The sequence below is a fragment of the Lycium barbarum genome, chromosome 3, assembly GCF_019175385.1.
Source record: "Lycium barbarum isolate Lr01 chromosome 3, ASM1917538v2, whole genome shotgun sequence".
Lineage (NCBI taxonomy): Eukaryota > Viridiplantae > Streptophyta > Magnoliopsida > Solanales > Solanaceae > Lycium > Lycium barbarum.
This window is the reverse complement of record NC_083339.1, coordinates 9,353,778-9,425,866: the sequence shown is the minus strand read 5'-3', so window position 1 is coordinate 9,425,866 and position 72,089 is coordinate 9,353,778. Positions and strand designations below refer to the sequence as shown.

General features: G+C 37.1%; 1 protein-coding gene, 1 long non-coding RNA gene and 1 pseudogene across 5 annotated transcripts; all 3 read right to left on the bottom strand.

The window, feature by feature from the left end:
• Nucleotides 1–18,966: 18,966 nt before the first annotated feature.
• LOC132630202 (uncharacterized) lies at nt 18,967–25,557 on the bottom strand. 4 transcript variants are annotated; one of them, XR_009578519.1, is made up of 4 exons: nt 24,971–25,557; nt 24,252–24,871; nt 19,357–19,613; nt 18,967–19,105 (listed from the first exon to the last, which is right to left on the bottom strand). It is a non-coding gene; the product is annotated as an uncharacterized LOC132630202 (long non-coding RNA). The 4 variants fall into 4 exon arrangements; XR_009578520.1 differs by having other exon boundaries at nt 24,252–24,651; nt 24,737–25,553; XR_009578521.1 differs by having other exon boundaries at nt 19,357–19,593; nt 24,252–25,557.
• A 4,221-nt stretch (nt 25,558–29,778) lies between these two features.
• Nucleotides 29,779–35,939, bottom strand: LOC132630257 (F-box/FBD/LRR-repeat protein At1g13570-like). Its single transcript, XM_060345846.1, has 2 exons — nt 35,400–35,939; nt 29,779–30,492 (listed from the first exon to the last, which is right to left on the bottom strand). Exons 1-2 carry the CDS (start codon nt 35,937–35,939, stop codon nt 29,779–29,781), a joined length of 1,254 nt encoding a protein of 417 aa, XP_060201829.1.
• Nucleotides 35,940–43,790: 7,851 nt separating this feature from the next.
• Nucleotides 43,791–49,851, bottom strand: LOC132630256 (U3 small nucleolar RNA-associated protein 14-like; annotated as a pseudogene).
• Nucleotides 49,852–72,089: the final 22,238 nt, after the last annotated feature.

Here is a 72,089-nt window from a genome sequence, read left to right as displayed (position 1 = left end):
TAATTTTACCATTGAAGACCCATAAAAGGGATGATAATTATGAAGATGATACGGAATGATTGAAAGGGATGGATAAGACTTACCTCTCAAGAGTATTCTTGCCCTATCTTGGATTTTTGCCCTAGGTGCTTGTTGGGAACTGTGTTAGAGTTTTATGAATAAAGAATTCGGAACTAAGTGTATAAAATACGGTATTCTGCCCTCGCCGACCACTGCTACCGTCAAACCACCGCTGCAGTGGTCTCGCTATAGCGGCCAAGTGCCCGCTATAGCGGACCAAAAAAACCCCTATGTCGCCATAGCGGGCCATTGCCCGCCACAGCGGACACCCGAACTAAGATTGACCGCTGGAGGCGAGGGACTTATCGCTATAGCGGTGCTGCTGTAGTGGTACGCACCCCACCATAGCGGTACCATTTGGGCAGTAAGCTTGACTTTCTGCCCGGTTTTCCACTCTATCACCCAACATTTCATCCTAGGCCCCACCAATACAAACAAGACATGCACGTATACATAAAAGCATCATACGAATCTACCCGTGGCTTCAGAATTCCCAACAGCGTTCTAATTTCCTGTGTCACCCCCCGATAGACTCAACAAAACCAAACAACGTCACAAACAAGTCAAGTTTTCAGTTCTTAGACTTATACAATTGAGTTTCTATTCGCTCGTTCTACCCTTAGGAAAATTCTATTTGGTGGGGTGATCCTACATTTACCATAACGACCAGGGGGATCATTACAGAAACACTCAAAATTAGCGAATTACTTGATTACCTAATGAATCTCAGAGTAGATGGTTGAAGTTTGTGGGGACAAATAAATATCAGAATAATTACATAAGTACTTGGTTTTATAATATTCTGTAAAGTAATAAACTATTGAGTTGATGAGACTTGAGCGGCCAATATTCTATTCTTTCTCCTTCTATCAAGTGTTGAAGTGTGGATGAACTTGGTGTTTGAGTCACCTTCAGCTAACCAAGTTATTCTAGATTTAAGCTTCCAAAAATCAGCCTCCTGTCTAAGAATGTCATCATATTCAGTCTGGAGTGTGTTCTTTAGGTTTCATAGGCAAGAACTATAAGGGTAGTTTCTTGATTTTTGGATACCCTCTAATCTAGCTAGGAGTTGTTTTTCTTAAAGAAGATATTTGCCAAAGGTATCCTTATTCCAGTCCATGATCCTATGTTTGAAAGACTTAGTGGACCTGGTTAAGTGTTGGGAGTTTTCAAAGAATTGTCTCACAATATATTTGTCACGACCCAATTGGCTAAGTCGTGCAGGCACTTACCTTTTCTACCTCGATAAGTGAACCCTCAACCCAACGATAATAAAAGCATAAATAATAAAATCAATTAAGCAGAAGAGAATAATTCACGTAAGTCTTACGATAATAATATAAAAGAAAGTGCGAAAATAAGAAATATACCCAGGGTCTAATCTAATCCATACAAGGGAATCTAAATGAAAATATACTAGTCTGGAATATAATAATACATCAATCTGTATATGTCTCAGAATGGAAAGGTAAGACATAAATAAGAGGAGTCTTTAAGGCAGCGAACATCTCATGCTCACCCTGAAAACTTAAAGTTGTACTGATAGCGACTATCAGCCACGGGAGACTGAAGCAGATCCTACCTAGAACTCTACATTCATAAAAGAATGCAGTAAGTGTAGGTCAGTACAAAACACAGTACTGGTAGGTATCATCGTCCGACTAAGTATAGCTAACATAATTCAAACAATAAATCAGGATAGACAGATAAATCAATAAGTATAAGTCAAACACAAATCAGAACCAAGTATCTGTCATCACCTAGGTTGAAGCATCTAAACCCAAGTGTGTCAAGTCTCAATATATCCAATCCGAATCCAATATCACAGTAAATCACCAAATCATCACAATGTAGGCCATAATGCAATGCAATTTAATAATATATGTATGCGATGAAATGCAATGCAATGCTATGTAATGTTGTGTACACATGTACTCCGGACAGAATTATCGACGTCTCAGTAGCACAACCCAAGATGACTCGCGAAGTCTAAGTGCTACTCATCCCGAATCTTTTCCCAACAGACAGATAAGACTCCAGATCTTTGTCCACAAAGGACTTTCATCAGGACCACCTTGGGGACCCGTGGAGTCCATGCACTCACTCAATCTAGGATTCCGAGACAAACATCGGATATCGGACTCTTACGTCACTCTCATCAAGAACCGAGCCCAGCTCATCACAGTGTTTCATCAAGTACCAACAATGTCTCAACAGTATATCCTGAAGGATGAGAATGCCTGAAATGTATGTGTCAATATCTTAATCAGATCAATATCACAATACCAACATGGGTACGCCAATAATATCATGAAAGACTACACAAGTCATATGGAACTCTATCCTCGTATCAACATCAACAAGTGAGGTACTACAATATCACAATCAAGATGGAACAACAGTTCCCAATATCTACTGTCAATCACATGGCATCAAGTTGATCATAATAGAACAATCAAATCACAACACAACGGGTTGGCTAGCCCCAATCACACAACAGGGCCCAACCTAAGGCAATATCTAACCTAGCTTCATACCTGAGGGTTTACATGCTTTCTCCGACAATATCATCTAAATATATGATTCACTACACGAAGTCTCACCAAGGGTAAGCCATAACCAACCTGGATGGCTGAACCGCAAAACACCAACAATCACTCATTCGCTTTCCCCTTCTACTGAGCCTCAAGATCAAAAGCGTCTAGGCATATTCAAAATCTAGATTAGAAACCATGAAGATCGATACCTATATTGCTATCATTCAGATTAGGTCAAAACCAACCTTAGAATTTAGGGAAACGAGTCCCCCAAGGTCAAAACGGAAAATTCGGGAGTAAATTATCAAATTAAGCACTAGTTTCTAAATTAACTCAAGGATCCACCCAATTTCGAATTTCAAGTAAACCTCCCAATTTTGGGTATAAACCTTACCTCTTAGATTCAAGAATCCAATGCTAATAATGGAAGATATATGATTAACAGCTTTAGATACATCATAATCTAGCATAAACCCAATCAGTTTCATCATTAATAAGCCTAGATAGAAAATCCATCAAACCCCACTTTTAATCTTCCATTACTAAGGAGCTAATAAGGAAAGAGGAATTCTAAGATGATTAAAAACAATGAAATAGCAAGAATTTTAGGAGAACTTAGCACCAAGAGTCTTCACCAATAATCCCCAAGAATAGATTTCAAGAGCTCAAATTTCGGAATGGTATTAAATGATAGACTAAGGGCTTTTAACACTTCATTTAATGAATTAACTGCCCGTCACCCGCTTCCGCGACAGTAATACCACTCCAGCGGTGCCATGACCGTTAGCGGTCATGCTCAAATGGCAAGGACTACTCCAGCGGCGGGGTGACCACTTCAGCAGTACTGCTGTCGCGGTGCTGGTGCTGCTAAAGCGGGCACCAGACACCAGAAACTTCTCAAGTTTTCACACTTCAACTCGAATTTCTGACTCATTCCCGAGGCCATATGCTCACAAACTACATACGCAGACACACATAAAAATATGCTACGAATGCGCTTGTGGCCTCAGAATTTTGAACGGGGGTCTTGTTGACCGAGTCAACCCCCGATAGCTCAATTCTAACTTCCCAACCCAAGTCTCAAAATGTATCCGAGAGCATTGGGAACCGAACTAGACATATACATAAGTTCTAATCAACCATTCGAATCTCTCGGAATCAACAGATTTTTAAAAAAGGTCCATTTACCCAAAAGTCAACTTTGAGTCAACTCTTTTTCGCTTAAAGCTCAAATTTCACAAAAAGTTACCCAAATCAAATCTGGACACCTCGGGAAGCATGTCAACGGTCCCCTCGGGTCAAAAGTGAGTTAACCAACCTCGGAAAGAGGCAAAAGTGTCGGAAAGACTATAACGACCAAACGGGTCGTTACAATGTTTGAACTCAGGATAACTACACCACATGGTTTCCAGCCTAAAGGGCTTATCGGTAGGGTTCAGCTGGGAGTTGGTGAGTTTGATAAGTAAGGGCAATGGTCAGAGTGGGTTCTAAGAAGAGGAGTAACAGTAGAATCTGGGAAGAGATGTAGCCATTCATCATTGGTCAGACATCTATCTAATCTTTCAAGGATAAGGTTTTATCTATTTCTATATTTCTTATTAGTCTAAGTATATCTACTGCCTTTAAAACCTAGGTCAACTAGTTTGCATTAATTAAAGCATTTCTAAAGATAAGTAGCTCTGTTATTATTAATATTATTGCACCTAAATTTGTCAGAGGCTCTAAGTACTTCATTAAAATCTCCCCCAGCAACCAACTACCATTTATGGAGTCTGAGAAAGTACAGAGTTGTTCCCAAAGAAGTTTTCTTTTAGAAAAAATATTACTAACATAGATGACACTAAAATATCATTGGTGAGTAGAGCTATATACCTTAACAATTGCATGGATCCTCTGGTTGGTGATGGACAGGTCCTCCACCTTCAGGAGGTCATCCTTCCACATTATAACCAGCCCTCCAATAGCTGGGCTTTGACTCACGGTGCTAAAAGCCTTGTTGTTGAGCAATATGTTTATGTTCATTCATTTTTGTCTTAAGAAAAACAAGCATTCCATGCTTGTGTAGACCTACTATGGCAGTGCAGTGCCTGTTAAATTCAATGTTATTAGCCCCTCTAGCATTCCATATTATGAAGTTCATTGGGTTTCTTTCCTTACTCCTTTTCCCTTCCCCTTAGGTGGTGAGCTGGCCCATAAGGCTTAGTTTGTTAGCTTGACTAAGGTTGGGTTCAAAATAGCCGCAAAGTTCCCTGTCTGGGGGTCTGTTGACACCTAATTTTTGACCTCCCATAATTTATTATAATTGCCCAGAGTCCTCGGATATCAAAAAGAGTAAAGTATGTGTTCTCTACTAATCAAAATGATTTTATAAAAATTATTAGATAATGTTTGCCATTTTATTTGGTAAAATAACCTCTATTATATTATTAAATCATTTTTAAAAAATTTATAATTAAAAATGGAAAAATTTGCTAATTTTAATAAGGGAAGCAATGTAAAACAATTATTTATTTAATTGTTAGAATTATCAATTAGCCAGTATTTTACTCTGCTAAATGCAAGGAATCTGATTAATTAAATGAATTAATCATTTTTACCATCAGTTCTTTGCATGTGACTTTGTACAATTTATTAGAATTAATCATAATTAATTAAGTGTTTAATTGTTGTTAAATTCTATAAATTGTTTACCGCATGGCTAATAATGGCTATAATTGTTAGCTAAATCTGGCCTTAATTAAAATAGTCAAAACCATTGGTTCAATCAATTAAGGTCATTATTGCAAAATTAGCCTTTAAAGTGTTTGATTAGCTTAATTTTGGCCTTAATTGAAATGATCAAACCCATGGTTCAAGACAATAGAGGCCATTATCGTAATTTAGCATATAATTTGTTCGATTGCACCAAATGTGGCCATATTTGAAACGACTTATTCCATAGGTTAGAGTAATTAAGACTATATTTGCAATTTGAGTCTATTTACATGAATTAACCATGTTTAGTTATGTTTTGACCACAATTAGAGGATTTAAATTAACTGATCTTTTCTTAATTGTGGTCAGTTATTAAAAATAAGTGTCGGGTTCTCGTGCATATACACATATATAAACGAATATACATGTATATCACGTGTATATGAAGGGCCCATTTTCCTAACTCTTGAAAGCTGGCAAAGCCCGGTCCAATAAGGACTATGACCCAGCCCAAGCCAAGATATTGAATTTAGGGTTTCTCAATTACAGTTCTAAGGACGGAATAATTAGATATTCACACAAAAACTTGGATTACCTAGGGTTTTGGCATTTTTGCTGAGACCTTTAACTATTCGAGTTAAGTTTTAAATCTTTTGTTTGTGGGTGAGTTCTGAGCTTGGGTGGAGGAACAAAGGTCTCCAAGTCTATTCTCGATCTAAGGTTGCGCACACAAGAGGTAACCTCCTTCCCTTTTTAATTTTTTGTAGCTTTTCCCTGCTTAAATGTTAATTATGTGCTTAGTTTAGTTTAATTATGTGATTAGCATGTTCATTATTTAAGCTTTATTAAATATGTGTCAGTTTTAGCATCAGGTATTTTAACTAGTATTGTTAGTTTTAAAATTCTTGTTGTGTAGTTCATATATGATCAGTATATAGTGTGTATTATTGCCTTAAGTAATTGATTTGTAGTCCTGTTGCTTAAATTTTCTAGATTTAACCACACGACTGATTAGTTTAATGATGGTATTTGATCAGATTCAGTATGTATTAAATATTAGCCTTGTTTAAAGTTTGTGTGTTTATGTGAGCTTAGAAATATGTAAAGAACATGTCAATCCTGTTTTCCCCGTATGGTATCATCAGTCTAAAACTTGATTCAGTATGTGAGTAGGTAGTTTGGTGGATAGTGTGCCAGTTTTGGCTCCTGTTTGGTATATTCTTAATCAAAAACTCTGTGTAATTCTATTTTTTTGTTATTTGTTTGTTGAATTGAGTCCTAGTATGATAGAACACAGTATCAAATGCTTTTAAACCATGTAGGCTAGTGTTTTCCCTCTTAGAGACTATCAAATACCTTAGTATAAATCATGTTGTATGCTTGGTGATCAATAATGGTACCTACAATGGTGATAACTTGTGTAAAATGCAGTAATACTAATAAAATAAGAAGAAGTGAGTCATCCTGTAATCAAGATAGCACCTATTTCTTGCTAAAATGGTTTGATATGTTCTGTTGGTCTGCAGTGGTATATAAAATGTTAAAGATTGAGAATGTGATCCCATATACTCCCATGTTAGTAAGTCTTAGATCACCTAGATTCAAGCTAAGAGTCACACTATACACTGTCTTAATCACATGTTGTAAATGTGTAAGGTATTCGTATGATCATGATGTGGCCTATATTATATGTTGTTGTTAATTGGTGTTCTGTGGGATGTGCTCAAATGATTGATGCTTGTTTGACTCATATATGCTTAATCTTTCCAACCGTTAATCCAAACTAGGCTTGTTGATCTTAATGTGACACTCAATTGACCATATTGATTAATCACATGCTCATGTAACTTGTCTATTAAAATTGTCCCTGTGGTCAGAGGTTTTAAGTCAACCGTTGAAATGTTTTATGATTTAAACAATGTTGTTGGTTGTAAAGTATGATCTAGTGTCCATAAATATCCAAACTATGCCTAGCCGAGGATCATAAGATGTTTAGTTTTGCTGAATACTCTCTTATACTATTTTGCTCCTATTTTAAAACCCACCACTGCATATAGTTCTTGCCTTACCCTTTCCCAGTGTCAAAATGTGCATGTTTTGCCCTATTCTTGTCCATCCCTACATAGTTATCGTGCTGCATATCTCTAATTTTTCCTTAAGCTGAATTTCTTTTGCTTCTAAACCTGTAAAACATGCAATGTGATCTGGTAAGAATCCCTTTATGCACATTTTTTATTACTTGTCTTTCCTGAGTGTTGTGTTTTCTTTGTGGAAGCTATCTTGCATATATTAAAACTAAGAGTATAGCATGATAAATGTAGTGACACTTGTCTGTTGTATGGAGTTAAGTGATCTGTGTTTGAATATTAAATGGTATACCTAGACATGTCTGAGGTATAGTCTTGTTGTGCCCTTGGGTATACTAGGGTCTGTATACTGAAGGTATACTGAGGTATATCATTTATGTTATGTCTTGTGACCTGCCTTTATGTTCCTCTTTAATATGTATCATGTCATGATAAGGCCTTTGTGAACTTGTATTTGAGTGTAAACTTTGTATATAGAAGATATAAACAAGGAATATTAAGTATAATAAAAAAACTCTATATGAGTTTGTATACTTAGTGTAATATACCCTCTGTCATAACTAACTTATGGCTCGTGCATCGTTTAAAGCCTAAGTATAAGTATATCCCTTTATTGGGCTTTGATGTATTTGGGCCTGTTATTTATGTTCCTTGCCTATTTTCTTTTTCTGATAGCATGTGGGTGTACATGGACCGGATTGGTTCGGATTTTTTAAACACCAAACCAAACTAATTGTGTCGGGTTTTTAAATTTATACACCAAACCAAACCAATAAAATTTGAGTTTTTCAACCTCGGGTTATTCGGTTTTTTCGGGTTTTTTGGGTTTTTTTCGGAATAGTCTTGATAACATATAACATTTAGTTGAAATATTTCTTTAGTCCTAGTAAGATACAACTATACAATTAAGGTGTTTCATAAGAAAATAACACAAAATGTGAGAAGAGTGATGACATTGTATTAAAATATTCAACAAAAGATAATAAAATCGATTAAAACAAATATTGCTAATTAATAAACCATAAAGAAAATGACCATAATTTAAAAATACTAGGTCATGCTAAAATAAGTACGACTAATAAGTATTAATTATATGACAAGAAAAAAAAATTAAGTTATGTATTTTCACTCTCTAAACCAATTATGCAAAACTAAAGAATAGATATCCAACATTATTGTCATTCCTAGTGGTAAATTGAATTTCTTTTGTTAGTATTAGTGTTGAGTTGGTTTTGGTTTGAACTTTATATGAGTTACTAATATCCATAGGATATAAAACTTATTGACATTCAAAATTCTAAGTTCAAGCTTGAATAAAATGATAATAGACAAAAAAACTATGAAAAAATTTAAGAAATATTTATAAATTACATTAAAATAAATTTTTTTATGTATAAAATATTTTAAAAATTGAATACATGTAATGTCGGGTTGGTTTGGTTCGGTTTGACTTTTTTAGCTAAAACCAAACCAAACCAATTATGGTCGGGTTTTTTTTTTTCAACACCAAACCAAGTCAAACCAAACCACTAGTCGGGTTTTTTTTTGACTCGGTTTGTCGGTTTGGTGCGGTTTGTCGGTTTACTTTGTACACCCCTACATGTGGCTTTTTGGCTTCTCTTTAAATTCTTTTGGTTACGTATGTGTGATCAATTATGATTAATTTTTATTTATAGTTTAGTGCACAAACTTTAAACATGTCCTAATCCTTATCTTCCTATGTGTCTCATGTGAATAATTACCGGGCCATTTGGGCCATTAAAATCTCTTGGGCCAGAGGCACGCCATTCTCTTGTATTGAAATCTATTGGGCCAGAGGCACGCCATTCTTGATCAAGTCCGATAAAGAGAAAGAAAGGGAAGCTAATATTTCCGTGAAGGCCCAACCATGGGTGAAAATGGTTGAAGGCCCAACTATGAATGAAAATAGTAACTGGTGGGCTTAAATAGACCCACCAACCTAACTTTCTCTTTATATTTTTTTCATGTATATATATCTAACTTGCAAAAATACTTGGAAATATTGGAACCCATACGGATGCTAAAATTTAGGAAATGCATAGTATTTTTAGGAAGTTGCTTAAAACATTTTTTAAACTTGACTGGTTTAAACTTGCATGAACTTGACACTTAATTTGATTTGACTAAAATTAAAAATTGGTTTTTATATTGTAAATAAGGCTAAATGATCTTCAAATAATTAAGTGGCAAATTTTTGGGCCCTCTGCCCTTAACGAAAATCTGATGGTAATAACTTAATAGTTTTTGGGCCTTAAGCCTGTTATAAAGAACCTTTAACTGTTTATTGAATATTTAATCGGACTTGAGCGAAATGGAACAAAAAATGATCTTAAATGCAATTTTTTGTGTTTACAATTTGGATGAAAACTTTGAGAACAAGAGGCACCAGAACTGAGATATTTTCCAGAAAAACATAACTTTGGTTGGGATTTCAAAATTCTCAGGTGAAAAATTGAAACTGTTGGGCTAATGGCCCAAAACTTTATGCACTAAAAAATAAAAGGAAATTTACTTGGACCGCACTTAAAGATAAGACGGCTTTGGTGTGGAAAATGAGTAGACTTATATGAGCTTCAATTGTATTAAAATGGATTTAATGAAAACTTTCAATTTCTTATTATATATTTATACTAAAAATAGGAGATATATTCCATATTTTCTTATATATAATAAAATCTATAAGTACTAAATTCATTTTATTAGGACTAAAATAGTAGCGATCCTATTCGGAAAAATCTCTAGTGTGTCTTAGTTCGGTAATAAAGTGAAGTGAACACTCATACGGATATTTTTTTTTTGGAACCCAAAACCCTTTTTTTCTTAAATAAATTAGGTGGCGGCTCTAAAATACATAAAATTCAATTAGAGCATCAACAACATCCTGGTGGTTTTTATGTGCCCGCGTAAAAGTGAACCGTAATAGGATCCACTGGGTATTTAATTCCTGGGCCATATTTTATCAGCAGCCTGGGACAGACTACTATTGACAGTTCACTCCAAGGACCATTGAACTCTGCCAGATGCAACTCTTTAAGGTTATTGCATATGATTTTGCCACATGCATAAATGTTAGCATGGCCTCCAACTCTTTGTTGCTGGCTCTCAAGGTTTCTATGGTCGGAGTCAAGGCAAGTTACCTCAGGTGTCTGGGGGGTGGTGTTACAGTTCACTTTTACGTGAGTGCAGTGTGTATCTCAGTGTAGGTGTGTCTAAAATGGTAGAAATGGGGTTCTTCATATAGAACCGCAAAACCCTTAAGATTTGGTTTTCAACAGATGTGGGATCTGTAGTTTTTTTTTTGAAGGATTCATCTTGCATCCTTGTAATTCAACCAGAACCAATAAGAACTGAGAGTTTGAAATAAAAACACAAACAAAAACCATTAAGGATTTCAATTCCTTTGACCGTAAAATGGCAGAAAAAGTAAGAGAGAGTAAGGGTTTTACCGTGTTTGGTTGCTGTATGGAGGAGAAAGGAGGCAAACCTTTAATGTTTGCCTCAATTAACCATGCCAGGTCTAGGCAAAACACCGTCCGTCTGACTCGTTGCCATTTTTGGCAATGACAACAATGATGAGATAGGAGAGAACATGGGGCGGCGTTAGGGTTTCAAACGTAACACTTGCTCCTGAACATAATGAGACCTTAAGGTCTGTTTGTTCCCTTTTCTCGAAGGTTAAAAGGATTTTAGGCTGGGTCTGGTCATGTTTTGGGCTAGACTCGACCAAAATCAAAAGGAAAAGAGACGGGCCTTCCATATACATCTATATACATGTGTATACATGTATACATATGTATTAACCTATATACACATGTGTGTATATATGTCACGACCCAGCTAGGGGCCGCGACGGGTACCCGGAGCAATTACCGAGCACCGCTTACTCTACTGCTTGTCTTGCTCATTTATTACTCTTTTATCAATTTTACATACCAATTGTAGGAAAATCATATTTAATTAAAAAAATAAATACTTTATATACATTTTCCTCTTGGCCATCAAAATAATATACATACATATGAAAACATCTTGTGAGACCATCTAACCCACACTGCGTGTCTACGAGCCTCTACTAACACAATGAATACATAGATGGAACAAGACTCCGTCATGCCCAAAATATGCATATATGAATGTACATCAAAAGAATAGCCATAAGCACCTCCGAACAATGGAGTGCTATCTATCAGCTGACAGCTACTGAGGACCTGGGCCAAGCTCTCCTCCCTGTCTACCTGTGGGCATGAACACAGCGTCCGAAGAAAGGACGTCAGTACGAATATTGTACCGAGTATGAGAGGCATACATAATGAAAGGAGACATCAACAATATGGGGATAACATCAACATGAGACATCTGGATCTGACTCATAATCATAAATGAAGTAATGCATGCTATCTTACTCATAATCATCAACATAACATGTATGCATCATATGCAAGCTGCCCGTCCATGTCGGAACGGTGTGATAATCAATAATATTAGCCCGCGTCCAGGCCTCCCGCGTCCGGGGTACCATCTCATGCCGCCCACTAGTGGTGTCTGCCCACGCCCGTAGGTCGTGGTGTATCCGTATCGCCGCCCGCCGAAGCGGTGTCTGCCCGGCCAACTAGGCCCGGTGTGAAATGCTCATGACATGCTCAATGTAAATGCTCATAGTAATATGCTTATCATAAAATACTTATCTTATCATAATGCGTATATAAGACTCATGATCAACTTTACTCTATCGGGGTGACGTAAGGTCGTGATCCCCCGATTACATTATGGAACCATCATGGACATTCTGCCTCACCTTGAAAGGACTAGTACATAAGGTGAGTGTAGGCAAGGAATAACATCATTATCATTCTAGTGTCATCATATCGCATAACTTATCTCATATAGACATTCATAGGCATAAGCTTTTAACTTCTTAGAATGTAAGAACTCATGAAAGGAATAGGGATTCAAGCTAAAAGATTCATGCCATTAGAAAGAAGGACTAGCCTCACATACCTTGGTCGTTTAGCTAAGATATCGCTCACTTGTTCTACGTCGATCTCACGTCGTTACCTTCATAAGAGAATCTGTATCAACATTAGTAAACTAACTACAAGAACGCATCGCTAATTCTAGGAAAAATCGGACAACGCTTCCTTTGCTCATACCATTTTTCTCATGTTTTATATCAACTCCCAACATTCATAATATTACTCGCAATATCGTCATCGACAATCGTCATTTACGTACATTTGGCAAAATCCACCATTTTCCTCCAATTTTCCCTTATGTCTACTTCTAGCTCATCCTTGCGTTTTCATGCATTTAATGCTTGTTTCATGATATAAACATCATTTATAACGTATTAGTACTCACAACACTTCAATATTCATAGTTCAATTCCACTATCATTCATTTATGTCACTATTCACTCAATAATGGCCCATTTCTATGTTCTTCTACATTTCAAGTGTCTAAGCTTTTCAATACTTCAAACAACATGGAATAATCATGAAACTTACCTTGGATGATGGTTGAAAGATCCTTAAGTTGAAATACTTCAATTAACCAAAACCCTAGTTCCACCCTGTGTGGGATTTCTTGACTTAGATGGTCCTTTGATGTGTTCTTACACTTACTTTTTATGAATTTGGTGTTGATAATCTTGATATCTCCTTTGATTCTCTTGAATTCTTGTGGAGGAAATATTTAGAGAGTTCTAGAATGTTCTTGAGTTGTGTGGAAGGGACGTGAATTGAGGCTTAAGTTCTCTTTTAATAATTCAAAATCTGGTCTTTAATGAAAAATTGTCAGGATGAACAATGGTCGTAAATTGCAGTTTACGGACCGTATTGTGGTTTACGGTCCGTCCTCCATGGTCGTTTTTAATCATCCCAGAAACAGAAAGTTTGGCTGAGGAACATGACAGTTTACGACCTGGTTTACGGTCCGTAAACCAGTTTACGGGCCGTAAACTGGGTCGTATTTAACCATATTCAACATTTACAGAAAGTTGGGATTTTTGACAAGCTGGAGGACGATTGCACTATACGGTCCATAAATCACTTTACGGGCCGTATAGTGTCATATACGACCACTGGACAGAAAATTTTCCGCGACTTTCTCATTTTCCAAAAATTCTTAATTAGCCATTCCCGACTTAATAAAACATCATTCACTCAAACTCTTCATCATTCCACTCATCATACAAGTAGGGAGAAATTTTCGAGGTGTAACATTCTCCCCCCCCCCCCCCCCCCCCCCCCCCCCTTTTGGAATATTCGTCCTCGAATGTTTGACACTTGGGAATTCTAGAAACATTTTGCCAGAGTTTCCTTTGTAATTTGGACACTACCTTTCCATTACAACAACCCACAATATCTTCGCCTCACAGGGCTATATCACAATATCAACACATTTATGGCCACACACGACCAAAAACATAAAATTAAAACATACATACCTTACACCATCGACGTCTCATCTTGAATCTCTTCTGGGGATTGGAACAAATGGGGGTACATAGATTTCATCTTCTCCTCCGCTTCCCAAGTCATTTCTTCCCGATTATTGTTCCGCCATAGAACTTTGACTGAAGCAACCTCTTTATTCCGAAGCCTTCGTACTTGTCTATCCAAAATGGCAATGGGCATTTCCTCGTATGTTAGCTTCTCTGTTACTTGCACATCATCAACCGGAACTATTCTCGTTGGGTCTCCAATACACTTGCGGAGCATCGAAACATGGAATACTGGATGCACGGATTCGAGCTCTGAAGGCAAGTCCAATTCGTAGGCTACTCGACCCACCTTGCGGGTAATTTTATAAGGTCCGACGTATCTTGGACTTAATTTCCCCTTTTTACCAAATCTCATCACTCCCCTCATCGACGATACCTTCAGGAACACCCAATCGCCCACTTGAAATTCCAAGTCTCGTCGGCAATTATCTGCATAAGACTTTTGGCGACTTTGAGCTGTTAACAGTCGGTCTCGAATCACCTTAACCTTTTCAACTGCTTGTTGGATCAAGTCGGGGCCTATCAATTGTACTTCTCCGGTTTCAAACCATCCAATTGGAGATCTGCATTTCCTTCGATATAAGGCTTCATACGGGGCCATTTGAATACTGGAATGATAGCTGTTATTATAGGCAAATTCAATAAGAGGCAAATGCTCATCCCAGCTACCACCAAAGTCCAGTACACACGCTCGTAGCATATCTTTCAAGGTCTGAATAGTACGCTCGGCTTGTCCGTCGGTCTGCGGATGGAACGCCGTGCTGAGCTTAACTTGAGTACCTAGACCTTCTTGAAAGGACTTCCAGAACTTGGCTGTGAATTGTGCCCCTCTGTCTGTGATAATGGCCAAAGGAATACCGTGAAGTCGTACAATCTCCTTGAGATACAATTTAGCATAATCTTCCGCTGAATATGTGGTTCTAACGGGGAGAAAATGAGCTGCTTTCGTGAGTCTATCCACGATCACCCATATAGAGTCACACTTCCCTCGCGTACGGGGTAATCCTACCACAAAATCCATGTTAATTTCTTCCCATTTCCACGTAGGAATTTCCATTGCTTGCAATAAGCCTCCTGGCTTTTGATGCTCGGCCTTCACTTGCTGGCAATTTGGGCATTGTGCTACAAATTCTGCTATGTCTCGCTTCATGCCATCCCACCAATATATCGATTTAAGGCTAATGATGATAACACCGAGCCTTAATGGCCGGGCATGATATTATATATATGACATCGCGCCTTAATGGCCGGGCATGTTACTATGTGTATGTATGAAAATGTTTTTTTTTAAAAGGCTAAGCATGCATGACATCCGCCCTACGAGGCATTCAGATGTACAAGTTATCTCTCTTATTCCTTGTTACTTTTCATATCTATGTTATATTATTACTCATGCCTTACATACTCAGTACATTATTCGTACTGACGCCCCTTCTTGTGGGCGCTGCGTTTCATGCCACGCAGGTGCATACAGATGAGTAGAAGACATTGCTAGAAGATGTTCCAGCGGGATTGGCGAGCTCCATTTCTTTCCGGAGTGTTGCCGAGTCAGAGTATCCATGTCATGGTATAATGATTTATGTTAGAGACTTTGCAGACAGAGTCACGTATTTAGCCTGCCAGTCTTGTATGCGGCTATCTAAGCCGATGTATTCATTATGCATCACTTTACAGATTTATATGATTACAAATTTTATTTGATTCGAGAAAGATTAAAAAAAAAAGGTTTTTGTTAAAAGATTTCCATATGCATTTTAGTTCACGACTTAAGGACTATGAGTATAACGAGATCCAGCGGGTTCGCTCGGCTCTAAGTAAGGGTCGGGTGTCCGTCACGCCCTATCGAGATTGGGGTGTGACAATATAGGTATATAAAAGGGTAAAATGTGCTATATTTAACAAATAGCCACAATTAAAGAAGTGATAATCAAGTAAACAATTCAATTATGACCAAATTAAGATTAATTAATCAAACCAAAGACACGGTTAATTGCATGAAAGGACTTAAATTGCAAATATGGCCCTAATTAACTTAAACCATGAAATTGGTTATTTCAATTATGACCATAACTAACTTAGCAGTTTAATTATTTCAAGTGTAGCCGCAATTGAACAATTTTCAAACATAACCACAGTCAAACATTAAATTAATTATGCTTAATTTAAAAATTGCAAATGCAAATTGATTATGCAAAAAATTAAAATTTGAGAGGTAAAAAGATCACTTATTTAATTAATCAAATTTTTTGAATTAAATGGAATAAAATATTTGGTCAATTTGACACTTGATAATTTGAACAATTAATTGAATAATTGTTTTAAATTATTTTCTCATTAAACTTGACAAATACTTTAATATTAATAGTAAAATATGTGATTTAATTAATCAAATTTCTTGAATTAAATGGAATAAAATATTTGGTCAATTTGACACTTGATAATTTGAACAATTAATTGAATAATTGTTTTAAATTATTTTCTAATTAAACTTGACAAATACTTTAATATTAATAGTAAAATATGTGACATATTTTAAAATGAATTACCATATCTATTTGAAGTTATTTTGCCAGATGAAATGGAAAAATATTATCAAAATCATTTTGTGAAATCATTTTGATTTATTAAAAAAATACCCGTTTGAGATCTAAAAGAACTCTAGGCAAGTAAATAAAATTATTGGAGGTAAAAAATTAGGTGTCAACAACTGCCCCTTCGGTGTTCGGGGATGACGGGCCCATCCCTGATCGTCCTGATTTTTGGCTGACCAATTTCAAAATACCTCTCTTTTTATGTGATTTTCAAAGATATGACCGGACCCTGATCTCTGGGTTTCCTACATATCTCAGGTTACATGAGCATCCAGGCCATCTATAGTTCAACTCAATTATACTTCTAATGCAAACTTACACAAATTTCGAATTTCCCGGGAGCACAAAAGAGCCCAACTATATAAATACAAAAGACATTTACCTTTGGAGCATAGATATACTAGTTGAGAGACCATCAAAACATCTACTATTTTTCACTCCTTACGATCCTTCTTCATCAAGCTAATAAGTGATACGAGAGGTTGAGAAATCGAGAAAGAGAAGGACATCAGCACAAGGCAATTGTCTGTTGAAATATTCTCTAGCAATCAACAAAAAGTTTCTGATACCCACGTATTCACAAAGTAGCACAAGATAAGGAAACATGTACCATAAACAATAACAAAAATCGAGGGGCAATATGCACGAGTCCGGAGCCTAAATGGCATAAATTTGCCATAAAAAAAAAAACCAAAGGGGTTGCCCTTTTCACGATAAATCAAAAGGGGTTTATGTGGAGGGAGCAACGTTTTACAACAAAAAAAAAAAAATTGTCAGACCGAAATAAAAAAATTGTCAAGTGAAACTTTGGCTGGCCAACGTTTTACAAAATAAGATTTTGCAAAACGTTGGTCACCCAACATTTTACAAACTAAAGTTTTTTTTTTTTTTTTTTATGAAGATGAGGTACCTTTTGATTTTTCCCTTTTAAAATTTCAGTGAAGCTTTTTTTTTTAATCCAAACATACACCACAAGTCATATAATAATTAACTCAAACAAATATTCTAACTCTAACCTTTCATACAATAATTAAAAATGCTTTTTCTAATATGTGACCATAAAAAAAAATACTAAAAATATAAGTTAAATAAACGTCACACATTATCGGAATAGTAAATGTTAAATGAAATACGTAATTAAACACCACAAGACATATTATATATTTATTATAATAAAGACAACAACATATTCTTGGAAGATTATATAAGGAAACAACGATCGTACAACTTAGGAATCAGTAGTTGTTATTGCTTGTTGGTTTTTATGTTTTTTCCACATTTTACAATATAAATTATTTTTTTTGTTTATGAAGATGAGGTACCTTTTGATTTTTTCCTTTTAAAATTTCAGTGAAGCTTTTTTTTAATTCAAACATACACCACAAGTCATGTAATAATTAACTCAAACAAATATTCTAATTCTAACCTTTCATACAATAATTAAAAATGCAATTTCTAATATGTGAACATAAAAAAAAATACTAAAAATATAAGTTAAATAAACATCACACATTATCGGAATAGTAAATGTTAAATTAAATAAATAATTAAACACCACAAGACATATTATATATTTATTATAATAAAGACAATATCATATTCTTGGAAGATTACACAAAGAAACAACGATCGTAAAACTTAGGAATCAGTAATTGTTGTTTCTTGTTGGTTTTTATGTTTTTTCCTAAGTTGCACGATCGTTGTTTCCTTATATAATCTTCCAAGAATATGATGTCGTCTTTATTATAATAAATATATAATATGTCTTGTGGTGTTTAATTAATTATTTAATTTAACATTTACTATTCCGATAATGTGTGACATTTATTTAACTTATATTTTTAGTATTTTTTTTTTATGTTCACATATTAGAAATTGCACTTTTAATTATCGTATGAAAGGTTAGAATTAGATTATTTGTTTGAGTTAATTATTATAAGACTTGTGGTGTATATGTGAATTAAAAAAAAAAAGTTTCACTGCAATTTTAAAAGGGAAAAATCAAAAGGCACCTCATCTTCATAAACAATACAAAACAAAAAACAAAAAAAAAAAAACTTTAGTTTGTAAAATGTTGGGTGACCAACGTTTTGCAAAATCTGATTTTGTAAAACGTTGGCCAGCCAACGTTTTACTTGACAATTTTTTTTTTTTTTTTTTTTTGGTAAAACGTTGCTCCCTCCACAATAAACCCCTTTTGGTTTATCATGGAAAGGACAACCCCTTTTAGTTTTTTTGTGAAAAATTTATGCCATTTAAGCTCCGGACTCCAATATGAATATCAGCACGAACCTCATTCATAACATAAGCAGTCACCCATATTAACAAACGGGATGCACGTTTTCTATTATCCAACTAGGTGGAGCGTGCCCGTGCTGAGCACGGGCGTTTGCCCGACATTGCTGGTCATGGAAATTAAGCGTACTATAAAGCAACCTGTTATAATCTGATTTTTCTAGTAGAACGCAGATTCATACAAAGAAAAAAAGCTCACTTAAATAAGGGAGTAACCACAAGTCGCATCGAATATTTACAAAGTTTGTCTACAATCTATTGATTAGCTAATGAGAACTGAATATTGTATCATGCTTCTGGAAATCATAGCATCAAAACCTGCCAAAATAACATGTGAAATACCAAATTAAAAAAACTCTAGCAACCTGGAGAGGAACATAAATGAGTTATGACATATATCAGACTCAAATCTTCAGGTCACAATAAACATAGCGAGGAATTATATTTCACCCAATCAGTTTCAAATTCCACATGAAATTAAGAAACATCGGAGTAATCCTGGATCTAAATCTTAGGTATGGAAGCAGAAAAATCGTGATATAAATGGAAAAGCTTGATCTTTTATTTACCTTCATTTTGGTTGCAGGGTCGTCAGGAGAGGCTCGTTTGTACCTCACCATCAGGACGCCGCCTAGTTTTTCAAAAGATCACTCCAATTCATCCCATTTATGGAGGTAGAACTCCTTGGAGAACATGATGTATGACAATAAGCGTCCAACTCGTTATGAAAGCATCTATTTATTGCTAAGCAAACATCACCTCACCCCTAATTGTGATTTGATAATGTTCCCAATCCTGCCTTCAAACTTTTGCATAAACCATATAACTGAGAAATATTAGCAACAGATAGTATTTAATACCTTGAATGAGTATACTTGAAAATACAACATAGATATGTCAGGGAAAATGGCCAATCATTGTATCCGAATGCAAATTTGGTCTATAAGTAATTTGTAGGATTTCCTGATTACTCAAATAATAAAATAAAATAAAAATAATAGTTGTCCTCAAGGATAGTCGTAATTGATACTAAAGAATTGCAAACTCAATGTTTGAGTTTGCAATTGCGGTCAATCCAAGCTTCAGCAGCTTGTTGCAATGTTGCACGCCAACTGCCTCATTGAGACTTCTGCAGAGGTGGCTAACGCTATATATGAAGCTTTTCTTGTGATGTCATAACCCAACTTGCCTCCCGAAAGGGCTCTATCAGCGCACACATTACATAGTGATTAAAGAAGTCTATCTAAGCAAAATCATCAGAATATTTAGAATTGAGTAGATTAGATCATATCAGGTACTTTTAAATTTTATAGGACCAAAAAGAAAGGCCAACTTCAATCGGGAACGCCGTGCAGGCAAAAACTATCTTGCTTCCATACATCTGCAGCTAAAGGGTCTAAGTTTCCCATCTTTAAAATGAGCTATTACACGTTCTGCCCACCCAAAATAATTCATTCACCTTAGACATTATAATACGATAGTGCCATGCATGAAACTCCTCCAACTAAGAAACACAACTAATTTTTATCTAAATATCATGTCCCGAAATTTAATTTTTACTTTTAACAAACTATGACTAAAAATTAACCCCCTCAACGGGATACCATTTTGAAAGACAATAAATCCAGAAACACATTATAAGAAATAGTGTAGCAAGTTGGGGTTTACACATGCAATCATCAGGATGATTAGCAATTGAGCAAGTGCAGCAATCTCAAACGCCAATTAATTAAGCGGATTGGTGGTAACACCCTCGACAATTACCACCACATGAGATATTCTCATGTTATACGTATGCACTTCAATTTTAATTCTCCGACACCTATTTATTCCCTCCGTGCATTTTTACTTGTTCACTTTTGACTTTTCACGTTCTTTAAGAATTAACAAATGAAATGCTCCCTCCGTCCCATATTACTTGGCCACATTACTAAAAATATATGTCCAAAATTACTTGTTCATTTACAAAACCAAGATAAAATTAATTAAATCTTTCCCATCTTATCCTCTTCGTCTACAGTGATCAGGAGTTGAGCCAATAACTCCACTTCTTCGGCCTAGCAGTGCTATTTTCAAAAGGGACCGTGTCTTCATGCCCATCTCTCTGCATGACATACATATTTTCCTTTTACTAGGGAATTTTGTTGAAATTGTTAGAGAAAGGCACGTGATGTGGATCAAGTAAAGTGCATCAAGGACGAGAATGACAAAGTATTGGTAGAGGAGACTCACATTAGACGGATATGGCAGTCATACTTCTATAAACTCTTGAATGAAGAAGGGGACAGAGACATTGTGTTGGGAGATTTAGAACATACAAGAAGGCGTCACGATTTTGGGTATTGCAGGAGTTTTAAGGTTGACGAGGTTAAGGGTGCTCTTCGTAGGATACGCAGGGGAAGAGCGACCGGACCTGACGAGATTCCTGGGGAATTTTGAAAAAGCGCGGGCCCGGCAGGTTTGGAGTGGCTGACTAGGTTGTTTAATGTCATCTTTAAGACGACATTGATGCCCGAAGAATGGAGGGCAATGATCCCTCTATACAAGAATAAGGGAGATATCTAGAGTTGCAACAACTATAGAGGTATCAAGCTGCTAAGCCATACTATGAAAGTGTGGGAAAAGGTGGTGGAGATGAGGGTGAGGAGAGGTGTGTCTATTTTAGAGAACCAGTTCGGATTCATGATGGGACGCTCAACTACAGAAGCCATCCATCTTGTGAGAAGATTGGTGGAGCAGTATAGGGAGAGGAAGAGGGACTTACACATGGTATTCATCGACCTAGAAAAGGCTTATGACAAAGTCCCAAGACAGATCCTATGGAAATGCTTGGAGGCTAAAAGTGTACCTGTGGCGTACATTAGGGTGATCAAGGACATGTATGAGGAAGCCAAAACCAAGGTAAGGACAGTAGGAGGAGACTCAGAGCACTTCCCAGTTGTGATGGGTTTGCATCAAGGATCAGCTCTTAGTCCGTTTCTATTTGCCTTGGTGATGGTCTGATGGATGGATTGACACGGCAAATTCAAGGTGAGGTGCCATGGTGTATGCTTTTTGTGGACGACATAGTCCTGATCGACGAGACTCGTAGCGGAGTTAACGCTAAGCTGGAGGGTTGGAGACATACTCTGGAGTCTAAAGGGTTTAAGCTGAGTAGGACCAAGACAGAGTACTTGGAGTGTAAGTTCAGTGAAGCACCTCAAGAGGCTGGCTTGGAAGTGAGGCTTGGTACCCAGGCCATCCAGAAGAAAAGTAGTTTCAAGTACCTTGGGTCTATTGTGCAAGACAGCGGGGAAATTGACGATGATGTCACACATCGGATTGAGGCAGGGTGGATGATATGGAGGCTTGCTTCCGGAGTGCTATGCGACAAGAAGGTGCCACCAAAACTTAAGGGAAAGTTCTACAAAGTGGTGGTTAGACCGACTATGTTGTATGGGGCGGAGTGTTGGCCAGTTAAGATCTCTCACGTTCAAAAGATGAAAGTTGCTGAGATGAGAATGTTGAGATGGATGTGTGGCCACACCAGGAGTGACAGGATTAGGAATGAGCATATTCGGGATAAGGTGGGGGTGGCCTAAGACAAGATGCGAGAAGCGAGATTGAGATGGTTTGGGCATGTGAAGAGGAGGGACACAGATGCCCTAGTGCGGAGATGTGAGAGGTTGGCCATGGATGGTTTCAGACGAGGTAGGGGTAGGCCGAAGAAGTATTGGGGAGAAGTAATTAGACACGACATGGAGCAATTACAGCTTACCGAGGACATGACCTTAGATAGGAGGGTTTGGAGGACCCAAATTAGGGTAGAAGGCTAGTAGATAGTCTCGTTTTCCGTTCTTATTAGTAGTCGCATTAGCGCAATATAATTTCTTGTGCTCAGATTTCTGCTATTATCTGTTATTTCCTGTGCTTTGATTATCCTGTGTTATCTGTGTCGCTTGCATTATTTCATTTCGTATCGCTTTGAATCTCTTAACCTTATCTGACTTATTTTTATGCTTTTATTGAACCGGTGGTCTTTCGGAAACAGCCGTCCTACCTTGATAGGAGTAAGGTCTGCGTACACTCTACCCTCCCCAGACCTCACGATGTGGGATTTCACTGGGTTGTTGTTGTTGTTGTTGTTGGGGAATTTTGTTGAACAAGTCTCAAAGGGATGGAAGCATCAACAAACTAAGATAACAATAGAAAAGGCCAAACCACAAACTTTTGTGATCTGCGGTGTCTCAATCATATCAGGATCCATGCAAAATTGGCCATAAATCAGAAGATGCATGTCCAAAAAGTCTGAGCAAAATAGTGTTTTGTTTTGTACAAAAGTAAGGTTGGGATTATGGTGTAAGGAAATGAGATTTATAACTCAATATTAGAACTTGAAAATATAGAAGGAAATATTTTCAACAATCTCTCATTTGAAACCTACATTATAAGTCTTTAATGTCTCCCGCTATTCAAGCAGTGGAAGAAGCTATTTTTCTATATGGATTGCGCAAGCATATCACATAAAACTTAGTATGTATTCTACAGCTGTTTCTCCCAACATTAATGTATCATCAATGAGCCAAACTGTACGATTCTAAATCAGCCAATGTTTGAAACAAAAAGCAAGGAGTATCCCCTTAGGTTGCACTGCAGGTCCCTTCAGATATTGAAGAAAAGGATGTTGATTCTGCATCAACATCTACCATGGCTATGTCGATTAAAGCAAGGAAGAAAGAGAAGAAAGAGGCAATAAAAATAAAGAAACAGATGACCAAGAAAGAGGCAACGTAAAAGTGTTTAGTTCAGACAAATCTACTTTGACTGAAAATGACAACAATCAACACAAACACGTGGAAGCATCTTGACCCTCCAACTCAATATTGATGGATGAAATATCAAACGTTGGATTAATGCTACAGCTGTTTATTTTGGACAGTTCTGGACAGCTTTACACAAATGATGAGCATAATGGAATATTAGTTGGTTACACATTTTGATAGGTTGGATATAGAAATAGGACAAGTGTACATAGTACATACATTTTTCCATTTGTTTCTTTATTTTATTTGGATGTACAGCTTTGTATAAAATAGGGGTAATGCCAAATGAATAGGACACAGAAAATTTCATCAATTTTTTCAAGTTCTTTCATCAGAAGGGCTCAACGGTGGTACCTTTAATGAAGGATCCACCGGACCTTTGTTGCTGGGAAGGTAAGAGCATAAGTTTGAAAGCTATGAATATAAATGTCAATATAACAGCATTTCTATTGCACAAGAAGAGATGTTTCCATAAGAATGAGACGATGATAACTTCTCAAACCACCACAAGAAATTCGCACATTTCCAAGCATGCAAATGAAGCAAACAAAAAAGAGAATTAAATTCTAGAAAGCAAAAGTAAACTGAACAGAACGTTGGCTCATCGTCAAATACAACAAAAGAGCATTGACATTTTAGAGCTGCATACAAGAAAAGTATACCTAGTATCTTCCAAGGCAAATTGAATGAACTAAAGATCCATTAAATTGACCCAAAAGGAGAGGGGTTTGTTCTCTGAAAGTTCCCGAATTTGAAAGGAGGAAGTATCGAGCTTTTTTCTTTCAATAGAACTTCTTTTTGATGATGTAGTTGCAACAAAATTCAAAGTGAAGGATTGTTAAACCTTTTCTCTCTGTCCAGTAAAAATAGATCTTTAATTCATACACTGGACCTGCAAATGACTTCCACAACAGAAACAGAAACCAACCCACTCAAGTAGTAATTGCAAATCGAGCAAATGGTTTTTCTTCTAAGCCTCACACAAAACTTCCTCCTTCAACAATCAGTCTTGTTAATTAATCACACGTTAGTTTATTTTCAGCGTTATCACCATTAAAGCTCCTACAAATTAGGAGGAGAAAATAACATCATTTTAGCTAAAAATGGGAAAAAATGTTTAAGTTGTTTTAGGCATATTGTCAAGCACCTTGGATGCATCAAAGTTCTTCCCTTTTTCATGCACTTTTTTCCAGATTGCATTTCATATGCTGAGTGCAGTGAGTGCACCTAAGCTGAAAATTCTCGCGCACCAATTGAACGTCAAACAAAAGGAATATAAGTTCTGCAAAGGTTAATTTGTTGCGACCAAAAGATAGCAAAAAGTAAATCAAATCTATAACCCAAAAATCCCAAATTTCATCAAAAGTTAAAGGAATGAAACCTGGGGAGTAAAGGAGGTGTGAATAGAGTGGGGATCAGGGATGACATCAATGGACCCTGACCGAGTTGTCCCGTTATCAATATAATCGCAGTTGGTAATCTCCATGTTTAAAACTCTACAAGGAAGAGAGGAAGTGAGAAGGTTCCACAAAAACACCAATTTGCCCTTTAAAATATCTAAAACCACAAATATGCCCTTGTTCGTCCATGTTCGTACCCCAACTGCCCTTTCTAATATAGTAGAGACTAGAGAGGAGCGCTAGAAGAGTACTTCATATTGGTGTCTCCAACATGACATTCAAACCCATAGATGATATCAAGTCAGTCACTTTACGTAAAACTTATTCTCCTGTTATTTTTCCTTCACAGCAATTATAAATATTTCGCTAGCATTTTGCTGGTACTTCCAATACGTGTAAGGATTATCTTTTAGATTCCTGGACCATATAGGGGAAGCGGTTAATCGAGACTACTTTACTTTTTTTGACTTGATACTTCAATCAGTTGTTTCACCTAGCTGAGCACATAGATGCAGTAACTTAAAGGAAACATGCCACAGAAGAGGCAAAACAAAGAAAATGGATAGAATGGAAGCTGCATAGACAAGAATTCGTCCCAAGGGTCTTTGAGTTCATGAAATCTGAACTCAACATGATGCATTGCTCCAGTAAAAGGGGAATCTTAGTAGCTTAGTTGGCTAGGTACCTGAACTTTCACCTTGTTGGTGAGAGTTCGATTCCCCACCTTCACCTTGTAATCTCCTCTCCATTTCCCCTTCCCATAACCCCAATTTAAAAATATATAAAATAAAAAAAGCTACGGTAAAAGAAATCAAAGCTACAGCATATAATGCATGAAGGCCCACGCTCTTCTGATCACTCCATACTTCTTGTATTGTTGTTTTCTATTTGTTTACTTTCTTTCAGGAAATGGGTGTTGGGGTGAGGAGGCTGCTCTTAATAATATATTGATGAGGGTAATTGTTACATGATCATCTCATTGCTCATCAATCAGAAAGAATAAAAATTGCTGATGATTTCTTAAAGATATAAACTTACTTCACAAATATATAATAGAGCCGGAATACTTGTGTAATACGGCAAATCCAAATGGATCTTCAATCCATACTGGAAGCAAGGAAAATCAAACATATTGCAGAATAAACAACCAAGTAAACACCAAATTAAGCAAAAGCAAGAAGTTTGAAGACCAATTAATATTCCGCCATGCATTGAAGAGTAAATAACCTGCAGCCTGTCCATAGATAGCAAGACTTCCACCAATGCCTCTTTCTGAACTTTAGAAAATTGAGGGAGATCTGCAGAAGCTAATACGAATATTACATGGAAATATAGTCCCCCTAGGGGTCTTTGTGCTTAGAAACAAATTATGCATAGATTGTAATACATGGATCAAATAATGCAGAGATTATTTTTTGTGTGTTGGGTCCATTGTATTAAAGTTGGATATATAGTGTATAACTTGTGTTTGGTTTAAAACTGTATAAAGGTTTAGAAAAGGGGTTTGAGGAGATCCACAAGAGTAGTTTTGGCATTTTGAATGTTTTATCCATGTATAACCTAATCATGGAATTGTTATACATGAATTGGTGTATAAATTATACATGAATCAGATATGTAGAGATTGGAATTAGTAACCAAACAATGGATAAAACAATGCAAGTTTTATACCATGACTATTTGAGCTAATACATCAAACCAAGCCTATTAGTGTTTTGGGCTATTAAACCGGAGTCTGAAGTATAACACCTATAATGGAAGGAAATAGTAGCCACCGTATTGGACAAACAACAGACTGAAGCTTGCAATAACTTGAATTGCCACAAGCCAAAAGCTACTGCCTTTGGTCCTAGGAATCTTGTGAATCGGGTAAGGTAAAGTCGTTTCCAGGAAAACTCAGCAGAGGAAACTCAAGTGGTTAATGCCAACATCTTAAGTAACCTAAAAGGAAGTAAAAACTAAAGGATTGAATGGATATACATGCTACTCGAACTTTAAATAATATTAGAGAAAATTAATCATATAAAGCTTCAGTACAAAAAATAGAAGTGGCTTTTCCTGATGAATGAATAAACGACAAGTATTCAATCAGCACCTCATTATTGTAATGGCACACATGTTGTGTACTAAATGTAGCCTTAAATGTTAATAGCAGAACACAATAACACACCTTACATGCAAAAAAGCACTAAACACAATAAAAAATAATCAATGGAATAGGTAAGACCCAATGTACCCAGCCTCCTCTTCTATCACCCTTTACAGTGTTCAAAAGATGAGACACGTTTCTATTATTTTGCTCTCTCCTTCACTTACATCCTACCCTCTACTGCCACCATGCCTCTAAATATGCTCACTCTTTGAACCCATACCACCCATAATGAAGTAAAGAAAGGGAAACAGACAACAAAATTTAGGCAGCAACATCCTTAAAAATGTCAGCAAGTTTTATTTTAATTTAAAAAAAAAATGTGAGCAAGCTTTAAGAAAAAGTTAGGAATGTCGATGGGGAGGGATAGGCGATGATTTCACTAGTTTTTGTTGTTTAATTTATTTTTTTTATTACTATTTCTTTACTAGGTAAATTCCTTTTGGTATATCGCCATCCACTAATATCATTTTCCATTACACATTCCATGGGCCCACCCTGTAAGGCCCTGAAGGCATCCTGGTGGACCAGAAGTTGTTGCCACCATACTTTGTCTTCATTACTCCCCCCCCAGTGCCTTCTCTTCCTTGTTATATCTCCATAGCCATTTCATCAATAAGCTATTGCTGTACCATGTTAAATTATCCATTCCTTTTAGGCCTCAATTAGAAACAAGCTAACACTGTCTATAAAAAACTGCAACAACAACGTAGTCAATGGTGGAGATTAATAACCAACCTTTTGTGACAGTCAGGGAGCTTCCTGCTGGCTTGTTCCTTACGCAGCTCATCTTTGGCTCAATTATTGTTGTTGACAATAAAATAGATGTGATGCATGAACTGGGATCAGTTGTTCTTTGCAAGACACAAGGATTTCACTTGGTGAGCTCTTCGGATGGCACCAGCCACATTTAACCTTGACAGGACTTTTGGAGTTCACAGGACAGCTTCACGAATTTCTCACATTGCCATCATTGGAGGGACTGGCAAGTATGAGAATGCTGAAAGATATGCCGCTGTTGAGACTCTTCCTTGTGGATCAACATACAACAGATGGAGTAGAAAAAATAGTCACTTCACTGTCTATATCACACCTCAATGAGAGCCTCTTCCCGCTAAAGAGCTAATTCACCTTGTTTATTTCTGAATATATATATATTATGTGCCTTGAAGCATGTAATTGAATGCTGAATAGTGTCAGTGATATTATGATCTATATCATAACTATTAAACTCAGTCCAGAAATGGTCTAATCCAGTTTGGAGTTTCATTTTGCCATCACAATGTCGATGGTTATGAAACACAGATATAAACAGCGAAGGGCTAAGACCTTACCAAAGATCTATGCCTGGAGACCATGTAACACCAATACACTGCAGAAAGGAAAGTAGTTACAAGGCAAAGTAGTTTGTAACATTCGTTTTGGTTGCTACATATAGAAGAAAAAGATTCACTATACTTGTTAATAAAAAGCAGAATTAAAAGCATAATCCCCAAATGATTAATAATTTATTTTTTGATACTGGCCTTTGTCTTCAAAAATACAAAACTAGTGTAAATATTTCGTTATTTACACCAGTTCTCTCTGCGTGCATAAGCTCGGGATATACTACACGAAAAATGCAATCCTTCAACAATTTTGCATTGAGTGCCTCAATCACAATATAAATAATGGAAATCCTTCAAATTCTCTATGTTTATGAAAGTTGAAGGATTACATAACAAGAACCCATACTTCCACAAAATAACTACCATTTTTTTAACAACCATGGTGTTCGAACCAGCTTGCACACACCTCGAACAAGGGTGTACCAGCTGCCTCCCACAAGCATAGGTACCGGATAAATTATCCACCAAAATTTGGACAAATGGGAAGAAAGTACCTAGTGTTTTTGCCACCATTGAGATCTGAACCTCAGATCTCAGGGTACCCAACCCACTTCAATCACCACTAGGCCACAATCCCACATCCTTGTGTGCTTCAAAGAAACTGCCATCAGAAAACACAACATCTATCAGCTCCACTATTGTGTAAACTGATTGGAAGAGATTCCAAGAGGAAGTTGTCGCAGCTAGAGAGGAAGAAAGGATCAATGATACAGTCAGATGCATCCACTTCCGCTCCTGCATCTTATCTCATCATGAAAACTTGTATCATAATCTTTAAATTAGAAGAATGATTTAAATTGTTGTTATAGCAATCGTCATCGGTTAATGAAGTGTACTTTAACACAAAAATTACCGTTACATTTGCCAAATTTTACCTTTATTTTATGATTTTACAATACATGCATTAAGAATTGTGCTTCATTGAATCAGTCATCTCTTGAAATTAGTAAAATGATTATCTTGCTCAAATTAAAAGCAAATCGACCAATTCTTGACTTAAAATAGGGAGTAAGAGTATACACAACTGCCTCTCCTGGGCATAGAAAAGATGAGCAAAGGAGCTTATTATCAAATAATGTTAGTTGAATACTAGAACCACATACTAAATTTCCTGGATAAGGAACCAGAAGTATAAATATCAAAGGCTAACATGCAGTTCAAGATTAAATAATACAGGATCCTCTACACTAGTCATTTATAGAGACAAGATTCTAGATGATAAGAACGAGTTAGAGAGGGGGATCCAGCCATCTCAATAAAGCACATCCGTGTCCATTTCTGATTGTTCACATATTATTTCCAATTTAGGAGATGCCCGAGGAAACCCCATCAACTCCTTTGAGATCTTCAAGCGTTGGCTTTCATGAACACTGTCTGCGTCTTCATTAATGATGGTCTTCAGGAGTAAAGGTGCAGAGGAAAGTATAGACCTTACAAAGAGCATTTCGGTTCTTGAACCATGGAAGTTATCTATTTTCAATTGTTGTAGCTTGTTGAGTCCTAGTGTCCTGCAAGCTGGTCCTTCAAAATGATTTACATTGACTTCCACGCCACCATTCTTCTTCGAGCTCAACAGAAATAGAAGGTCCTCCAAATTGGGAGAACTTTTAAGCATTCCTAGAAGAGAAAATATTTGATCATCATCATCAAAATCGAACTCAAATAAAGTGAGAGCCCTCAAGCTATTGAGGCATGTGGGGAGCCTCTCTAATTCAGTAGCAAAAGACTTGAGGTAGTAACTGTCCAGATTAAAATGAAGAACTTCAGGCCAGCAGTTGAGAAGATAGGTCAAGTTTATCACTTTATCTTTATTGTTTCTTGATGATGCAAGTATAACTGTTTTCAGCTTCTGACAGTCCATAAAATGACCCAACTCAATGGGTTTGGTGCGCCAGATAAGGAAAAATATTTGCAAAAGTTTTGGAGCATATATTTTCGAATTAGGAAAACCACTACACCCCTTAACCTGCAGATACACAAGGTTTGGCATCCACAAGAAAGAGGTTGCAGCTGTTAGGATTTAAATTTCAAATCCGACCTTTGTAAGCAGGTTCCCAGGAAAGATTGGAGGGTCACAGCTGGATCACTTAAATACCAACCTACTTACGCCGTGATGTAAGCGAAGAATAAATAGCACACACAGATTTATAGTGGTTCACCCTCAATGTGAGAGCTACGTCCACGTTGCTGCTGCAGATCTTATTAAAGAAGAAATATTACAAGTGTTTACAACACTCAACCTCACAACCCCAATCCCAATTACACTCAAGAATTTTACCACAGAAAATTCTCTCAAAGACCTTCTCTTACTTAGGCCTTTCACTAAGAGTATTTCTCTTAGATTGTTTCTCTCTTGGGATGTGTATAGCAAATGATCTTAATGATATCTTACAAATGAACCATAAGCTACCTATTTATAGGAATGAATTTCCTATGATGAGGTAAGCGCTTACATCACGACTATTATGAGGTAAGCGCTTACATCACGACTATGTGAACAAAAGAATTGACTTGTTTGGCCAATTCCACACCTAACAAATCTCCCACTTGAAGACTAATTTTAATTTGTCATCACACTTTGATCGATGCAGCAGCTCTTTCCTACTTTCATACTTCGTGCAGGCCAACTGAAGTTGAGCATAGCTTCAGTTTGTCTATCGTCACTGCCTTTGTCAGCATGTCTGCTGGATTCTGACTCCCTGCGATCTTCTCAAGCACCAGCGCTCCATATTTCAAAGCTGATCTAATGAAATGGTACCGGAGTTGTATGTGCTTCGTTCGAGCATGGTAAACCGGGTTCTTTGCCAAATGAATGGCGCTTTGGCTATCACAATATAGCACACTTCCCTCGTGGTCCTGATCCAATTCCCGCAGAAAAGATTGTAGCCACATCATTTCCTTTGTGGCCTCCGTCACAGCAACGTACTCAGCCTCACAACTAGAGAGAGCTACTATCTTTTGCAACTTGGAAACCCAAGAGATTGCAGTACCTCCGAAGGTGTAAACATACCCGGATGTGCTCTTTCTGCTATCAATATCACCACCGTTGTCAGCATCAACATACCCTTGCAATCCTGTTTTTGATTTTCGGAAATACAGAGCTGAACTCGAGCTGCCTTTCAGATATCTGAATATCCACTTCACAGCCTCCCAGTGTTGCTTTCCCGGATTGCTCATAAATCGGCTGACAACTCCCACTGCATGTGCAATGTCTAGCCTTGTACATATCATTGCATACATAAGACTACCGATTGCAGATGCATAAGGTATCTTGTCCATCTGCTTCTTCTCATCCTCGGTTGTCGGCGACTGATACTTTGACAACCGAAAGTGTCCAGCCAAGGGAGTGCTGACTGGCTTGGCATCATGCATGTTAAACCTTTTGATAACTTTCCTCACATATTCTTCTTGTGAGAGTTTGATGCCCTCCTTGCTTCGGTCGATTCTCATCCCAAGGATTTGCTTTGCAGCTCCCAAATCCTTCATTGCAAACTCTTCCGATAACCCTTTTTTCAACCGATCAATCTCCTGTAGGTTTGCTCCTACGATTAGCATGTCGTCGACATAGAGTAGCAGTATCATGTACGAGTCTTCAAATTTTTTGAAGTAACAGCAGTGATGTGCCTCGCACCTTGAAAAATCAGCTTTCTTCATAAAGCTGTCAAACTTTAAATACCACTGTCTTGGAGCCTGTTTTAGTCCGTACAGACTCTTTTGAAGTTTGCACACCAGATTCTCCTTTCCTTTGATTTTGAATCCCTCCGGCTGTCGCATGTAGATTTCCTCGTCTAGATCACCGTGAAGAAATGCAGTTTTCACGTCCATCTGTTGCAGATGTAGATTTTCCTTTGCTACCAACCCAAGAACAGTTCTGATAGTCACCATCTTGACTACGGGAGAGAAGATCTCCGTATAGTCAATGCCTTCTTTCTGTTGAAATCCCTTTGCAACCAGCCTTGCTTTATAACGATTGCTTCCATTGGGTTCTTCCTTTATCCGATAAACCCATTTGTTTTGCAATGCCTTTTTATCCTTTGGCAACTCGGATAATTCCCATGTATGATTTGCCGATAGTGAATCCATTTCATCCTTCATTGCCAGCTCCCACTTAGTCGATTCATCGACTTGCATTGCTTCTTCATAACATTCCGGCTCCCCTCTATCAGTGAGTAGAATGTAGTTGAGGGATGGAGAGTACCTGTGAAGCGGCTTCCTGATCCTGGATGATCTACGCAGCTCTGTGATTGGCGTCTGTTCATTTGTTTCAGAATCAGCACTTTCATCAGCACCTTCTCGGATTGTTTGTTCCTCTGCCTCGGTTGTACCTGGCTGCGGCTCAGGTGCCGGAAAGTCCCTCAAATCGACTATTTCTGATTCCTTGTCCTGACATTCTGAATTCTTTTGCAGCTTGTCTTTGTACAGTACCTCTTCTGAAATCCAAGGGAACTGACGGTCCTCGGTTAATTAAGAAGGTCGCGGTATTGACTGCATCTGCCCAGAATGTCTTGGGCAGTCCAGAGTGTATTCTCATACTCCGAGCACGCTCGTTCAACGTTCGGTTCATTCTTTCGGCTACTCCATTCTGTTGCGGCGTTCCAGGAATAGTCTTCATCATCTTGATCCCATTATCGGCACAGTACAGTTTGAAATCACCATTAGTGTATTCTCCGCCGTTGTCGGACCTCAAACACTTCAACTTGAGGTTTGTTTCATTCTCGACCATGGCTTTCCATCTTTTGAATACACTAAACACATCGGATTTATTTTTCATAAAATAAACCCATACCTTCCTGGTTGAATCATCAATGAAGGTCACGTAGTAGTGTGATCCTCCAAGGGAGGGTACAGTGGTAGGTCCCCACACGTCTGTGTGCACCAATTCCAGCTTTTCGACCTTCAACTCTCTGCCTGCACTTGAGAAGCTTACTCGCTTTTGTTTTCCGAGAATGCAGCTCTCACACGTATGAAGGTCCACCGTCTTCAGCTCCGGAATTAAGCCATTTGTCACCAACAGCTTCATCCCCTTCTGGCTGATATGCCCAAGCCGACAATGCCACAAATCTGTCTTCTTTGTGTTGTCAACCACAGCAACAATATCACGACAGCTATCTGTCATGTAGAGAGTGCCAATCTTCTTTCCTCGGCCAACTACCATAGCACCTTTCGCCACCTTCCAAGACCCATTACCAAAGTTGAGATCATATCCCTCATCATCAAGCTGACCTACTGAAATCAGGTTTCGCATCAGCTTTGGAACATGTCTAACTTTTGTAATCTTCCACGAGGATCCATTTGACATCTTCAAATTAATGTCTCCCGTGCCAACAACGTCTAGCGGCTCTCCATCGGCTAAATAAACTTTGCCGAGATTCCCAGCCACGTAGTTTGTCATTATATCATGATGTGGGGTGGTATGAAAGGACGCTCCTGAGTCAAGCACCCAAGAGTCTATCGGGCTGTCAACCGATAGCAACAACACATCGCCAATGTCTTCCGTAGCAGCGTTGATTCCAGCCCCCTTGTTGTCCTCCTTCTTTGGCGCCCTGCAGTTCTTCTTGAAGTGACCTGGTTTTCCACAGTTCCAACAATCAAATGTTCGTCCTGGTCTGGATTGACCCCTGCCATTCCTTGACTTCGATCTGCCCCTATTTCGGTTGTAGTTTCTGTCATAATTTCTGCTTCTGTTTTCAACATTAAAAGCAGAACTCGTCGATGCCTCTCCAGAATCTGTCCTGCGCACTTCCTCAGCAAGGATACGATCCCTAACATCGTTGAACTTTAGTTTGTCACTGCCGACAGAATTACTAACCGCTGCTCTCATTGGCTCCCAGCTATTTGGTAGGGATGCCAACAAAATTAGAGCTTGCACTTCATCATCGAAGTCAATTTTTACCGATGACAATTGATTTACAATGGTATTGAATTCATTTACGTGTGCAGCAACATGAGCATTTTCCATCATCTTTAGATGAAATAGTTTCTTCATGAGAAATACCTTATTATTTGCCGAAGGTTTCTCATACATGTCAGACAATACCTTCATCATATCTGCGGTGGTCTTCTCCTTTGCCACGTTATGAGCAACGTTCTTCGACAGCGTCAGCCGAATGACTCCCAGAACTTGTCTGTCGAGGAGATTCCAATCTGCTTGCTTCATCTCCTCTGGTTTCGGACTCAGAGGTTCATGAAGCTTTCTGCCATATAAATAATCTTCAATTTGCATTCTCCAGAACGCAAAATCTGTACCATCGAATTTACCGATGTCGTGCGTCGTACCATCTTCGCCTCCCATCGTTTCTAAATCACAACACAACCTGTTGCTCTGATACCAGTTGTTAGGATTTAAATTCCAAATCCGACCTTTGTAAGCAGATTCCCAGGAAAGATTGGAGGGTCACAGCTGGACCACTTAAATACCAACCTCCTTAGACAGAACCTACTTACGTCGTGATGTAAGCGAAGAATAAATAGCACACACAGATTTATAGTGGTTCACCCTCAATGTGAGAGCTACGTCCACGTTGCTGCTGCAGATCTTATTAAAGAAGAAATATTACAAGTGTTTACAACACTCAACCTCACAACCCCAATCCCAATTACACTCAAGAATTTTACCACAGAAAATTCTCTCAAAGACCTTCTCTTACTTAGGCCTTTCACTAAGAGTATTTCTCTTAGATTGTTTCTCTCTTGGGATGTGTATAGCAAATGATCTTAATGATATCTTACAAATGAACCATAAGCTACCTATTTATAGGAATGAATTTCCTATGATGAGGTAAGCGCTTACATCACGACTATTATGAGGTAAGCGCTTACATCACGACTATGTGAACAAAAGAATTGACTTGTTTGGCTAATTCCACACCTAACAGCAACGTCTTCCAAGGCGACTTTGAGTAGTGAAAGCTTTTTGAGCTTGTGGAAACCCCTAAAGCTGCATGGCGGCTTGAAAATGCAGTTGGACAGGCTCAACCTTTCTAGTTCCACACCGTACACAGGGTAAGACAATCTATAAGGAGCTTTATTGTCTAGATTCTGAAGGGTGAGATCCATGACACCATTTCTTGACAACAAAAACATCCATTGATCGATAACTGAGTGCTGGGAAGAAGGTATTGATGAAATATTCAGGTGGAATGTCTTAATGGCTCCATGGTGCTGCAAGAGAATTGTATTAATGACGTTTATTAATGTATCTGATGGCTTGCTCTGGCAAAAATGGGGAGAAAATACAAGCTTGGGGATTGAAGCCCAAACATGTCTCCAGGGTCTAGACAAAACGCTCATTCTTGCGGCTTCCTCAATAAACAAGCTTTCTTGAATCCGGTGTTGCACATTGATGGGAAGATTGGTAAGTCTATCAAGTTTGTCCCCTTCAACTTCAAGTTGCTTACAACGTATCATTGCCATTTTGAGTTCTGTATATTGGAAAGAAAAAAATCAAGTCAGACTATAAACATGCTTTAACAAACATGCTTTAACGTGCTGCATATGACTCATGTCTAACACAATAATCCCACGGGGAATGAAATGAATCTAAGTAAAAGCAACGTAAGCTAGAATAAATTCTTAAACAACAGAGGCTGACTTCGGACTTAACATTTTAGTAGTTTCTCACATACTTATATAATATATCAACTCTGATTCAAAAAAAATACTGCTATTAGAATTATTCACTTTTTTCTGGATTTCTTTTCACTTTTTTCACTTTATGGTGTTTGGTCATAAAAATTTCAAATAAAACTTCAAGTTCAATAAGCAAATATTATTTTCAAAAACTATGGTCAAACACAACTCCAACTCCAACTCCAACTTCAAAAATTCCCAAAAAAAAAAAAAAAAGTGATTTTTTTTTTTTTTTGTGGTTTCTATGGCCAAACGCCTACTTATATAAACTCTGAGCCAAAAGAATACTACTATTAGACCAATTCCCAATTTTATCACAACAAATATAGAATCTGTTCTAACAAGTACCTGCATGCCACGGAGATGTATGTTACACAAAATTAAAGCATCCAACAACTACTACTTTGGACACAAAACGGTAATTACAGATTTGATTTGATAGATTAAAAAAATTACAGCCTTTTTGATGCACATCTTTAGATCCAATATCAAAAGGAAGGCTGGCTAATAAGAAACGGATAAAATTAACTTTGCAGAGCTATCTTCATATGATTTCAAGGAAAAGAAACGAAAAACCTGCGATTTGATGAATGTAACGGATGAAGCGAATAAATAAATATGATTTGATCAAGTCCTTGAGGAGAACGGCGGAAGGCGATGTCTATCTCTAGGGATGCAACTCCTCTCCAGTACCAGGAAACCAAATCCAAATAGGAATATTCTTTACGGATATATATCTCCAACAGTTAATTAATGTTACACACTTTTCTTGAACTATATATACAACATAACTCCTTCACATTTAAAAACCATTTTCGTACACATTTTACAAGTCCTAAATACAACTCTATGATGAACAAGCAAAGTAGACCTTTTAAGAGTCTTTTTTTTTTTTTTGGCAACTCTTTGGTATTCTTCAACCCATGCAACTACTCACAGAAAGGTATTGGATTTGAAGTCTCAAATTGAAATTGAAAAAACTACAAATGATTTTGGTCACATGCTACCAAAGTTACATGTATAGCAGAACTAGTGTTGGTTTATCGCCTCCATGGACCGTTGTATGAGCATCCTAAATATAATGTATAATCAGCTCTTTTGAGGGACCAAAAAGGCTTGGTCACTACCCAGTGTAATCCCACAATAGTGGGGTCTGGGGAGGGTAAGATGTACGCAGCCTTACCCCTACCTGGGTAGGGAGGCTGTTTCCGATTGACCCTCGGCAACCCTCCTCCTTTATCCGGGCTTGGGACCGGCAATGTGAGCGAGCTCACACAGGCGGAGTTGAGGGACCAAAAAGGCATTAAGCATAAAAGATGGAGTAATTTAATATGGGCGTTTGATCGTGTGACAAATCTTATGAAAGTTCTTTGCATTTTACGTTCTTAATCTATGCTTCTTATTTTGTATTTACACCTTACAATTTCTTTTTTTTTTTTTTTTAGTTTACTACATTCGGTCCCAAATTATTTGTCTTCTAACGTTTACACACCCTTAAGACATTTATTAGGGATTGTTATTTGGTTGATGAATAAGTTAAATCGAAATTATAATACGAATATATAATACCCCCAACCAAAACCAATACTGTTTTTCCGATTTGGGTGTTAGAAAAATCTATTACCCAGTGTATATGATTGTCTAAGTTTTCCTATGAAATAAAGCACAAAATCTAGAGGCAGATTCTACTATCATGTATTTGACTTACTGGATTCAAAATTTATAGGAATAATGCATAGATAGATGGACACCTTAGCTTGGCCTCAACTGGCAACTAATCACTCCAACTTTGAGAATGCACATCTAGACACCTCAACTCGTCTTCATTGTTTCTCTTAGACACCCGATCCTAAACGTGACACTTCAATTTTGTAGGTGTTTAGATGATCACTATGTAAGTTAGAGCTAGTGTTCAGCTGACAAGTGTTGGAAATCTTACGGAAAATACTTGATCATGAACAATTCTTCAAAGCTTGAGGCATGTCAATTAAGACACTGTCCTTAAGAATATTTCACCCGGTATGAGTGTATCCCCAGGATTCGACAGGATCTTCTAATACAAAATCAGGAGCCAGAATCTAACAAAGATTTATTGTAAAGAAAACCTAGCACAAACAAATATAGAAGAAGAATTTATCTTGAGATATCTACCAGTAAGAAAAGGACCACCACTATATATAGGTAAGGCAAGTCATGATCAGAATAAGATCTCATAGCCAAAGCAATGTCCATAAGAGAATTAATGTCAAATCAATTGGCTTCAACGGAAATGTGCAGGTTAATGATAATAAAGGGCATTTGATTAATGACTAAGAAGAATAATGGAGATAATGAATAATCTGTTACAATTCACAACATGAGAACGTTTTGTCACTGATAATGTAATCAAATAATTAAAGCTTTTCAAGACCATTCAATGGTCACACAATTTGAAGTTTAACATTAGAAAATAAACATGTTTTTTTTGAGATATAATTTGTTCAACACAATTGAAGACGAGTTGAGGTGTCTTAAATGTGCATTTTCAAAGTTAGAGTGTTTAGTTGTCAGTTGAGTCCAAATTAAGACGTCTATCTATATATTATACCAAATTTATAATTCGTACATATTTAGCGAATCTTTTTAAATATATAGAGCATCGCCTTATTTATAATGTGTATCGCCTTATTTTATAATGCGTCTTTTTTACACTTCAAAGTTCAAACTAGTGGGAGGAGGATGTGGTGATCATTTCCTTGTGATGGGTTAAAAATAGAATGGATCACTTGTCTCAGAATCCAAGTTTGTGTGTTTTTGGAGGAAGGTTTCTGGAACTAATTTCACTGAATTTTTACTTCTCCCCCTTGGATAAGTTCTAAGTTGCATCACTCTGCTACAGCGTCTATGCAAAGGATTGCGTATGACAAATATTAAAACCTTTCTTTCCAATAGTATCGATGGTATTGCCAAAACTATGTGGTATGGTTCGACAACTACAGCCGTTGAACGATTTGGGTGCACTTATTATACTTCAAGCAAAACTGAAGACTAGTGCTGGACTAACAAATATGAAAAAATTCCAGAAGCCAAGTACAAAATTCTTGAAAATTAGCTTTATATGATTACAACGACAATAATCCAGCAAAACGAGAATTATTCCTAGCATGCTCAATGGATAACGGGGATGGAATAACAGTGTATTCAATTTGGATGAAAAGAAACTAACAATGTTAAACAGTCACATTAAGGTTGTTCTAACTTCTAAGACATTTTGATCAGAAAATAGCGGTGTATTCAATTTCAAAGAAAAGAAACTAACAATGGGAAACCGTCACATTAAGGCTGTTCTAAGACAATTTGATCAGAAGATAGTATCGCGCACACCCAAAATTGAAGGGATAAATCCATTATTTTCATCCAATTAATAATCATTGCTGTTGCAACAGATTCTACATGTCCCGGGGTTTGTTAAAGGAGAAATGCCATTTAGATATCTTGGGATACCTCTGAGCACAAGAATGGTATCAGCTCTGCAACGTCAGCCATTGGTAGAGAAAATGTTAAACGGGATCAACATGGTCAGCTAGATATCTTTCTTATGCAAGGAGAATCCAACTCATCAAAAGTTTCCTCTTCTCTATCCAAACATCTGGTCACAAGTATTTGTTATACCAAAGAAAGTGACTAATTTATTGGAAGCAATCAAAAGGGCTCTCATAGCCTGAAATAAGTTTGTGTAGGCCTAAAACAGCAGGTGGGCTCAACATAATTAATATGCTAACTTGGAACAAAGCAGCTATCGCAAAGCTGTTGTGGAATTTGTGCAAGAAAAAAGACAAGTTGGGGGTCGAATGGGTTCACATATACTATGGAAAGGGAGACAAATATGGGAGTTTCATCTTAAACAATCTTCCTAATTGTTGCAAAAGGTCTTCAAAGCCAAGAAGTACTTCATAGAAGCAGAATATGAAGTACATGAGATGCCAAACATTGAACTATTTTCCATCAAAAATACCTGGAGGACACTAATATGTAACAGCTATGGGGCAGCAAAATGGTTATTTGTCTTGAGGCTGGCTATCATGGACAGACTGTCTATATACTAAAGATAGGCTCACAAAATGGGATATGAACATTAATCGAGAATGTGCACATTCTGTCAATCTTCACTAGAAAACAGGAACCATTTGTTCTTCTATGTCCGTCTCTGGCAACATATTGAGGAAACTATTAGCTTGGCAAAGGACCGATAGACAAGCAGGTGTTTGGCAAGGTGAGATAGACTGGATAGTTGGTAATGTCAAAGGCAACTCAGCAAGCACACATATCCTCAAGATGTCACTAGCCAAGCTACATTTACCAAATTTGGAAGGAAAGGAATAGAAGGATTTTCCAGCATCTAACTAGGAATGTTGAATGTGATACAAGTGGTTTACATACCAAGTACTACGCCTGAACTAGATACAAAGTTAAACGAGTTGAATTATTATCCTGTGTAAGATTGAGGTTAGCAGATCAGGTTAGTTGATACACTGAGCTTCTGAGTCTGGTAGTTCCAGATTTGGTTTGTAATTCTCCTTTTGGTAATAAAATGTTTAATTTACCAACAAACAAAAAAGAATCATTGGAATTGGTTTTCAGAAGTGAAACATTTAAAACTCAATATCATATAAACAAAATCATAGCCAAGCTCTAAACTTGCAACAAATGAAGCAAAACTTTTGCATCCCTGCTTCACTTGAAAAAATTATACACTTTAAATACTTTCAAATAAAAAAATAGCCCAGTTCACATAGTACACTCACAAGAACTCAGTTCACAACATGTATTATAACGACACGAGCCATATGCCTATGTCAGTCATCTGCTAAAGAATTACAAAAACCTTTTTGCTGCATGTGTGGTGTCACGACCCAACCCCATGGGCCGCGACTGGTGCCCTACTTGGACACCCAGACAGACAAACCTATCAAATCGTAACACACGTATCCAAATCTAATCACATACAGATAACGTATATAGGCACAAATATCACACGCTGCCTCAAATTATATCAAACTGTCTTAGACATATTTCAAACACAACCATATGCATATACATATATCAAAAAGCCCGGCAAGGCTATCGAATGTATCAAAAGCCAACAAGGCTATCAAATGTATCAAAAGCCGACAAGGCTGTCAAATGGCACAACAGCCCAAAACGCATATACAAATGCACGCCGACAAGGCTGCCACAACATATACAAAATGCACGCCGACGAGGCTGCCATAACGAATAGAGTCATGCAAACACATCCGTACAGAAGTAGGCACACACACCCACAAATACGTCTACAGACCTCTAAAACAGACCAACCGAATCATATGGCGGGACAGGGCCCCGCCGTGCCCCTGAACAAATACATATATACATAGCGAACGAATATACACCAAAATGTGTGCTCTGAAATGAGAAGAGCACTCCAAACAGCAGAAGAGGGTGTCCTAAATGGGTAGATCACCAAACTGTGCGTCTGTACCTGCGGGCATGAAACGCAGCCCCCCGAAGAAAGGGGGTCAGTACGAAATATGTACTGAGTATGCAAAGCAGAATATACAGAAAGCAAATCTGAGACATAGACGAAATGGAAGTACCAAACATAAGTGCAAATCCAACATATCAAAATTTGCTTACTTTCAAAAATATGTAAGTAATGCATAGGGTACAGAAGAATATGGTCGCCCACCCGTCGATGGCGCCATAACACAGCATAACACCAGAAAGTTTCAAATCTCCGTATCCCCGTCACATATCACATCACCACATAACGCCATACACAGCATAACACCAAATATAGGTGGAACCCGACCCTCTTTTGCGAGTAGCTCGGTGAACCATAAACACAGCATAACTCCGGAGTATATCAAAGTGCGCACGATAACAGAACCGGCCCGGGAACCGGCGAAAGATATAACAGAACGCACGAGCAGAGTCATGAGTAACCATATGCATAAAACCATTATCATAGACTCAAATATAAGTAAATGACCATACTTGAAATTCGAAATGTTAATCATGCCAAATTCTTTCAAAAGTCATCCGAATTACATAAAGGAAAGTCGCGGGACCCACGGACGGGCATTGACCCGAGTCGGGCCCGCCTATGGAAAATATACTCATTATATGCCATATAAATTTCTACAAAAATATTGAAGCAATCCGAGCCTTTCTGTGAAAGATATGGCGTTCACAAATTACGAAATTCTTTAAAGTGAAACTTTTTTATGCAAAGTTCGGAAAGCGATTATTTCAAAGACGTAATGGTTCATACTTTTATCAAATCAAACATAAGAGTGCCAAGGAATATATATAGATCATATCATGCTCGGATTTCGAATCATAGGATTTTCCTAAAGGCTCGTAATCTAGCCTATCCAAAACTAAGGCATGCCAAAAGAAAGAAAGATTGCTTTACATACCTCGTACGCGCTCCAAGTTTGCCCAACTAAAGTTAATCCCAACCTACGCCTCGGGCTCCCCAAGGCCTATGAATACGCCAACGAATATCAAACATTAGCCATAGGTACTTAAGCCATTTATTCCAAACTAATTATAAATTCTACAGAAATCTAGGCAGCATTTCCCCTGTAAATAGGCCAACCCGAGAATTTAACTCGTCCAAAATCAACAACAACAACCACAATAACCAACCTAGTAACATTGATAACCAATTCGAAAGGCAAAATAATAATAGTAACTCTCTTTTACATCATTCAACAACTTTCATAAATTCAACTCGACGACTTACCTTCAAGCCAACATCGATGCTTATATATTTAAATACTAACCCGAATCCATACCAACAATACTTAAAGACATTCTAAGCAATTCATACAACATTTCCAACAATCCAAAAATTTTCCCTTCCTTTCCACATAATGTAACTCTTCCATTCTAACTTCACACCATCCCACTAATATCAACATTTTTTCCATATTCATTAACTAACTCAAGATTACCCAAACATATTTCAATAACATTTTAAACAATATCCAAGGATTCGAACCATTCCGCCCATTTCCATATTCCATTCGAAACTTCTACAATTGCAACGAAACTACCAAATCGCATTGTTTTCTTCCAAATTCATTAATAACAACCATAGTTCACATTTAGCATCTTACTTTCATAATTGCATAAAAATTATATAAAAATCACATAATTTCTCATAACAACATACAACTAATTTCAACACCAACTCAACTCGTTAACCCTTTATCTAATTTGCAAGATTAATTTGTGGAATATGTGATGACTTAGTCATCCACTTATACTTATATATTATCTTTACAAAGTGGACATGTGTCAATTTTCATGACATGTGTCCATCTTTATTCAAGTCCAACCAAATCTCGCCACGTGTCGTGAGGCCAACTTTTCGATAATTAGATTAATTAATCACTAATCCCCACTTAATAATCTAATCATGGTAAATTAATCCCAACTTTCCATTAATATTTTTACACTAAGTAAAATTCATAAGCAATTCATTTTCTAATAGAGACCGGAAATTAAAGATTTCTGTTTCGTGCCCGAAAATGATCCCGTCTTTAACTTGAGTCGATTCTCTTGCGAATAACTCGACGTATAAAATTACGGGATATAACATGTGGAGAGAAAAGCCTCACATCTTCATGATTTTTTAGGCTTCATTGCATGCAACTGCAACTAAAAAATTCTTCTACCAAAACTACAGAAATGAGGCCGTAATTGTAGAGTCGGAACAAGAACATGGCAAGAAAGATCCCAAGTAGTGATTTATCATCAACCAAGGAATCTCAAAACTACACAACCGCCATAAAGATTTCTTCCTTAAAATGTCAAACCTCGCGAATCAGTTAACCTTCTGATCTACATGGTTTTCTTTTTTGTGGCTTTACCCTTATTTTGACCACCCTTCTTTTTCTGCACACCACCGCGTTTGTGGTCCTGCACTCTTTCATGAGGATTTACCTCCTCGAATTTGATAGGCTTTATGATAATACCGCTCATCTTTACCACCTGTAAGAATTATAACATTAGCAAAGCAAACACCTAAACCACCTCCAAATCGTAGTCCCAAACCCTAATTCTCCTTCCCCCAAAAGAGAAACGCAACAAAAAAACCTTTACCAAAAAATAAAAAAGGGAGAAAGGGCTGAGAAAAGGAATAACTTTAGGGTGTACTTGGCATGAAGAGAAATGTTTTCTTGGAAATAATGTTTTTTAGAAAATATGTGGATTTAATACTTATTTTCTTGTGTTTGACAAGTAGAAATAGAGTCACCCTTAATGTAAAATTTCAGGTACAGGCCTTGCCGCTTTCTCTCTTTTTTATTTTTATTTTTTTCAGCTTCGAGGGTTTTCTTTTTTTTGGGGGGGGGGGGGGGTGGGGGGTGGGGGGTGTCTGGGAGAGAGGGGGGGAGGGGAGAGTGTTCAGATACAGGATTTTCAGGAGACAACATGGATATGGAAAGATAGAGAAAACAAAATTAGATAATATGCTTGAGGATGGACCTCTGGGCGAATAAGAGCTCCAACAGCTGTCCCGGGGTTGAAGTCAGGTCCAATGGGCATCCGAATGCTCTGCTCAAAAACATCTTGGGAAGTAAAGGGATAAGGTAACGTCGGCATGTGTAATTTTTCAGCCTGCACAGAAAAGTTAGAAATTGAGTCAATTGTGGTAACAGTCATACATATTAAAGCAACACTAAGCATAGCCTTCTTCGGTACATGTGAAGAAGAGAAAAGTTGTCTAAACATGCATCGGTTGGTTTTAGTTTCACTAATTTAAAGCCAAGGGAAATAAATTAAAATCAGGCATGCACATAAGTCTGCAATCACTATCCAGTAAAGCCTAAGTTTAGCCTCAACATCTAAAATCTAAATTGACGTCAATCAGGTTAAGGATGAAATTTCTCTATGACCAACCTTCTTAATCATCTTTTCAGAGATAATAACATGATTAAGATTTGCATCTTTTCTCTTCTTAAGAGCTTCTTCCCTTTTCTTTTTGGAATTATCATGTTCTTCAAGCATCCAAGAAGGCGGACCTCTCTTCTTTTGTATATTGGTCCATTGGCCCCAACCAGGCAGTAAAACGGGCTTCTCAGGCTCTGAATTTCCACATTCAAAGCATCTTGTTTTTCTCTCTCAAAGTCGTCTTCAACATCATCACCAGCAAAAGCACGCCGAGTAAGTTCTTCTTGAGATGGTATTTCGTATCTGGACTTAGTCCCAGAAGTTAAAATCCCATCAACCATTTCTCTTCCACTATCTGCATCACTATCCTCATCAATTTCCTGCAACCAGAATTATTAGTCCATAGTAAAAAACAGGCCAGGGAAAGTTGCATTGTGGATTCAGCATATAGAGAGATTAATTATCTCCCCATCAGGTTTACTCACAACAGGTTCTGTGATCTGTGAAGAGCTTGCACTTTTTGCGTTTGCAGATTTTGTCTGCTTGCCTTTAACTGACGAATCATTCATCTGTACACCAAATATACCAATAAGACTAAGTAGGCGTTTGGCGATATATTCCAAATATTTTCACTTTATTTGGAATTATGAAGTTGGAGTTGAAGATGGAGTTGTGTTTGGTTATGCTTTGCAATGGAGAGAAGAGAACACTTCATTTGGAATTTATGAAGATGGAGTTGGAATTGGAAAACAGGTTTGGAGCACTTTCCCAAATTTGCAGTCCAACTCCAAGTTATTTATAACCAAACACTGATTTATTAAAGTGAAAAATTATTCCGGAAAAAAGTGAATAATTCTCATGGCCAAACGGCTCCTAACTACGCCAAAAGGAGTGAGAAAATTGAGTTTTGAGACAACAAAACTGAACCCTTTTCCACGAGTCGGCTGCAAAAATGGAAACTTCATACGATGTCCTTGAGTTGGGGTCTCTTGCAATATCGTCAAAACTCTGAATCCCAGGATAAAGTCAAAACTTTAATCACCTCAAACAACACAGACAAAAGAGGGTAACATGAGATTGAATTACCTTAAACAGAGAATCATGACCAATCTCAGATTCTTCACGAAGTGCATTGGGATCAAAATGAACTTCCCTCTCAGAAAAATTATTTTCTTCACGAGCACTGATGCCAATTTCTCTGGCATCTATCTCACCTTCACTATCACTGTCACCATAGTAATTGTCTGATATCACTTTCTTTTTGGGTTGTTCAGGTGCCTGCTTTTTTTTAGCACCAAAAACCCTCCTACCAGTCGAAATATTTGTTCCTTGAGCCTGGTAATATTTGTTCCTTGAGTTTTTGGCTCGTTGTTGTCTTCTAACTCCTTCAATGATGACTCATAGTCTGCTAGAGCAAGCTTTGCTTCTTCATCGGCTGCCTCTTTCCTTCTTTTCAATCCACGGACCTGTGAAATGCCAGTACCATAAATGAACTTCCAAACCTCAAAATATTTAGAGAAAGTAGTGGTGCCAAGGAAATATTGAAGAAATTAATTAAGGGACAATTACAATTGGACCAATAAAAAAAAATAACCAGCAAATGTAAAATATACATATTGTAACATAAAATATACATGATCAGTGTACATGTTTTATATTGTGGCTAGCGCACGTAATTAATTTCGGCCGACTGGCCAAAAATGAAAAAAGGCCCTTGATAAAATTACCATGAAAGGTAAGGAAAGCACTCCTGACGCTGGCAATTATTCATCCCCTTCTAAGACTTGAGTGGTCTTGTCCTTTGCTTTCTTCAACAGTTTTACTGCAGCTTCCTGATCTGATCCATCAGAAGCCTCATCAAGGTCATCCTCATCACTGCTTTCTTCACTACTACTACCACTACTGTCTTTCATGGTATTTGCTTTTCTGGATAAAAGGGCATGTTGATTCAGCTGTTCATGAAGAGCAGCTCGAGTTCCTTCATCTTGCAAATCCAAGCCACGTTTTAAGATGCGCTTTGCCCACTTGGAGTTGTTCTTGTGCTTCAGAGTCAAACGCTCCTACAAACAAATTAGGGATAATTATAGTTTTGGACTTCTTAAAAGAATAATAGTCAGCAAGTGTATAGGTTTTGTATATTAAGTATAAATATACATATAATATACATAAATCAGTGTATAGGTTTTATATATTTCGGCTAGCGCCCGTAATTAATTTGCCAGCGGGCCAAAAATGAAAAAAGCCTAAAATTTAGTCGTAAAAGAGACAAACTCGATCGGAAAAAAACTAGGAAAGCAGAAAACACTCCTAAGCAAGTTCACACAAGCAATGAATGAAATTATATTACCTCTGCCCTTTTGAGTTCTTGTGTTCATTGCCTGCTCTTTGGCTGCTTCCGGATCTGTTTCCAATCCAGTACCTGCTTGCTTCAATCTGTCTTTTTTCAGCAAACGATGATACACTTTTGATTTTATCTTCTTGACTCGTTTTGCCTTCATTTCATGACGGAAAAGAAGACTTTTCATCTTAGCAAGCTGGTTTTGCCGCTCCCTCACATCTTCTACAGATATCTGCCAAAGTGGTAAACATTAAACATAATATAAAAATTTACAGGGACCGTTCAAGTGTGTAAAATTCTGTGACCTCCATACCTTATTAAGTTCAAGAAGTCTTGCACCATCTTTTTTATGAGCTTCAACGACCTCATGGTCATTGAAAAGGGAAGCAATTTTTTTCTCAAAATCACTTCTTGGTTCAAATTCAGCAGCTATTGCTCCTACAGTAGAAAATCCCACATCCTTATCTTCGTCAAAATAAATAGTCGGTGCCTCTCTGTTTCTTTTGACATGAGGTTCCCATTTCGTAACATCCTTCTGCATAAAACCATAAGCTGCCTTCCTATCCAATCTCTCTTGATCTGGTTTCGGAAGAGGTGCATGAATGGGCATGGACTTCTTCTCCATCCGACTTATGGTCTTTCTAAGTTTGCTATAGTCAGACTTCCCATGGAGTGGGTCCAGAAGATCCTGGATGCTAATGTGGCCATCCCCATCCAAAATATCACGACTGGGATTATACTCAAACTCTGAATATGCCTCAGATATGATAACATCATTTTTCTTCTTCTTGCCTATCATACAGACATCTTTTGATCAGTCCTCGTCATCGATTGTGGTATTCAAAGAAATGACATGTAATGGCAAAAAGTGTGTTTGGTATGACTGGAAAATGTTTTCCTCAAAATAGGAGAAAATGGAGGAAAAGATTTTCCTAAATAATTTAAGGGAAAACATTTTCTGACTCAATCAAAACACACCAACGCATCCCCAACCCACCCACTATCCACCCACCCCACCTACCCCCCAGCCTAACCCCCGTCACAGCCTATCCCCCTCCCCTCACCTACCCCTACCCCTTCTATCTCAAACCACCAGAAGTTTCACTTCGAATTCAAAACCTCAATAGTGTTTTGCTTTGAATATATGCAAATGCTCTTAAAATGACATTTTCCAACTTGCATACCAAACACAAGAAAATGAGTAGCAAAATCACTTATTTTCCGAGAAAATACTTTCTGGGAAAACATTTTTTATCACACCAAAAACAGCCAAAAATTCCTCTTTTTTTCACAAGGTTGAGGAGAATGCACAGTTTTGTGGAAAGTGGAGCACTTAATAAGCATGTTTCTCCAACAAAATAAAGGGAAAGAAACATGGAATTGCACAAAAAAGAAAAATAAACTAAAATTTAATTGATTCCCACATCACATATGGATGTAAGTAGCACATACAAATTATGGTTACAAAATATATAAATGAATTGACTTTGAAGAAACAGATCATATTCTATTAATAATAGCAAAGCATGAACATCAAGAAATTTGGAAAGGAAGTTTACCATCAAAAGCATCAGTGGGAAGTCCAGTGATATCTTGCAACAATCACGAATGCCTTCCATCATCCTCTTCCTCTTCCTCTTCCTCTTCCTCATCATTGTCTCCTCTCCGTCCCTCCTCATCACCATCACCATCTTCATCATCTGAAGATACATTTTCATCCTACACAAGAAAAATCCAATGCCTATAAATCCACCATAACCAAAAGAAGATTGTGCATTCTCAATTCCCATCTTCTGCAGCTAATGCAAATCAAATTTAAAAGGGAAAACAAGTACTCCTTTTGTCCCTAGCTCTTCCCGATTCAAACTAAGTGAACTTAACCTAAGTATTAAAAATGTACTTATTCCTCATTCAATGCGAAAGTGCAACTTTTATATCTTACCGGTAGGTTCAGAATGTTTAAAATTGAATTAGGAAAATAGAAAATTATTCTTTAGTCTCCATAAGAGACAAGGGTCAAACAAATTAGGACCAAAGGAGTAATTAAACATATTTTTTTTTTTTTATAACCGTGGTGTCTGAGCCAACTTGCGCACATCTTGACTAATTCATTATTCTATTAATGGTTGGTCACTTCACTTTGAGACTCTATAATCTTTGAAGCCTGGACATCTTATTGTCACTCATATAGTTTAAGTATGTAGAGAAATTTTTAATTTGTTGAAGTTGTTGGTTAGACTTTTAAGATGGTTGAAGTATACCTGTATTTCTGTAAATTTCTACAGAATTTATGTTGAGCAGGGCAAAACAACTCCCTTGCTATATCCTCTTTTTCTTATCCACTCTATAACACTGCTACACTATTTTCCTAACTGTGAAGAACAACAATGGCTGTGCAATGCTCTTCCTCTTCAGTAATATTTTCCTCACATTCATACCAAAACCTCTCTCTTCATCACACAATAAGACCCTTTTCTGGGGTTTCTCACTCGCTTCAAAGCCTTCCGTTGTGTCCAATAAGACCCCTAAAGCTGCTACTCAAATTCGTTGCCAAGAAAAGACACCTTATATTCCTCTTGAACAACGATGGATGTTTGAAGAGTCTGAAATTGATGGCCCTGTATGTAAATGTTTACTCTTTCTTTCTTTTATCTTTTTGTTAGATTACTTGTCTTGATTTTGGCATTGGTTTTTGGGTTATTGTGAAAATTGAGGAGTTTAAAGACTACCCTTTTGTTTTCTCTACGTAAGTTTCCACATTGAAAGTGTAAAAGACTTCAAATTTCATCTTAATTTGGTGTGCACTTGGACTTTGCTTGGGGCTGTCATGAGCAAGTTGTTATTTATTCAGTTATGGGGCTGAATTTACTAAGTTTGTGATTAAGAGGAGAACTATAGGTTAGAGTTGAAGCCTAGGTAGCTGACACATATACCTGCTTTAATTTCCAGCTAAATGTACTTTTTTTGTAATGGTTTCTTGCTTCATAGCTAAATTCCCTTGAGAGGTCAGGTTCCTTTCTTTTAGTTTTTGCTTCAGAGCCTTCAAGTTGTAAGTCAAAATGAAATCTGCCCTGCCAAAAGTCCCACCAACCTTTAACTAGTTCCTTAAAACCCACTACACCCAGCCACCAGTTTTCAAACTTGAAAGTGTGCTTTTTTGGCCACAATGATATGCAATGAAAGATTTATGTTTTAATTTGAGATCTACTTCCCCTCAGGTCCTAAAAGATCAAAAAGAGGCAGGAAGTCGAAGGCAGTCTGCACCCCCAACAACGAGCGTGGACAGGATTTGGAGGACTATTGTTGGACCCAGACGTTGGCTGAGTTAAATGTGAAAATTCCTGTCCACGATGGGATAAAATCTAGGAATATTGAGTATGATCTGATAAAGAATTGTCTGAAACTTGGCCTTAAGGGCTATCCCATTGTAATCGAGGTGAGTTTTGTTCAATTTGACAGTCCCCCCCCCCCCCCCCCCCGGGGGGACAGCTTCCAATTTTGCATCATCTAGCATGCCCGTAGGCTGCAGGGACAGCTGTTTGCAGCAGTGAAAGCCAGGGAGGCCTTCTACAGCTTAGGTAAGTTCAAATTTTTTGTCCTTTTCGGGTATTCCATCGCATTTCACAATACTGACCTTGACTATTGCAGAGGGTCCGGAGCAGGACGGCTGCTGGAAAACTATCATGCTACGCCTCCCTAAAGTGAAGAATGAGTGGTGGTCATACTTGGTCAAGGTCAAGGCTGAGCCAGTATCCTATGTGAGAAAAGCTGAAGCTGCCAATTCTGTTTACATGGAGAATGCAGAGAGTTCCATCAGGGGAGATGAATTTTCAGAAGGAGAATCCTGGGACTTTGTCCAAAAAATTTCAGACGATGAAGATGATATTAGGAGTTACCAACGTCAAACACAAGGCACATACGGCTTCTTTAATGATGAGTTTTAAAGTTTGGAGCTGATACTCTCTAGCCGTGTTAATAAGTTTGATGCATACCCGTTGGAAGTCGTTGGAAGAGTTCTTGTTATGGGAATTTCTGTACTAAACTTTTGCCCCAGACGGATAACTATTTTTTTGTGATAGTTTTGGAGTTGATACTCTCTAGCTCTGTAAATAAGTTTGATTCTCAACTGGTGGGAGTCGTTGAAGAGTTCTTTTCGCGGGCATTTTCGTACTAAACTTTTGCCCCCAGACGGACGACTATTTTTTTGTTGTGTTTCATATTCTTTTGAACAAGTTTTCTAACAGTTGTTTTCATGTGTAGCAATAGATTTCCCTCTGACAGTATTACATGCGTAATTCCAGTTGTCGGGTTTTATTTTTTCACTTATCCATGTTCGAGTTGCTTCTCTTTTCTCATCTTCATCCACATTTGCAACAAATTCAAGAAAAATTTTGGGCTTTTATTCTAATTTTTATCGTCATACAACTTTGCTTGAGGCCAAATCATTTGGCCCCACCTCAGAAGATTTCCAGCTACTACCAGTATTTTAAAAAGCGGAGGCGTAAGGTAGGGCGTTTTGAATTTGCCTCGGCGAGGCGTAAGCCCCGAGGTACGGGGCGTAAGCCTCACAAGTATTTATTTTTAGTATTCGTAAAATATTATAATTACAATAAATATTTTTAAATGGGTAAAATTACATGAAAAATAAAATAAAACTATAAATAAATGATAATAGTAACATTAGTATTTATATTAGTGAGGATCAATTCAAGTCAATAAGATACTAGCCATGTGTTTTAAAGACATTACCTAGGATGTTATCGTAAAAACTTTATTTAATAATATGAAAATTTGAGTAGTTTAGTTCAAAGTTTTAAAACATAGATAGTGTTTTTTCTTTCTTTTGTTATATACATTTTGTACTTCTTTTTACAATATACAATCGGTAAAAAATTTGGAGCCTCAAAAGTTTGAGGGTCTAAAACAAAAGCTTTACTATCCTCACCCTTGGGCCAACCCTGCTTACAACTTGTAATTATATATAATATAATTTTACAAGTATAAATAATACAATGAAATAAAAGCTATTATGGAATAAAAATCAATTCTAACATCTTAACTTTTCAAACAATGAAAAAATCACAATTTCTTAAAACAATATTACTATCATACTATTCATTTTATATCAATAAACTTTATCAATATTGTAATTAAAACGTAATTCCTTCATGAATAAAATGAAAATTACTTTTAAATAGCGAAATAATAAAATATGATAATTTTGATCTGTAGGACAACAGACCAATGACAAGTGAAATGTAAAGATCGGCTATGTATTTTTTTTTTTGATTAGCCACGGGTGTCCGAGTCTCTTTGAGCCCAGATCGGCTATGTATTTTTAGAAGATATATTAAGTGATATTCACCCTCACGATGTTCTCAAATAGTAAATATGCAATACTACGACTTGTTATTTGAGTTACACTTAATCTTCTTATTTCTATAGATGAAAAATCATTAAGTATCATTCATTTGTTAAAGAATTATGAGGGTCAACGATTTTAATTAAGGAATTTAACATATAATTTGTGTAAGAGCTGTTAGGCGAGCCCCGAGCGTTGGGCGTTAGGGGTGTTTAGAGCATACAATCGGGCGCTTAGGGCATAAGCCTCACAGGAACTAAGCCCCGCACGTGAGCCCTGAGGCGTTTTGCCAGTGTCTCGCCCTAAGGCGAGTTTTGAAACTGTCTTTTAAAACACTGGCTACTACATGGATTATGTGCAAAATGGGAAATGCCCAACCTCTTTATTTGACAATAGACCCTGAGATTACTCCTTTTTACGTGTCATAAGACTATATTATCATTTTCGTGATGTGTCCCTGTGAAAATCCGAATTGTGAATTGTTTTTGTTACTCAGAATTTACTGACGATTACTATGCCTCGTAGCAAGTAATTTTGAAGTCGGCTATACGTACGGTTTGTTCAAATTGAAGTCGGCTATACAAATTCTCACTGTTTATCTCGTTTCATTTAAGTTAATCTTAGTCCAATATTTGATAGGAATACTCCTTTATATCTAGGTGGAGATGTAATAGAACTTCTGCCTATATTTCGTCCCATCTAAGTGCCAATGTAATGCGTGAACGTCTCAACACTTTTTGTCTGACTAATTTTACATTGTTAAAAATTAACTGGAAACTCTTCTTCTTTATCCGAATTTGGGACTATCACAAGGTCTTTATCCGATCTTAAAGTGAATAACTTAAAAGGTCATTCAACTTTAGTAAATTTACTATCAAAGTTACTTATGTTTGTTTTGTATCAAGAAAGTCACTCAAATTAGAGTGGTATATCAACAAAGTCATTATAGCCAAAAAGATAAAGGAATAATTACATAATCTATCTGTAAGTTTGATTTTGTTTAACGTACTCATTTTGTGACTATGCTTACCTCTCTTATTTTAATCTTTTTTTGTAATAATATTTTAACCTAACTATTACTATTAATATAAGAAATATAATTTAACTAATTTGTCCTTATGATATGTTTTTTCGTTTAATTAATTTTGTAAATAAATTTTCTAAGAAAAATTATTTCGAACTCCATTATTATTCACATGACATATATATCTAAATTATTTAACAATTACCCATAAATGATATCCACAAGTGTAGGAAGTCGTATATACTTCATATCTAAACATAAAAATGAAATACGATAGCCATATAACTGAATAATAATCTCAGTTAATCAAAATTATTTGATTTATTTGATTTTTTTAATTGAAAAATAATTCTACTCATGGTTAATTTAAAACACATCTAAGGATTTTTAGAATATAAATATTATAATCAGTAAACAAACATCATTTTCTTAAATCTTAATACGTACTTTTCATTAACAGTATAAAACAGCTTAATCATAAGAGAACCCCACAAAAATGGCACCTGGAATTCTACATAAATCATGTTAATATTCCTTCCCGTCCATATTATATGGTGTTTTTAGTTTGGGCAAATCTTTAAAAAAATTTACTCACCCTTAAAAAATAAGAAATGTTTTTATGAAATTATTTTTAATTTAATAGTATTTATTTAATACGATTTCTAAATTATGTAAAAATACACTTATCTAAATAAAGTAAATTAAGAAAAAAATTAATACTTTTTTAATTATATAACAATTGTGTAGTATTTATTTTAGAGTACATGCAGAAGCTACAAAGTACAAACACATTACAATAAGGGAATAGCAAAACACAGTACTTCACCTAAGCTATTAATGTAAATCCAATACAACCAAAGAAGTGCAACGAAGATATAAAATAGTTGGCCAGTAGGCCCCACGTGAAATGATTGTCTTGAGCACGTAATGATTACATTATCAAAGCGTAGACTTTTGCTGAAATTGTCAATGTACAAATAATAAAGCAGATAGAACAGCTCTATTCTGTTGTACCAAAAGTAATAGAAACTGTACAAAGGAAATTGCAGAGGTAATTTGTTCATTTTTTTTAAAAAGTTGTACTATACCAGCACGTGTCCTTGTAGCCCCAGACCTACTGCCTCTTTCTTTTCTAATAATTTTGCCAGCCCATCACGGACAACGGTACTGTCCCAAACCCACATTTCTATATGGTAGAAATATATTTAATTTAGGCAAAAATTATAGATAGGCCTCGAAATTTTGTCACATTTTTTTTGGGCTACCTAAATCGAGGGTTGTACCTATTGAGTACCTAAATCAATCTAAATTTGATCCAATTGAATTTTTTTCACAATAATCAGCAAAATTAAGAGAGTATTACACTCTCCATGACGCGATAACTTTGTCAAATGAAAACATGACACGTGACGATGGGGTCCATCATAATAATTAAAAAATAAATTATACACCCCAAAAATTTTCATCTCCTTCGCCCCCACCCCCAACTGCAAAAGAAACCGGCCGCCGCTCCCCCACCACTGGCCGCCCCACCACCACCCCCAACCGCCGTCCCCTCACCCCACCAATAATTTATTCTCCTTTTCTTCTCTTATTCAATGTCTTTACAAGATCCACCAACCTTTAATGAAAGGTGAGATAAAAAAAAAAGTCATAATAATGGTGAATTCCTATTTTTTCCGGTGAACAAGATGATAATGCTACTTTTCAGATCTAAAAAGGACAAAAAAATGATAATAAGAAATAACACCCAATTCACAAATTAATTTTATATAAATAATTTTAAAAAATGAAGTGTTATAATGAAGAAGAAGAAGAGAAAAAAAAAAAAAAAAAGAAGAAGAAGAGAAGAGAACGTACAGTGGAGGAAAAAAAAAGAAGGAAGAAGATGAAGAGAAGAGAACGGACAGTGAAGAAGAAGAGAAAAAGAAAAAGAAAGAACAAGAAGATGAAGAAGAGAAGAGAACGTACGGTGGGTGGAGTCAGGGGACAGCCACGTCGGGAGTTGGGTTAGTTTTTTATTTATTTATCTATTAAATTTTATTTAAAAGAGATAAAATTTTAATTAAAAAAAAATTTAAGGAAAAAAGGGCTGTCTACGTCCCCAACAAAAAGTGAACTCAATTGTTGCGCCACGTAAGCGCCACATAGGCAAAAGGTACCCAATGAAATCGAATTTGAATTGGTTTAGATATCCAATATATATAACTCTCGATTTAAATAGCCCAGAAAAAAATGTAACAAAATTTAGGGGGTTATACGTGACTTTTGCCTTTAATTTAATATAACAATATTGCAAATTGTGTTGGTACTGTGGGCCCGGAACATCAGCCACTCCACATGTCAAGTTACTGGACAACGCTAGCATTACTATTAATAAGTACTACTATGTGACAACAGATAAAATAGAACAAAACAGTAGCTTAAGCATACAGCTGAGCTGAAGGAAGGAATACAGCTAACCTCATTGAAATTACGAAATTAACCTGACGACCCTAAGCTCCTCACCTTAGCCGCTTATATAGTACCAGTAAAGAATTTCCTGTGCTACGCACGGGCCCCAAGTTCGAGAAATGCTATTTGGAATTTTTTAATTTTTTGAGAATTGAATTACCCTTTTTTTTTTAACAATTATTTAATCTAGTGCATAATTATTTTTTTCTGCTAAGGTGATTCGGGTCTTAACCTAAATTTTAATAAATACTCTTTTTTTTTTTAATTTCGAAGCAAATACTGTCTAAACATCTCGGTCTAAAATTATACTCTAATTAAAATTTTGGTCATACTATACCTTCATATCTTGAATCTACTCTTTTTCATTGATTATGTATCTATAATTTGATGCCCTGTTGAGTCTACATTTATATATTTGCATAAATTTTAACTATGTGAAATAATTAGGACTTTTTAACGAGTTTGTTTATTTAATTATGAGATGCTAAAATAAATTCAATGATACTTCCTTCAACCGGGAAAAAGATATGCATATTCATTTAATTCTATCATAAGGTGGTGATTTTGTTTTAATGGCATGAATAAGCTACAAAATAGCAGCAAAGATAATGAAAGCTGGAATTTTCTTTCCAGTGCTCAACAAAGACTTTTTTTTTCCAATGTTAAATTAAAAGCAATTCATAAATTCAATAATGACCTGACTACCCGATAATCATCTTGTAACTGCTGAAGTACACCTCAATAGCCTTACCTTACAGATGAGAGCCTCTGTGTCACTATATAAAATGGCAAGATTGTCAAGAGAAAGTCAAGGCAAATTGGTTAACTACTCCATGAACTGTCAGTGAATTGCCACAGTGACGGTGGAATACCAGGCAGGCACGACCACGAGACAGTGAATTGCCAAAAGGGCATATTGGTAAATGCCCTGGCTGACCCGAAGCTCATCTCTTAGCCGCTTATATAATAGTAGTAATATATATATATATATATATATATATATATATATATATATATATATATACTACGATCGTGCTTTGCACGATAATACCATGTTAATTATTAGCAATTATTACCAAGTGTTTTTTAATCAAAAAATATTTCGTAAAATATCATAACTATAATTACAAAGTAATGTAAAGTGAATTTGCATATTAACCAACAACTCAATTATACCAACTTTTGGTCTGTAAAATCATTATGCATCATAGCATTTCAATCCTACTTATTTTAGTCCTAAATTTAGACGCTGCATCAAATACACTTTGCAAATAAATTCAACACATAGTAGACTTCAATTTTGCAACCTAAAGATTAGATCCTGGTCTCCATCATACATGAAATCTTATGCCTTAATTTCTGTTGATTTCGAGATACGCTAAGTAGTTCATTCCTAGTCTTATGTTCTTTTTTTTTAGTGATTCTCTATGTTGGGTGTCAAAACTCGTACGAGAGTCCAGTGAATTTCTTACTTCCTTACGGATATCTCCTTTCCCCCTTTGTCTCTACTCGACATTAAATATAGTGTTAATTACATTAAACATTACTATAAAATGACTCAATTTTTTATGTACCCTCTGTATTTTAAAATCAAATACTTATATCAATATATAGGAATTTTACACTTACATCCTTTATGAAGAATATCCATAATTAAATATATTAAAAAATAAATTAAAATCATAAATAAGAAGTTTTTATTAGATATACAGCTTCAAAAATTTATAGAAATTCATAATAGTATGACTGAATCTCCTTTGTCTTGTATATCTCCTTGAAAAGTAATAAACTTTTAACTGACGCTCGTTGATTTAGCTAATAAAAAATTCTTCTTCATAGAATCAAATTTTCACTTATTTGGAGATTGAAATAATGGGTTTCTAATGATTACAAATAAAATTGCTAATTATTTTTGAAACCCCAAGAATATTGCACGTAATACCCCAAACATGAGAAGATATTAAAAAAAAAAAAAAAAAAAAAAAAACCTCTTTCTTTTGCACCTAACTAATATCTTGAAAGGACATATCTGATACTAATATCTTTTGAGATGTTTTACCTAGTTTTATCACACAGCACACATCTTATAATTAATACTCGTTAAAGAGTTCATGATAAAGAACATAAAATAGTGGTTTGTTTTCCAAGCTAAAAGAGTTCATCATCCTGCTTCTATAGCTAAACCATAAGAACAAAACTCGTGTGCTATAAAATTTTTGGAGCAAAACACGTTGATATTTTTTTCACTGGCTTCTTACCATGTGTGGGTGTATTAACACCTCGTTGGTTTTAGTCTTGTAATCTGACTTGGAGTCCTTTGATTTTATTTTTATTTTTTTGGGTGAAACTGGTGTTTTAATCATTAACTGACTTGGATTCCAGTTTTAAGTTTTAAAGGGTATAAAAGTCGTTCAATATTTGAAGGATATTTTGGTCAACCAACATTTTTATTCATGCTTTTAAAATAATATAGATATATAAAATATTCAGAAAAAACAAATTATCACATAAAATAGATCAGAGAGATTGTTGTATGTATATATTAACTTGAATAATTAAATTGTATGGAGTGTGGAAGGAGTTAGAGAAGGAGAACAAAGAGTTCTTTGAGGCGTACAAGAAAACGAGAGAGGAAAAAGGATCATCAATACAATTATTGGAGACGACAAGGCAAAGAATCTTTAATATGGTATTGGATTCTTGTTCTAAAGATTCCAATAACAAGTGACAACAATATTGCCTTCCTCTTTATTCTTGGGACAACGATGTTTGATGTGAACTTTCAAAATTAAACTAGCTTTAAGGGTTAGTTCATTCATGCATATTACCAACTTCTAGCACCTCAAAACGGTTCCAGGGTAATAAAACAAGATAGGCTTCTAGGGAAGGTGTGGTCCTAAGTCCTAACTAGGTTGTCTTATTTAATTTTTGTTTTTCATACAAATCTAATGTTTGGTATGTGCTTTTCATTACTACTTTAGATTTGTGTAGGAAAATTTACTGTGAGGATAAAACACTTTTTACTGATAATTATCTATATTATATTAAAAGTGCGAAAAGCCTTAGAAATGTTGATTGAACTTTTTACCCTTTATTAAAAGACTCTATAATAGACAAAATCGTCATTTAACATTTTCCTCAAATTTTATTAAATTATTTTACTTTATAAAAATATACCATACCTCCAGATTTTTCATCAATTTAGATTTAGGAGTATTAATTGCTTAGGTTCATTCTCCATTTAGGTTTAGGAGTATTAATTGCACCTCGATCTAGATTTTTTCATTCATTTATATATAGATTTAGGAGTATTAATTGTGTAGGTATCTGTCACGATCCAGCTAGGGGCCGCGACGGGTACCCGGAGCAAATTACCGAGCACCGCTCACTCTACTACTTGTCTTGATCATTTAATACTCTTTTATCAATTTTACATACCAATTGTAGGAAAATCATATTTAATCAAAACATAAATACTTTATATACATTTGCCTCTCGGCCATCAAAATAATATACATACATATGAAAACATCTTGTGAGACCATCTAACCCACACTGCGTATCTACGAGCCTCTGCTAACATAATGAATACATAGACGGAACAAGACTCCGTCATGCCCAAAATATGCATATATGAATGTACATCAAAAGAATAGTCATAAGCACCTCCGAACAATGGAGTGCTATCTATCAACTGACAGCTATTGAGGACCTGGGCCAAGCTCTCCTCCATGTCTACCTGTGGGCATGAACACAGCGTCCGAAGAAAGGACGTCAATACGAATATTGTACCGAGTATGAGAGGCATACATAATGAAAGGAGACATCAATAATATGGGGACAACATCAACATGAGACATCTGGATCTGACTGATAATCATAAATGAAGTAATGCATGCTATCTTACTCATACTCATCATCATAACATGTATGCATCATATGCAAGCTGCCCGTCTATGTCGTAACGGTGTGATAATCAATAATATTAGCCCGCGTCCAGGCCTCCCGCGTCCGGGGTACCATCTCATGCCGCCCACTAGTGGTGTCTGCCCATGCCCGAAGGTCATGGTGTATCCGTATAGCTGCCCGCTTTGGCGGTGACTGCCCGGCCAACTAGGCACGGTGTGAAATGCTCATGACATGCTTAACGTAAATACTCATAGTAATATGCTTATCATAAAATACTTATCTTATCATAATGCGTGTATAAGGCTCATGATCAACTTTACTCTATCGGGGTGACGTAAGGTCGTGATCCCCCGGTTACATTATGGAACCATTATGGACATTCTGCCTCACCTTGAAAGGACTAGTACATAAGGTGAGTGTAGGCAAGGAATAACATCATCATCATTCTAGTGTCATCATATCGTATAACTTATCTCATATAGACATTCATAGGTATAAGCTTTTAACTTCTTAGAATGTAAGAACTCATGAAAGGAATAGGGATTCAAGCTAAAAGATTCATGCCATTAGAAAGAAGGACTAGCCTCACATACCTTGGTCGTTTAGCTAAGATATCGCTCACTTGTTCTCCGTCGATATCACGTCGTTACCTTCATAAGAGAATTCGGATCAACATTAGTAAACTAACTACAAGAACACATCGCTAATTCTAGGAAAGGTTGGGCTGCGTCTCCTTTGCTCATACTACTTTTCTCACGTTCTATATCAACTCCCAATATTCATAATATTATTCGCAATATCATAATCGACAATCGTCATTTACGTGCGTTTAGCAAAATCCACCATTTTTCTCCAATTTCCCCCATATTTAACCTTATGACTCGTCTTTGCGTTTTCATGCATTTAATGCCTGTTTCATGATATAAACATCATTTATAACGTATTTGTACTCACAACACTTCAATATTCATAGTTCAATTCCACTATCATTCATTTATGTCACTATTCACTCAATAATAACCCATTTCTATGTTCTTCTACATTTCAAGTGTCTAAGATTTCCAATACTTCAAACAACATGGAATAATAATGAAACTTACCTTAGATGATGGTTGAACAATCCTTAAGTTGAAATACTTCAATTAACCAAAACCCTAGTTCCACCCTTTGTGGGATTTCTTGACTTAGATGATCCTTTATTGTGTTCTTACACTTGATTTCATGAATTTGGTGGTGTTGATCTTAATGGTTCCTTTGATCCTTTTGAATTCTTGTGGAGGAAGTATTTGGAGAGTTCTAGAAGTCTCTTGAGTTGGTTGAATGAATTCTGAATTAAAATGAGGCTTAAGTCCCCTTTAAAAATCACAAAATCTGATCCTTAATGAATTCTTGTCGGGATGAACAGTGGTCGTAAACCACCATATACGGACCGTATTTTGATTTACGGTCCGTCCTCCATGGCCGTATTTAATCATTTCAAAAACATAAAGTTTTGGCTGAGGAACATGGCATTTTACGACCTGGTTTACGGTCCGTAAACCAGTTTACGGGCCGTAAACTGGGTCGTATTTAACCATATCAACACTGGGCAGAACTTGAGATTTTTGGCAAGCTGAAAGACGATTGCACTATACGGTCCGTAAATCACTTTACGGGCCGTATAATGCCATATACGACCACTGGACTGAAAATTTTCCGCGACTTTCTTATTTCCAAAAATTCATAATTAGCCATTCCCGACTTAACAAAACATCATACACTCAAACTCTTCATCATTCCACTCATCATACAAGTACGGAGAAATTTCCGAGGTGTAACATTCTTCCCCCCTTTTGGAACATTCGTCCTCGAATGTTCGACACTCGGGGATTCTGGAAAATTTTTGCCAGAGTTTCCTTTGTAATTTGGACACTACCTTCCCATTACAACAACCCACAATATCTTCGCCTCACAGAGCTATATCACAATATCAACACATTTATGGCCACACACGACCAAAAACATAAAATTAAAACATACATACCTTACATCATCGACGTCTCATCTTGAATCTCTTCTGGGGATTGGAACAAATGGGGGTACATAGATTTCATCTTCTCCTCCGCTTCCCAAGTCATTTCTTCCTGATTATTGTTCCGCCATAGAACTTTGACTGAAGCAACCTCTTTATTTCGAAGCCTTCGAACTTGTCTATCCAAAATGGCAATGGGCATTTCCTCGTATGTTAGCTTCTCTGTTACTTGCACATCATCAGCCGGAACGATTCTCGTGGGGTCGCCAATACACCTGCGGAGCATCGAAACATGGAATACTGGATGCATGGATTCGAGCTCTGAAGGCAAGTCCAATTCATAGGTTACTCGAATCACCTTGCGAATGATTTGGTAGGGTCCGATATATCTGGGACTTAGCTTTCCCTTCTTTCCAAATCTCATCACTCCCTTCATCGGCGATACCTTCAGGAATACCCAATCACCCACTTGAAATTCCAAGTCTCGTCGACAATTATCTGCATAAGACTTTTGGCGACTTTGAGCTGTTAACAGTCGGTCTCGAATCACTTTAACCTTTTCAACTGCTTGTTGGATCAAGTCGGGGCCTATCAATTGTACTTCTCCGGTTTCAAACCATCCAATTGGAGATCTGCATTTTCTTCCATATAAGGCCTCATATGGAGCCATTTGAATACTGGAATGATAGCTGTTATTATAGGAAAATTCAATAAGAGGCAAATGCTCATCCCAACTACCACCAAAGTCCAGCACACACGCTCGTAGCATATCTTCCAAGGTTTGAATAGTACGCTCGGCTTGTCCGACGGTCTGCGGATGGAATGTCATGCGGAGCTTAACTTGAGTACCTAGACCTTCTTGAAAGGACTTCCAGAACTTGGCTGTGAACTGCGCCCCTCTGTCTGTGATAATGGCCAAAGGAATACCGTGAAGTCGTACAATCTCTTTGAGATACAATTTAGCATAATCTTCCGCTGAATATGTGGTTCTAACGGGGAGAAAATGAGCTGATTTCGTGAGTCTGTCCACGATCACCCATATAGAATCATACTTCCCTCGCGTACGGGGTAATCCTACCACAAAATCCATATTAGTTTCTTCCTATTTCCACGTAGGAATCTCAATTGCTTGCAATAAGCCTCCTGGTTTTTTATGCTCGGCCTTCACTTACTGGCAATTTGGGCACTGTGCTACAAATTCTGCTATGTCTCGCTTGATGCCATCCCACCAATACATCAATTTAAGGTCATGATACATCTTAGTTGCTCCTGGATGAATGGAATACCGAGAATAATGTGCTTCCTCTAAAATCCGTTGGCACAAGTTTGCTACATTCGGTACACATAGCCGGCCTCGATATCTAAGAACCCCTTCGATGGAAACTTCGAATGGAGACTTTTCCTTTTCCTGAGATAGATCTCGATAGTGGCTTAACTGAGGATCTTCATATTGTCGTTCCTTCACTTCTAGATTCAATGATGAAACTGTGGGGTCATTGATGATAATACTTGCATCTCCTGAATCAATTGGCCGTACGCCGAGACTTTCTAACCGATGGACCTCACGAACCATTTCTCGCTTTTCCGAAGGAACTCCACATAAACTACCCATCGATCGGCGGCTAAGGGAATCTGCTACTACATTCGCCTTCCCTGGATGATATAGAATGTTCATATCGTAATCCTTCAGTAATTCTAACCATCGCCTTTGCCGCAGGTTCAACTCCTTTTGTTTGAAAATATATTGAAGGCTTTTGTGATCCGTATACATGTCCACGTGCACACCATATAAGTAGTGTCTCCAAATTTTCAATGCATGAATGACCGCAGCTAGCTCAAGATCATGAGTGGGATAATTTTGTTCATGTTTTCGCAACTGTCTCGAAGCATATGTAATAACTTTCCCATTCTGCATCAGCACACATCCTAGTCCCACACCGGAAGCGTCACAATACACGACATAACCATCCGGCCTTTCTGGAAGTGTTAGCACTGGCGCTGAGGTCAGCCTGTTTTTCAACTCTTGGAAGCTACGCTCATAGGCATCACTCCACTGGAATTTAGCCGACTTCTGGGTTAACTTTGTCAATGGGGCTGAAATAGATGAAAAGCCCTCTACGAATCTTCGATAATAACCTGCCAAACCCAGAAAACTACGAACTTCTGTAGGCGTCGTAGGTCTTGGCCAAGTCTTCACAGCTTCTATTTTCTGAGTGTCGACTCGGATACCATCGTCTGAAATAACATGACCTAGAAATGCTACCGAATTAATCCAAAACTCGCACTTCGAGAACTTTGCATATAATTCCCGGGCTCGAAGAACGCCCAGAACAATTCGCAGGTGATCTGCATGTTCTGATTCTGTGCGAGAATACACCAAAATATCATCGATAAATACTATCACGAAGAGGTCCAAGAATGGCCTGAACACATTGTTCATTAAATTCATAAACACCGTCGGGGCATTTGTCAACCCAAACGACATTACTCGAAACTCGTAGTGACCATATCTTGTCCTGAAGGCAGTCTTGGGAATATCTGCTTCCCTAATTCTCACCTGATGATAACCCGATCTCAGATCTATCTTGGAGAACCATTTAGCGCCTTGTAATTGATCAAACAAATCGTCGATTCTGGGAAGAGGGTATTTATTCTTTATTGTCACCTTGTTCAACTGTCTGTAGTCGATGCACATTCGTAGAGATTCGTCTTTCTTCTTTACGAACAGGACCGGTGCTCCCCACGGCGAAGAACTAGGCCTTATAAACCCCTTCTCAAGTAAATCTTTTAGCTGTGCTTTTAGCTCTTTCAGTTCTGCTGGAGCCATTCGATACAGAGGAATAGAAATAGGCTCGGTGTCTGGTAATACATCAATAGCAAAGTCGATTTCCCTTTCTGGAGGAAGACCTGGAAGTTCATCTGGGAATACGTTTGGAAATTCGTTCACCACCGGAACAGATTGGAAAGTTGGCGGCTTTGCCTCTGTATTATGAACCCGAACTAGATGATAGATGTAACTTTTTGCTATCATCTTCCTCGCCTTGAGGTAGGAAATAAACCTACCCTTTGGGGATGTCGTATTACCTTTCCACTCAAGTACGGGCTCTCCCGGAAATTGGAATCGAACTACCTTGGTCCGGCAGCAAACATTAGCATAACACGATGCCAACCAATCCATACCCATAATTACATCGAAATCTATCATCTCAAGTTCAATCAAATCCGCTGTCGTCTGGCGATCACATATAATGACTACACGGTCCTTATATACTTGTCTCGCTATTACGGGATCACCAACCGGAGTGAATACCTTGAAAGGTTTAATCGGCTCGGGTCTCACCCCAACACAATCAGCGATATACGGAGTAATATATGAGAAGGTAGAACCCGGATCAATCAGAGCATATACGTCACGGGAAAGTATAGTCAAGGTACCTGTGACAACATCTGGGGAAGACTCAAGATCCTGTCGCCCAGCTAAAGCATACACACGGGGCTGAACAGCACCTGGAGTAGATGCTCCCCCTCTGCCTCTGCCTCTACCTGTTGTGGTCTGAGAAGTCTGCGCTGTCGGGCGCACTGAAGAGGACCCAACTGCTGACCCCGTAGGCTGAGTCCCAACTCTACCTCTCGCTGAAGGGCAATCTCTCATCATATGACCAACCTGCCCGCAGGCGTAGCAAGCATCCGAACCCAGACGACATTGTCCGGAATGCAATTTACCGCACTGGCTACACCGCGGTACTGGAGGTCTCCTCTGGCTAAAGTCTCCCCTAGGCTGCGAATCTGAGGCCCTCGAACTCTGTCCCTGGCCTGACTGAAAAGAACGGTCAAATCTCCTATCCGAGAATCTGGGAGGTGCACTGGTCACCGTCTGACCTGAGTGCCTAGAATGCGTCTGTTTCGGTCCCCCTCGGTACTCACTGCTCTCCCCCATAGATCTATCCCTCTTACCTTGTCTTCTGTCACCATCACGATCACTTCTCTGCTGTCGTTGTCGTTCCTCGAGGTTCTGAGCATGGGCCTGTATCCGGGAAATATCCATCCCGTCTTGCAAAGAGGCTGTCAGACAATCTCTGAACAAGTGTGGTCCTAAACCACTCACAAATCTATAGACTCGGTCTCCCATGTCAGCCACCATAGTCGGAGCATACCGGGCCAATGAGTTGAATTGCATACTATACTCTCGGGCACTCATGCTTCCCTGTTTCAAATTCAAGAATCTGTCTGCTCTAGCTCGGCAGACTTCAGGTGGCAAGTAATGACGAATAAAGGCATCCACAAATTCTTGCCAAACGGGAGGTGGTGCGTTCTCTCCCCTTGATATCACCTAATTTTTATACCATAGTACCGCCACGTCGCGAAGTCTATATGAGGCCAACTCCACGGATTCGGTCTCAGAAGCATGCATAAGTCTCAGCGTCCGCAACATCTTATCGATAAAACCTCTTGGGTCCTCATCCGGCTTCGACCCGAAAAATTCTGGAGGGTTTAGAGTAAGGAAATCACGGGCTCTTGTACTAGCCGAACGACCACTTGGGCCCGCATTCTGTCGTTGTGCCTGAGCGGCAACCAACTGTGTCAATAAATGTATGGCCTCAGACACTTGTTGACCCAAAGCACCCGGTGGAGGAATCGGAGCTGAGGCTCTTCCATGCTCTTCTACATTGGGCCTCACTTTGCGATTCACTTTCCTCTACCTCCGCCGGAGGCTCCCTTTCTACCCGCTTCTTCATCGTAGCTTTGCCCATCCTTTCGGCGGCATTTTTCTGAAACCATAACGCACTTTTAGGAATAATATAATCCTAGACACGGCTCTATCGCACGAACTCATAAGAAGAAAGATGGTCATTTTCCTAAATGCCCTGTAGCCTCTTGTTTATTAGCGTGGCGCGCAACACACCATAAACAAGACTCTACTAGACACGGCTCGTAGACACTTCCTAGGACGAACCGCTCTGATACCACTTCTGTCACGACCCAGCAAGGGGCCGCGACGGGTACCCGGAGCAAATTACCGAGCACCGCTCACTCTACTACTTGTCTTGCTCATTTAATACTCTTTTATCAATTTTACATACCAATTGTAGGAAAATCATATTTAATCAAAACATAAATACTTTATATACATTTGCCTCTCGGCCATCAAAATAATATACATACATATGAAAACATCTTGTGAGACCATCTAACCCACACTGCGTATCTACGAGCCTCTGCTAACATAATGAATACATAGACGGAACAAGACTCCGTCATGCCCAAAATATGCATATATGAATGTACATCAAAAGAATAGCCATAAGCACCTCCGAACAATGGAGTGCTATCTATCAGCTGACAGCTACTGAGGACCTGGGCCAAGCTCTCCTCCCTGTCTACCTGTGGGCATGAACACAGCGTCCGAAGAAAGGACGTCAGTACGAATATTGTACCGAGTATAAGAGGCATACATAATGAAAGGAGACATCAATAATATGGGGACAACATCAACATGAGACATCTGGATCTGACTGATAATCATAAATGAAGTAATGCATGCTATCTTACTCATACTCATCATCATAACATGTATGCATCATATGCAAGCTGCCCGTCTATGTCGTAACGGTGTGATAATCAATAATATTAGCCCGCGTCCAGGCCTCCCGCGTCCGGGGTACCATCTCATGCCGCCCACTAGTGGTGTCTGCCCATGCCCGAAGGTCATGGTGTATCCGTATAGCTGCCCGCTTTGGCGGTGACTGCCCGGCCAACTAGGCACGGTGTGAAATGCTCATGACATGCTTAACGTAAATACTCATAGTAATATGCTTATCATAAAATACTTATCTTATCATAATGCGTGTATAAGGCTCATGATCAACTTTACTCTATCGGGGTGACGTAAGGTCGTGATCCCCCGGTTACATTATGGAACCATTATGGACATTCTGCCTCACCTTGAAAGGACTAGTACATAAGGTGAGTGTAGGCAAGGAATAACATCATCATCATTCTAGTGTCATCATATCGTATAACTTATCTCATATAGACATTCATAGGTATAAGCTTTTAACTTCTTAGAATGTAAGAACTCATGAAAGGAATAGGGATTCAAGCTAAAAGATTCATGCCATTAGAAAGAAGGACTAGCCTCACATACCTTGGTCGTTTAGCTAAGATATCGCTCACTTGTTCTCCGTCGATATCACGTCGTTACCTTCATAAGAGAATTCGGATCAACATTAGTAAACTAACTACAAGAACACATCGCTAATTCTAGGAAAGGTTGGGCTGCGTCTCCTTTGCTCATACTACTTTTCTCACGTTCTATATCAACTCCCAATATTCATAATATTATTCGCAATATCATAATCGACAATCGTCATTTACGTGCGTTTAGCAAAATCCACCATTTTTCTCCAATTTCCCCCATATTTAACCTTATGACTCGTCTTTGCGTTTTCATGCATTTAATGCCTGTTTCATGATATAAACATCATTTATAACGTATTTGTACTCACAACACTTCAATATTCATAGTTCAATTCCACTATCATTCATTTATGTCACTATTCACTCAATAATAACCCATTTCTATGTTCTTCTACATTTCAAGTGTCTAAGATTTCCAATACTTCAAACAACATGGAATAATAATGAAACTTACCTTAGATGATGGTTGAACAATCCTTAAGTTGAAATACTTCAATTAACCAAAACCCTAGTTCCACCCTTTGTGGGATTTCTTGACTTAGATGATCCTTTATTGTGTTCTTACACTTGATTTCATGAATTTGGTGGTGTTGATCTTAATGGTTCCTTTGATCCTTTTGAATTCTTGTGGAGGAAGTATTTGGAGAGTTCTAGAAGTCTCTTGAGTTGGTTGAATGAATTCTGAATTAAAATGAGGCTTAAGTCCCCTTTAAAAATCACAAAATCTGATCCTTAATGAATTCTTGTCGGGATGAACAGTGGTCGTAAACCACCATATACGGACCGTATTTTGATTTACGGTCCGTCCTCCATGGCCGTATTTAATCATTTCAAAAACATAAAGTTTTGGCTGAGGAACATGGCATTTTACGACCTGGTTTACGGTCCGTAAACCAGTTTACGGGCCGTAAACTGGGTCGTATTTAACCATATCAACACTGGGCAGAACTTGAGATTTTTGGCAAGCTGAAAGACGATTGCACTATACGGTCCGTAAATCACTTTACGGGCCGTATAATGCCATATACGACCACTGGACTGAAAATTTTCCGCGACTTTCTTATTTCCAAAAATTCATAATTAGCCATTCCCGACTTAACAAAACATCATACACTCAAACTCTTCATCATTCCACTCATCATACAAGTACGGAGAAATTTCCGAGGTGTAACAGTATCCTTCCTTTTTTTTTTTTTTTGTCCTTTTTCATATTTTTCATGTAACTTTAAAATTTTCCTTATATTTAGCCTTTCTTTTAGGTTCCCTAGCTATAAACTATTGAAGTCCAAAAAAACTACAAAATCAACGTGAACAATATTTTTGGTATTTTGAGTTCAACTATAAATATGCCACTTTGATATTATATTCCACATATACAATTTCGAAAATTTAAATTATCAAAGAGAAAAACAAAAGGAAAAATTGTGTTCAATTACTTTCCATCCAAAACTCCTACTCCCGTAATTTCGTTGGTAAGTTTGTTTAGAAGATTTTTCCTTATATTTAATTTTAAGGAATATAATTGTTATTAAGTACTATTTACATATTTTGGTGGCAAATAAAATCCTATTAGGGTTAGAAGTGCATCTATACATCTATAAAAGAATTTTATCAATGGTGAAAAAATAGTTCGATGGCCTTTTCTTTTGAAATTGTATTCTTTTTCCATTATCATAATCTTTTGTAATTTACATGGGTTAAAATTGCATATGATCGATAGAAACGATTAATGATCTGATTATTTTCTTATTTTTTCATACATTGATTGATTCAAGTTACAAATTTTATTGCTCCGGTCTGCTGATTCCTTATGCCTTGCTACCTAGCTCGAAGGCAAAAAAGGTTAGAGTTTTTTTTCGTTTTAATCGTCAAGAGTCTATTAACATGCATATCTTGACTTGTATGTACATACTTGTTGATATATATACACTCATGCGCAACACATAAGGTCAATTAGCAGATTTTGATTGTCATTCACACTCTATTTTTCCCTATTAACAATAATCTTCACATAAATTTATGTATAAATAAAGCTAACACTTCCAAGGATAATATTGATTATGGTAGTTCTTTAATAGGAAGAATGGCTTTTCTCCACTATTTTTTCTCTCATAGTGCATGTAGAGACGCATGCCAGTAATTTGGCTAACAGAAATACTGGAGTATGGTCTCTCATGCTTTTACTATGGATCTTCGAGGTGCTATTACATGCTGGCTTCGAGGATAATTCTTTCTTTAATTTGTTGAATACTTTCTATGCATAATATAATTTTTCACTCATAAAAATGGATAACAATCATTTATGAAGGATGTAGAATTAGTAAGTTGTTATGTTCATGATTAATATCTACAATTTTTTGTTTTAATGAAAATTGTAACTTCTTAGGGAAAAAAAAAAAGAGTTGAACAAAGGAGGTGTTTTTGGCTATTCAGTAAGCAATTTATTATATTTTCTCCGCACCTTTTGTAAAGAATTCATTGTCATATGATGTGAACTTTGACACAAGAATTTTATTCATTGCTTTTGACAATCTAAAGTTTACATAAGACGACTAATTTATTTTTGGATAATGTTAGCTATTGTGAGAAAATTCTAGGCCAAAAATTTTAACTCTAGGAATCAAGAATGCAAGTTTACAGATGACATTTCCATATTTTACAGAGCCTCAATTGAAAATAGATGCTATAACTTGGACTTCCAGTTAAACTTGAGGCATTAACGTTACATGGTTCGGTTTGAATGAAATTGATATTAAAAAAAAATTACTTAAACTGATTTTTTAAATACAAGAACCAAATCAAACAAATTAGTCATTTTTAATTAGTTCAATTTTTGTAAGTTTTATTTTTTGGGGTTTTATTTTTGTCAGTTTTTTTCGGTTTGTCAAATTTTTAGTATGAATGATTAATTAATTGAATAATGATGTGATCTCTTGGGAAGAGATTATTTCAAAAGCCGAGTTGTAACATATTAGAAGCTCTTTATTTTAGACAAGTTGGAGTGTCACCGAAATTTAAAGAATCAATTTATCACAAAAATGTTCTATTAATGTAATTTTAAGAAGGAAAAAAATGCAATCAACTAATTATAAACTACAATAAAATAGAATGAAAATGGGATGGAACTGAGATATATAAACAATCTAAACCTTAAGAGAAAAAAGAATATATCTAGGAAATAAAAAATGTTACTTCATATTGACTTTAAGAAGAACGGGGGAAGGATTAACTAAAGGTGAAATTTCCTGCATATCATTTTAACTTCGTTTTAAAAAATTATGATTTGCAAAGATAATAAGGTACATTGTAAAACTGTCTCAAATTTGAACTCTACTACATTGAAATAAAACACAGTCGCCGATGATAAAGTTTGTCAACTACAACTTTACAACAATTAATTCGTCCGGTATACAATATTTACTTGTTGACGCCATGCACACGTGCAAAGCATGTATGCGTTGTTTTAACTTTTTACCTTTCGTTAAAGATTCTATAATAAACAAAATTGTCATTTATTATTTTCCTCAAATTATTATTTAATTATCTTTATAATATGGAAAAGTAAAAAAAACCCAATATTATTTTTGGAATCTTTTTTGACTTTAGTAAATACTTTTTGAAAAATATTTAGAATCAAATAATTGTTTTATTAAGTCTTTCCTTATTTGAAGTATATGTGAATTTCAAATATTTAGGACTTTAAAATTCATTAAAAT

Coding starts and splice junctions, on each gene's coding strand:
- LOC132630257 (XM_060345846.1), bottom strand. CDS start 35,939: ATGGCAATGATACGTTGTAAGCAACTTGAAGTTGAAGGGGACAAACTT. Junction 30,493..35,399: donor TCGCCTTGGAAGACGTTGCT/GTTAGGTGTGGA, acceptor GTGTATCTGCAG/GTTAAGGGGTGTAGTGGTTT.